The following is a 64637-nucleotide window of genomic DNA, read 5'->3' as shown; positions in this document are numbered from 1 at the left end:
ATGTTAGGTATAAAGAAAAAGGCAAGTTAAATGCTATGTTTTTTGTTGTTGCTCTTTGGAATCATCATTTAACTTTGCTTTAACGTAAAAAATTACATTACATCATACAAAAATACAATTCATCTGTAAATTAGTTTGTGTAATATAAATTTTTTAGGTTATTTATGATGGATAATATTTAAAATTGTAGCGATCATTGATCTGGGCATAGAACAGAGCCTTGAAGTTGAGTTTTAATTATATGTCTTCAATTAGGTTTTCTATCAATTTATGGATTTCAATTGCTAACCCTTTTTCCTCCTTTTTTTTTTTGTTGTTGTTGAAGTCAAGGAAACACTCAACAGAAAATCCAATTCTACAGGTTTTGTAAGAAAATAGTGTGGATATGGATGGGTTTTGTAGTGGAGATAGTATCGATTTAATGGTTTTTTTTTTTTGTGTGTTTTTGAAAGGCCTAAGAGTCGGCATGGTAATTAATTAATGAATTATTTGGCTGAAAAATTAATTTATGTTGATGTAGATTGTGGTTTCAGAATTTTCAGTGATATATATGGGCTGTTTGTTGTAGATAGTTTTGTTTATGGGGTTCAATAAAAATTTTAGGCACAGTTGATTTAAAGCTAAATAGTTATTGGGTTTTGTTTTAGAAAATCTTTAGATTTTTTGTTGTTATTGTGATTGACTTTTTCTTTTTTCCTTTCGGTTGATCCTGATTACTATCTTGATTTAATTGATGAAGTCTTGAAACACACATATTTTTACTCAATGGGGTGTTATACTGATAGCATATATTATTGATAAAGCACTGGGCTTGCAGCACGATCTAGAGATAGTAATGGTCAATGGGTTAACGCTGTGGGGTAACTGCCGAATCTCCCACTTGGACCTTTAAGGGAGCCTTTGAGTTGACTGCACTGAAACAGGTAGATGTTGCTGTCATCAATAATGCAGATCTGGTATGCAGCATGACTGACCTTTTTCAGTTTCCCTTTTTAAGTAATTTGGCTTCAATGGACATTGCTCATTTTGATCAGCATGTATTTAGCTACTTGAATTCTGTCAGATGCAAACTTACATTTAAAACATAATTGGAATTTTGTTGAAATAATTAAGATTGAAGTTCAATCTTGGGTTTGAGACACAGTCATATCTATGAAGATAATCTTTTACACTAATTTTCCCCCCTAATAATAAAGTAGCATTTTCGTAGTTTTGCATGTGTAAATTTTTAGGTTATTTATGATGGATAAGATTTAAAAATGTAGTGGTCATTAATTTGAGCATTTGTTTGATATGAGTAGGAGATTTAAAATTTTAGAACTTTTACCCTGGTCTTTTCATAATTTTTCTAGGAGTCAAAGTGGTATGCGGTTACTTTTAAGAATATTATTTCCTTAGGAATTTCTAGATATTGATGTGAAAGCCATTTTAGTTTTTTTTTTTTTTTTTGATAGGTAATAACAATCTTTATTGATAATAAAAGTACAATGAATTTACGATAGTAAACTCACTGCACTGAAAAGAATACAAACCAATCAATTTAGTAGTTGTATCTCTATTTAATGTTGCTTTTATTTGCTTATATCCCACTTTGAACACCATTGTTTTTTTTAAATTACTAGTTTATTAGTTTATTATTGGTTTTAAAACTAACACTTGACAGTTAGTTTTATGTCATTAGTGTGTTACCTAAGCTTTTGATGATAGATGTGTCTATTTCTACTAATAGTTTCTAATGGATAATAGAGTATACTTGGATTAACAACCTATATACTTCTCTTTATATTGTTGTGATTAGTGACATTAAGTAACAACCATATTTTAACATCAATTATATACTATTTCGTTCTACCAAATAAAATTATTGATTTGAGTTGTCTTTCTTTGTCATAGGGGTTATTTAATCTATTGATTGGCTTTCATTATGTCACTATTGAAACCAAACTAAAGGTCATATATTCTTTCTGGTATTTTTTTTTTAATTTAAAATTTTGTGCATCAAATATTGTTAAATATTGTATATATTTTCTTTAACAAATATGATCTAGGTTTGGGTATTTTCTTGGGATAGATTATTATTTAGGCATTTGGATTAGATAAAGGTATAAAGGTTAGATTTGGTTATGTTTTAGATATTTATTTGTGTTAGATTTTGTTTGGTTCACTGAACCATGTGACTTGCTTCAAAATTGTACATACCATGTGTAATCCAATTGAGAAGGATACATATTAAGTCAACTTTACATACATGCTAAACAAATAGTAGGTATGGAAATAAACATTACCTTTTATGAACTGTAAGTGCAATAGAGATATTTATCATTGCAATAAACATTACCATTATTTGTGTTGCCTTTGATTCCATCTAGAATTCACTGATTTTTGTAGATAAGCTTTGGCTTTGTTGAAAAAATTTTCAACTAATAAAATGGTCCAACCTGATATGATCTTTTGTACTAATTTCTTAAATAAGTGATTGTGTCTAATGTTTCACCAAATTATTTGACCCATGGAAGATTGAGGCTATATCAGATCTCTATGTTGGTGTTTCAGCTCTGCATGAAGCTGCAAGCAAGTTCATTTTATAGATATCATATCATATGCCAAGGCTTTGCATCTTCAAATGATTTTTTTCCCCTGTTGGATCTAAATGCAAAAAATGCATTATTGCATAGTTATATTTCTTTTCCACTTGCTGTAGTGTGCATATTTTGTACATTTTTATTTGAAATTGTTGCTGCTTTCTACGCAAAGATTTTTGCATGGTTTTGATTCAAAAAGTGGTACAAATTCAAAATATTGTTATCTTCCTTCAGTAGTTTATATTTTTACTTAATTTTATTCATTTTCAAATAAATATACTTTCAAATAAAATAATCATATCTAATTTTTATTTACTAATCATGTGCATAGCACAGGCTAGCGACTAGTAATAACTAATAGCCGAAACGTTTGACTTTTTGTTAACTGCTTCTCATTGCGCCACGTGGCTACACAAATTAATGCCATGTATGTATTTAAAAAAATTGAAAATTTGTGTCTTTTTTTATTTTTTATTTTTTATTTTTTATAGAAACAAGTGTGTCTTTTCATTTTTGACATTGAACAGTTGTATCTTTTGGCTTTGCCTATTAAGTTTTCTTTAAAAAAATAAAACACTTCTTCAAAACTACATTTACAAATACAAAGTTCTGGTTCTATGGTAGTTATTATGCCAAACACTTCTTTCCTATCTCTTTCTCTATACACTTGTCTTTCTCTCCCTCTCTTTGTAAATGGCATAGTCTACCGTTTCTCTGTTCATATTAAAAACACATCATTTAGAAATAAAATAGCCATAGAGAGAGTAAAATTGAACCCAGTGGCCAGAGACAGATAGAGAGAGACTAATGACCTGTTTAGATGTTTAAAAAAGGAGGGGGAGTAGAGTAGAGGGAGGGAGAGAAATTCAATTACCTTGTTTGGAAGTTTTTTAAGGAAGGAGGGGGAGAGATTTGGAGGGGTTTCAACTACCTCTAACCCCTCATTTTTAATTCCTCCAAATTGGAGAGATTTGGAGGGAGAGGAGAGTAGATAAATTATTAACCAAATAAATTCTCCAATTTACCCTTTCTAAATTAACAAAATTACAAACCGATTATATAAAATAAATTCACATTATTTTCTTTCACAGATTTTCTTTCTTGGCATCCAATCAGTTGATTGCAAAAGTAAAAACGAATTGGTTGAAACTGTTTGGTAGCTTAGAAAACTTCATGAAAGGAAAATATGAGACAATCCATAGAACGATGAATCATAGACCAATGTTGAACTGAGCCACCATGGCCCTCAACACCTCGTTTCCAATGGAAGGGAGGACCTTCTCGTCGTACTCGAGACCTGGGTTTGGATGATCTCAGGGAGGCGCATGACCTCAGGACACGAGAGATCCTTAGTACAGGAGACCGAAGAGAAAGTGTGGGGTTTTGTGTGGATATCGAAAATGAAAGGCTTCTGGAGCCATGGGACGAGGAAGTGAGTACCTTCGCCGATGGTCTCATTGAGAATTCCACGGACACGGTTGAAGATGACGGCGCGCTGGCCACTGTCGACGATGTAGAGAGATGAGCTGAAAGCGGTGGTGGCGGCGCCGAGTCCCAAAGCAGCGTGTACGATGTTGGTCAATAAAGAAACAGTTTCAACCAATTTGTTTTTACTTCTGCAATCAACTGATTGGATGCCAAGAAAGAAAATCTGTGAAAAAAAAAGACCTATCAATTTTTTTTTTTTTTTCAGATTTTTTATAATTTTTATGCTAATTTTGGCACTCACAAGCCACATTAGAATCGTTTTTCAGCATCCAAACATTTTTTTTCTTATTTTAATTATTATCAACTAAGGATGGTTTTTTTTAGTATAATAAAAAAGTAGAAAAAATATTTAAATCATAGACTAATGTTGATTATTTAATTCACATCAGAAAAAAAATTATCAAAAAAAATATTGCATGCTATATTCATAATTATTTAATTTAACAAATTTATCATAAACCAATGTTGCAAGTCCATTTTCAAATAGAGGTAAATTTGTTTATTTAAATCATTTCCTCTCCTTTCTATCCTAATTTTTAAAACATCCAAACAAGAGGGAGGGCTAATTACTTCATTTCCTCTTACTAATTTTAAAAACATCCAAACAAGGTGGAAGATAATCATTCCCCTCTACTCTCCTCCCTCTCAAAACTTCCAAACAGGCCATAAGAGAGGAGCTGTCGGAGTGTCAAACCACAACCATGTCAAACCGTCACCCAACTCCAACCCAGCCTTCTGCCACTGTCATATACCGTTGAAAACACTACCAATACAGGTATTTTAAACAACAAAAATTGGTTTAAATATGATTTAGGTTTTTTTTGGGTTGATTGTTTTTATTTAGGTATTTGGGTTATTGGTTTTGATTAAGGTTGGGTTATTGGTTTTGATTAGGGTTGAATGGTGAGGAAAAGCAGGGCACGATCGAAGACATCTACAAACCCAATTAGAGAAGAAGCGGAAAAGGCAAAGAAATAATGGAAAGGGTTTTTTCGATATTGGCCTCCATCAAATGTGTGGGGCTCTTTGCAGGTGAGCATTCTTAGAGTGGAGGATTTTGTGTAAATAAAGCAAATTTGGGTTGGGTGCACTGGCAGATCTATGTACGTTTTTTTATATAAAAATTTAAATGATTTTTGCTTTGTTTCTTTGGGTTATATATATAGTTTGTCCTTGATAATTGTTAAAAATTTTGTTTCTTTTAATTAGAAGGTGATAACTGTTAAAAATTTGGTTGCTTTTGTTTTAAAGGTGTTAAAATTTTTCGAAGAAGTTAATGATGTTCATTGCAGTGGAATGCTTGATTTATGTTCATTACGGATTTTCATTTGTATAAAGCAAATTATTTACAAGGCAAACAATGTTATGGTCAAGGGTGAAAGTTTTTAAGTTGAATACTTTGTCTTAGCTTTTGGATCCTTTGGGCATATTTTGATATGATTAGGCAAGGTGGTTGTGCAAAATCCATTGTGCCATTTAGAATACTTAGGGCCCGTTTGATTTGTAATTTGTCATCACTCAATTTTCATCACTCATCACTTAAAATATCTCAATTTCCCAAATCCCCTGTTTGGCACCTTAACTTAGACCCAGTTTTCAACTTAAAAAACAGGCCCATTTTTAAAACTCAAGTCAAAAGTTGCGTCTGGGTTTCACAAAAAAAAAAAAAAATCTATCCATTTGTCAAACATTGCGGCTGGGTATGTGGGTTTAATTACGAAAATGTCATCATAACTTTGTTTTCATAACTTAAAAACACCTAAAATTTGTTTTCAGTTTCCATAACTCATTACTCAAAAATCAGAGAATTGAGTGATGGAAACAAGGGTTGAAAACCAAGCCAAACAACAACAAAAAAATTTGGGACCCACATGTTTTGAGAACTCAATTATGGAAACTAAGTGATATGATCCAAAAACACCCTCATCCAAACAGGCTCTTAATATTTACATTTTCTTACTCTATGCAAATTGAGTGCATTTGATTTATGTGTAAAGAACTGAGGGCAACTGCCATCTGATCTGCTGCTCTGCCTTATCTCTTCTCTGCAACAAGATTTTTCTAAAGGTCAGCGTACTCTTTTCTTCTTCAAATACTGTTTTGGTTTTCTGAAACTTCTCACCATTGCTTTTCCTTTTCAAATCAGCATATTAAATCTCCAGTATGTATATGTTTTTAGTTTAAAACCATCCGTTTATACTACAAGAATTACCATCTTCCTTTTCAGCATATCTGTATTTCAAAATTTTCTCCATACCGAATTGTCTAGGGTTCTTCTTTGACTCCTTTTGAAATATAGATGGGTTTATTTCTCTTTCTATGGAAAAATTATAATTTCCGGTTTTAAGTACTGGTAACATAGGGGATTATGCCCTTGATTTTAATAGCCAAATTTCAACTTGGATGGCTTAAAGTCTGAAAGTTTAGAGAATGTAGTGATGGGTTTATTCTCTCTCTATGGATGATTTGGTCTGAAATTATTATTTTTGGTTTTAAGTTTTTGTAACATTAGGGATTTTGCCCTTGATTTTAATACTTGGGTGGTTTAAAATCTGAAAGTTTGGAGTGTATAGTAATTTATAATTTTTTTCTAAGTGAATCTTTGGTTTTTTGAATTAATTACTACGTTTTTGAAAAATAAATAAATTAATTAATAACCAACTAATTACTATACACCTTCCAACAGATTGTTAGACACCGTGTTACCGAAATTTAAAAAAATCTTCTTACCCTGTCATGTTGTTGAAATTCTGATTTGCTGCAGTTCTTTGTCAAGTATAAAACTTGAGTAATTTGCAAGAAGAGTTGCTGGAACAAATTGATAGGTTAGGAAAGCCTAATTTTTCCATTGTTTATCTGATAATTCTATCCATTATGTATTTGTTGTTTGAATTTCCTCTGCTTTAGCATATTTTAGACAGCTTTTTCTAAAAAGAAAAAAAAAATGCATTCCCTGAATTCTTTTTCAACTAAAAGAATTCTTTGGTGTTATGCTTTGTGATCAACTTCCTTGTACTTTAGCTTCATTTTGTGACTTTGTTTTACCTTTTTCCCTATATTTAAAAGTAAAAATAAAAAATTGTCTGTCCTTTTGTTTAGATAGATATATAATGTTCACCAGGTGTTTTGCAAGAAATGTTGCTAGATAAAACTGGCAAGTTAGGACGGCCTGACTATCCCTCTATTTATCTGATATTTTGGATTACATTTTTTCGATTGATGCATTTGGGATAGTTCTCAGCAAAATTAGATTGTTAGAGTACTCTTTGGTTTATTTTTTAGAAATAGAAATCCTTCTTTTAGGCTTTACATTTCAGTCTACCTCAAAGTTTAAATTTTCTTGATTTTGAGGGATTTCAGTTGCTATTTGTGATGATTCTATGAATGAAACTTTCAATTTCAAGTAGAGCTCTTATGCATGGTTTGTGATCTCTAGCAATTTTCCCCACTCGTGTTTGTAAGATTTGAGTTGCGATAGTAGCAGATTATTTATTACAAGTTTGGGTATCTTATATTAGTATCTATTTCATTGTTAGCCTCTATCTTTCATATTGTTGAATACTTTGTTTTGTTGAGTTATTTTGGAACTCCGTACATCCATCTAAATTTACTAATTTTTGCATATAGGCTCAGGCTGTTGTTTTTCCTATTAAAAAAGTACTGTTGTACTCAAAGTTGTTGGTTTGTAAGTAAATGGTTTGATTCAAGTGCTAATTTGAAGATTTTATCGATCAAGGGAGATCAAGATCTTTTTTCATATTTAGGTGTGGGTAGACTCGTTACATATTTAGTTATAGTTTTGGGATGTTATTCTATTTGGTCAAATATTTATAAATTTTACCATTTTTCTAGAGATGGTGTCTTTTGGAAAAGTCTTCAAAACTCTTAAGTCTTACCCACAGTCCATCTATTTCTAAGTAATTTTTTTAGAACAACTACAACAAAATGTATTTTCAGTGACGAATTTCAGTGAGGAAAATGTTTTCGTCACTAAAAAGTACCATTTAGTGACAAAATTTATATTTCGTCACTATATATAAAAAAATAGTAACATTTAGTGACGAAAAATAGATTTTGTTGCTATATGTTGGGTTGAACTAAAGGCGCCAAACGAAAATCTAGGTGCCAAACTAAATTCATCTTTAGTGACGAATTATTTCATCACTAAAAGTTTAAGTTTTTTGAGACGAAAAAGTTTGTCGCTAAAGGTGCTGATAATAATACTATTAGTGACGAAACCAATTTCGTCGCTGAATGTCACAAATAGTGACGAAAATAAATCGTCACTAAAAACGAAATCGAAAAAATGGTATCATTATCAGTGACGAAGCGAATTTTCGTCGCTAAAGGTATCTAATAGTGACGAAACATAGGTCGTCACTATAAGTTTTAGACTAAAAAATAGATTCAGCCCTTTTTGTTTCGTTTCACTTCCTCATTCACCCGATTCTCACTCTCTCACAAAAAAGTGCCAAACCTAGCTGCGCCTCTGTTTCCTTTGCCAAACTGTCGCCAAACCTCACCGCCACCGTCGCCAAACCTCACTGTCGCCAAACCTAGCCTCAACGTCGCCAAACCCAGCCTCATCGTTGCCAAACCCAGCCTCACCAAACGGTTGCCAATCCATCCTCGCCAAACCCAGCCTCATCGTCGCCAATCTAAGCATATCGCCGCCGATCTAAGTACAAAGCCCGATGCTTCGCCTCCCCTTCATGACGCTTCGTGCGAGGCTTCGCCTCCCCTTCGCGCCGGCAACGCTTCACCTCCCCTTCGCGACGCTTCGCCTCCCCTTCGCACCGACGACGCTTTGCCTCTTTCTCCACGATCTGTACATCTCCTTTTTTTTTCTTTTTTTCTTTTTACCTCTGTTGAGTAACAATAGAAGATGGTTTTTTTTTTTTAAAAAAAATCTTTTATATTTAAGATAAAAGTTTGGTTCAATGATTTCTGGGTTTCATTTATTTTGAGAAATTTGTGTGTGTTAGTGTTAGCTACTTAGCTCTCTGCTTGGATAATAGGAAAGTTGAGGGAAAAGATAAATTTTTTTTGGGGTATGTTTTATGCTTTGTGCAAAGTTTAGAGCTTTGAATCAAGTTACTTACAAAGTTTGTTTGTTGTGTGTAGTTCTATTTAGTGCAAGTTTTTTTTTTTAATTGGTAATTATTTATCATAAGTTACTATCTGTTGTTGTGTTCTTGGAATTATTGTTTGCTATATAAGGTTTATCCTAAAGTTATGTACAAGTCCAGCTTGTAAATCATGGGTGACATCTTACCTTAGCTTATTTTCTAATTAAATTTGATTAGATTGTTAATCTTAAAGCTATTTTATTTGTATATGTAAGGATTACACTAAAAGTGCCATCTACTTGTAGATTATCCATTGATATAAATTAATTATGTGGTAAATCTACCATGCCTATGACTTAAACAGTTGCAATGGTACTAGTTCACTATGGAAGTATAAATTCTCTTCTTCTTCTTCTTCTTCTTCTTCTTCTTCTTCTTTTTATTTTTTTTAAGAATTTGATTTGAATTTTTATTCTTATTGAATGACATAGTAGATTTCAAATTCTAATTGGATTCATGCTTTTCAAATAGCTAGCAATCTATAATTGAATGTGGGGAATGAGTTCAATAAATATATCTTAATGTATGAGGATGATGATGACAGCTTGTATGTTCTAATGTATGTGCAGTTAACTAGCAATGTTAAGCCATCATGGGCTCCCTAGCAACTGGGTTAGAGCTGGTCAAGTTTGACCAGAGCATTCAGGTATAATGTGGATTTAATAAAGAGAATGATAAACTCAGGTATAATGTGAACTATTAGTAATCAATTGTATTTGTTAGATTTGCATTTGGATTTGAGGATCAAATTCAAGAGATTCACTTGGTTTTGTTTGTGCTTAAGCTTAAGTACTGAGCTAATTTTGGTTGGGATTTTTTTTTTTTTGGTGGGTTATCCATTTCTTAGTAAACTAAAAGTTTTTTGTTTTTTGTTTTTTTTTTTTTCTTTTGTATGTGGGCTAAAGCTAACTAAAAGTTATCTTTCTTTTATCTCCAACTCTCTTTCTCTTTTGTGGCTGAAGAAATTGTGAGGAACAAGGTGAAGAACACAAGTTAACTTTGGATTTTTTCTAAAAGTTGTAAACTTAGCTTGAGCAAAGTAAGTAAATTCTAGTTAAAAACTTATAAAACTCTATACTTGTGATGTTGGAAATTGGATTTGTGGTGGCATGTTGTATTGGAGCAAGCGAGTGGCTTGCATGGTATTATAAGGTGGTTTAAACTAATATTGGGAGTGTTTTTCATTTCTTGCAAATGTAAATGAGTATTGTTGATTAGATGTGATGAATAGTATTTTATTTTATTTCAATACTTGTAAGCATTATAGTTGTGATGTTTGTGATTGGTTTTGTGGTGGGTTGTTGTGTTGGAGAAAGCGGGTGGCTTGCATGGTGTTATAAGGTGGTTTAAACTAATATTAGGAATGCTTTTTATTTCTTGCAAATGTGAATGAATATTGTTGATGTATTTTATTTGATTTCAATACTTGTAAGCATATTATAGTTGTGATGTTTGTGATTGGTTTTGTGGTGGGTTGTTGTATTAGAGCAAGTGGGTGGCTTGCATGGTGTTATAAGGTAGTTTAAACTAATATTGAGAGTATTTTTTATTTCTTGCAAATGTGAATGAGTATTGTTGATTAGATGTGATGAATAGTATTTTATTTGATTTCAATACTTGTAAGCATTATAGTTGTGATGTTTGTGATTGGTTATGTGATGGGTTGTTGTGTTGGAGCAAGCGGGTGGCTTACATGGTGTTATAAAGTGGTTTAAACTAATATTGGGAGTGTTTTTTATTTCTTGCAAATGTGAATGAGTATTGTTGATTAGATGTGATGAGTAGTATTTCTTTCGATTTTAATACTCTACGATTTTAATGTAGTATTGTTTTTATATTTGTGCAGATTTCTTATTGGTGGATTTTAGGAGATTTACTTTTGGCATTACTTGAAGACATATGAGGACATCTTCTGTTAGTTCTAATTATATTATGCTACACTTTTTGTATTGTTATAAAACATCTTGAGTTATTGTATATGTTGCAAACAATTATTATATGGAAGGAGTTTGAATTAGATACTTGTTTTATTTTTTACTTGTGGAATGTATGGATCTTTTTTTATAAATGTGTTATTGAAATAAATGTATTATTCAAATGTGAGGTTTTAGTAATGTAATAACAGGTTACAGGTTAATATCAAAGTCATGAAAAAAGTAAAAACGGAAAATAAGTTTTAGCGATGAATTTTTTCATCACAAATATAGCAATAAAAATTATTTTAATGACGAAATATTTCGTCACTAAATGTAGCAAAATTTTGTAAAAAATGGTTTAGTGACAAAAATTTCTGTCGCTATATATGCTTGGATTTTCTTAAAAATAGTTTTAGTGACGAACTTTTTCGTTACTATATGTACTCGAAAATAGTTTTAGTGACAAAATTATTCGTCACTAAATATGATTTAATAAACTAAAGTGTTTTTAGTGACGAAATATTTTCGTCACTGGAAGGTGTTTTTAGTGAGGAAAAAATTTAGCGACGAAACGTTTCGTCGCTAAATGTTTTGTCACAGGGTTTCAGCGACGAAATGAGTTTCGTCACTAAAAATACATTTTGTTGTAATGAATGCTTACTCTTAAATCTTTGTATATTTATTCTTTTTCTTGATATGCACAATATTAAGAAATTTAATATTTTTTAAATGGATAACATTAGAAATATCTTTTGAACCAGCTCAGTCTTGGTGTCCCATGAGCAGTCAATGGTACTATGGGATCAATCTTGCACATTTTTCAATTCAAGCCAGATTATAACTTCAATTTATTTTCTATAATTTAAGAAATCTCCTTTTCCCATCCTTTTGTTGAAGCACAAATTGAGAGAGTTCTCTTTCAGATAAGACATTTGGGTGTTTTGTAAGAAGAGTTCTCCTTTTCCCATTAAGTTTTTAATTTTGTTTTATAAGTTTCCTGTTAAATATGATTTAGAGTTTTTTTTGGGAGTGTTTTCTCTTTTGAATGATTAAAATAGATAGAGGGGTTTGGAGCCCATTGTTAATTTCAATTAAAACTCTGTCTTAATGTTAAGATAGTTTTTAAATTTGTGGTTCAAATTAGTTTTTCCTGTTGTGTAGTTTCTTTTTTCTCCTTCATGCTATATAGTTTCTTCTCCTGCTTTTGTGCCATCCCTTCCCTGCAACAACAAAGGTTCCATTCTTACATTGTTTATGCCTTATTATTTCTATACCGTTCATTGTTGTTAATTTCTGATTTAAGAAGCACGATATTAGGCCAATGCTTTTGCAAGATCTTTTTTTTTTTTTTTGTAAAAAAAGGGAGAGAAACAGATTTTTGAGGTAGAGAAAGAAGGGAGAAGATGTAGCTGTGTAGGATTGGGAAAATAAAAGATAAGGCACTGGAAAAGTAAAAAAAAATTAAATGTGTGGATGAGAAGAATTCAAGATCGGAGTAAAAAAAATAACAAAGATAAAGATGAGAGAACTTAAAAACTGTGGAGAAGGAAAAAACGGAATCAACTTGGGAAATTTGAAAAGTATAAGGAATTTAAAAGCTTTTTAAAACCAACTACTTCCCCACCCTCACGTACTCTTCGATGTCTCTGATTTTTTTTAAAAAAATTATAAAATAGGTTGAGTCATATTGGATTTTATACATTATTTCCTTTCCATATTAATAACTTAAAAATACTTATTTTGCAGGGCCCACTCTCATTTTCAAATAAAATGTTGCAAAAGACGAGTAGGGAAAGAATGAGAAATCTAAGAAGAATAGTAGTCGTAAGGCGTGTAAATAAATCGTTTAGTATTATTGTTGTTACTGTTAGTGTGGCTTGATTTTTGTACCTTTTCACTATTCAAAAAAAAAAAACAACTAACAAATAGCAATTTTGGAGAAGATGCACATGTTTATTGTGTTTCTAAGAAAGATGAAAGAGAAGAAGTTGAAAATAAGTTATCAAATGAATATGAACTACTAATTATACCCAAAAGATTTTGACCCGTCAACAGGCACATTTTCATTCAATATGCACATTTTTAGTTAATAGACACATTTTCATTCAATAAACACATTTTCGGTCAATAGGCACTTTTTCATTCAATTAGCACATTTTCATTTAATAGGCACATTTTCGGTCAATAAACACGTTTTCATTCAAAAGGTTAGGTCCCGTTGAGTTCTTAATGATCAGAATCTTTTATTCGTATAAATGAAAAAAATAAATCATCCTTTTACGATGTTTAAAAAAACCCTATGCACCTTTAATATATATTTAATATGAAGGGTTATGACTTTTCAATAGACACTTTTTGGTATATCTAATTTGAATGATTATGACTTTTCAATAGACACCTTTTGGTATATATATTACAACATATCTTATATATAACTATATATATAACATAAATTAAACTAGAGACGCAACATTATTATGTCTCTTATTCGTTCCCACAAAAAACTAATAAATAAAACAACATTGTTTTTTTTTTCTTCTCAAACTCATTCAGTAGTTATTCCCGTACATCGCACAAGTTAGCAACTAGTGTGTGTGTAGTGATACTGAGATAATTATGACTTTTATTTGCACAAAACTGCCATTTGAGCTATTGCAAAAATAAAATAAAACAAAATAATCTATAAGAAACATAAAAGCTGGACTTTTTCTTTGCTCATGATAATGACAAGAGAAATGAACAAGATTGCAAAGCATGTTGCAATTTAGATAAAAGCCACTTATATCTAATTAAAGGAAAGCATATCCAGCAACATATTGCATTACTAATTGAGGGAAAATGTTTGGGACTTGGGAGGACAATTGGGGGTTCTAGTCACTAAAGGTTGGCTTTTCAATTTTACATCTATTTTGCATAATATCAGGGAAATGAAAAGGGAGGAATTACAAATGATCAATTGTGCACAATTATTATGTAATATATATATCTCGTCTTCTGCAGTGAATTCGTGGGCTGTGATGAGTTCCAACTTGCTGTGTTTCAATGACAATCTACAGGATGGATTTGTTGTTGTTTTGTTCTCTTTCTTTCTCTCTTATTTTAGTTTCACCGGTTCTCTTCTGTATTTACTTTCTCTATGTACATTGCATCCATGTGTTGTATTTATACCAAGAGTTATAGGTTGAGTAGATTTTTCTTTCCTTTTTATTTTTACAAAATTTCTGTTCTCCTCACTCATGGCATATTTTGTTACGACGTTACATTTGATGAGGCTGTAACTGCTAGGCTTGTTCTTTCTTTTGTTGATTCCAAATGTGTCACCTGATTTGTTGAGTCGTAATTATGAATAATCTCTCTTGCATTGTATAGATTTGCATTGGATTCAAGACTGTACAGTATACTGGCATACATACTCTCTTTTGCACAATGAAAAATTGTTTTATTTTGATGATGTAATATAACTTACAAGTTACAACCCACCTCTCACTTGGGTGTTTGATTCAAATATAAGTTACAACAGCCTTTACTAAGATTAAGTAAATAATGTTACAAATAATTGGTACATAAAAATGAGGACAGATGCTTTCTGTATAGGTGTCAAGTTGCTACCAACCCTTGGTCTTGGAAGTACGTCCTGATTATATGACATTGGTTTTGCCTTCTTGACTCATTTGGTTTAGTCACCCACGAGTTATCTTTGCATTGGAGATAAATAAAAATCCTCCCTTTCACATGTGAATCCTACTTGATTGCGTGGTTCATAAATTGATAGAAGGAGGATGCATATGTCCGATTGCATAAGATAATTATTGGTCACAAAGTCACTCTTTACTTCCTATGTGGAAAATGTCATCTACCTTCACGTTTGTCCTTTCTCCACTCCCATGGCTTCTCAGGATTCGATGAAGCCCACAGGCCAACTCGCTTAGCTTGAGCCTCTTTTTCCCACTGGTACATAATTCATAAACATATAAATTACAATGCTTGTGAATAGGTCTATGCGTTTTGGAAAACTCGCTCTCACAGTGTTAACTAGAGAGACTGTAGAAAAGAAAATTTTCTTACTGTTGCAAGTTCTGGACGTTGGTCATAGGCTGTGTAGTGCCATGCAAACCCTTTCTTGAGCATAAATTCCTGGCAATGTGAGAAAAGAGAAATAAGTTAGCTCAGTGTTAACAGGTCCAAAAAAACAATGTTGTGAGAAACAGTACCTGAACAAATTTGCCATTGCAATATATGTCACCTACGCAGCGGCCATAACGATCTTCCCCATAAACAAGGACTCTCAAACACTTTCCCTGCACAATCTTTGTGAGCTCCTCCTTTGCTTCTTTCCCATATGGCATTGAACTCTCTGGTGCATCTATTCCCCTGTTCAGAAACTAACAATTGCGTCTATATTGAAAAAATAATAGTAACAATAATAAAAATTGCACTTTATCCTCCTAAGGTTATGTTCAATCCTCCACTAAACTAGAATCAAACAATCAACCCTCTAATTGATTGATAGTAGGCAAAATTCCTCCTGCTGTAAAAAAGTTACATCAATTTCAAAATTTTAACGAAAATTTCACAAAGTCATAATTGGAGAAATTCTCTACATGGACATTACTTGATTTCAATTTTTGTTGTTGTTAACAATATATTGAAATTGATCGAAATTGTTAATGGCAGGGGATATTTTTCCAACCACCAATCAATTAGTGGAGACTTGCTCAATTTCATAGTTTAGTGGGGGATTGAATTTGTCTGCATAATTTAAGGGGATAAATTGCAAATAACCAACAACAAAAAAAAAAAGATTGAGTTACTTGAATCCTATGAGCCAGATAATTTTACCTTAGTCGAATTCGATACTTTCGAGCGAGGATTTCATCATTGTTCTGAAAATTGAGTACCCTATTGGAAGAAACAATTAAAAAAATATATAATATTGAATCAAAACTGGAATCAAGGCCTAGTAGAAGACCAACCGATATCCGGAATCAATAATTTTTTTGTGAATTGCATCTGCTTTTGTATAATTTTTCTCAGCACGTGCTTGTGATCTTTGGACAGCTGCTACATGTACTTCTCTAGGAACACAAGATGACTCCCTTGGGTCTGTTGTACTGACATACACTGTCACTGTATCTCCATCAGCCACAGCTTTTGCATCAACCTAGTTTCATTCTAACAATTCATTAACTATAAATTTATAGACAAAACATTTTTCATAAATTTTTTCACGACTACTGAGGTGGCAAGTTGTTAATAGTAGATAATAAAATGATGTCTACGATGGACACATGTGAAAATCAATAACAACTTGCCACTTCAGTAGGGAAAAATGTTATCTCTATAGTGATTCATTATATCAAACTCAGCTCTTTGACTGAATTATGGTAACATACATTGAGTCTAAAAGGAATGGAGTTCTTACTGGCAATGTCTGAAATTCATACTTTACTCCTGCTGGCAATGATGTTGGGGCCCCAGCACTAGGTTTGACTAGGGTATGAGGAAGAGGGAGACCATAGAAGGCTAACAAACCCTACAAAATAGGCAATTAGAGAATGTTTGTAATTTTCTTCCACTGTTATTCTATGCATTAAGCAACAAGTTCTACATATATGTTGTGACAGATCTTTTATTGTACCTCAACATCTGCTTTTTGGTGTCTCTTCAGAGTCTCAATGACAAGCCTAGAAGCTTCTTCAGGTGTTTTTGGAGGTGGTTTAGCTGCTTTCCATGCCTCTAATATTTTTCTGTACCTTCATATATTGTCAAAATGTAACCTTTTTAGAAAAAAAGCTATGCTATAGAGCCTATTCATCACTCCTTGTTTCCAATTTCTGCTAATATCAACTTACCAAAAAAAAAAATAGAAATATATATATATTGCTAAATGTCTAATAATTTTATTCCACAAAAAGAAAATTGTTGAGATAGATTGCATGCTAATTAATTACCAATTAGCTTGAGCCTTCTTAGACGAGACAACATGCTTGCTGAGTCCTTCCGGGACCTAAAAACAATTATAAGAAAATTTTAGATTAACACGGTGAGTATACTAAACTAACACAAAGCTTAATTAGCTCAAAATTTAGCTTCATAATTACTTGAAGAAATCATTCCCAAAATATTGATCATCACTTAATCCAACATATATTGGGGTTACTATTTTAATTTTCAACACCCAAAAGTGTTGCTTCCTCTCCCACAGCAGCCACTCTCTCATGGCATTAGAGAGAATGGGGTGCAAAAACATGTTTTTGGGGGCTTGAAATAGCATTTGCCTTCAACATTTCTAGAAATTCCACCAAAATAAAAGGCTAACATAATGTTAATGTCTCTGTAATATTGTGTAATTCTTCCAGTCCAGGAGAATCTAGGTTCGAACCCTTCTCACTAGTTGTAAGAAAAGTAAAAGACAACAAAGAAATTAAAACCAGATTAAGACTAAAAAATAAAAATAAAAACCTGGGAGGTGATCTCAAAGTGAAAGAGATCATGGGCTAGAGCAGAAACACCAACGGTGGCAGCCGACACACCATGATGTCCAAGTGATTCGGAGTCCCCAGCTGTTGTGGGCTTACAACAATGGCCATATAAGAACCTTAAGGCGTTTCCCATTTTGGAATTTCCTCAATTTTTCTGATCCACACAGACTCACAGAGTCAGAGAGAAGCCAATGATGAATTATGATGAAGCAAATTAAAAGAAAGAGGTTCTTGGGTCGTGATTTTCGCAAGGAATCTTTGGATTATTATTCACAAGAGGGGAAGGAAAATGAAACGAGTAAGGAATCAGATTGAGACGTGGCGAGTTCTGATTTGACATGGGTTTTTACTTTTTACGATGAAGATCTATTTCTGTAAAGCTCCTGTGGGGTTTAAATCATTGGTCAACGGTGTTGCCGTGCCTTTTACGATGAGTAACGAACACTTTTACTAGCTTTGCTTGTCCCACGCTCGATACAAGAGCGTGAATATTTACCCATTTTTGCGGGCTTAGGAAAATTATTAGGTCCATTTGTTAAGTCCTACACCACTTTTTATTTAAAAGCATTTCTTTCGTCATAATTTCACAATATTTTTATAATAAATTATTAATTGTAATTTAAATTTATTATTAAAATTATTTTTTTGTCTATTAATAATAACGTGTAACACCACCGCGCACCTTTAATACGGTGATCACTCTACAAGTAAAAGTGTTTGTGTGATGTGAGGAACAAATGCTAGAGTTTAAGTCTCTAAGAGAGAGTTCCACACACATATACACTTAAATTAGGTTAGAGTAGAAATTCTATATTGTATCAAAAAAATTAATTAATAATAATAATAATAACGTGTAACAATTTGCCACTTAGAATTTATTGTGAATATATTATAAATATGACATTTCCCTTTTTTATCTAATGGGTTTGAAAAAATTAATGAGCTATTGGATTTGGATCTTAATGGGAGTCATTCTTTCTTTTTTTTAAAGAAGGTTTCAACCTACGACGTCCACTTCTGAAGTTCTTTATTATCAGACCAAGACACCAATTGGTTTTTAATGTAAGCTTGAACCACAAATCTCTTATTCAATCATCAGAGACTTTACTAGTTAAGCTAACTAGAACCCACTAATGAGAGTCATTCTTATGTGTGAGATAGTGAGAGAGAATATATAGCATCCAATCAATATGCTAATCTATACTTTTGTTTAGTGTATATTTTAGCTAGATTATGTCAGATGCTAATTAAGTTATTTATGTCCTTGCTAAATATATTGTTGTATATGGGTATTTTGGCTCTTGTAATAACTAATAAACACTCTCTTAGTCTTTTTCTCTCTTTTTTTTTTTTTTTGAGTAGTTCTTGAGGAGAATGTTGTTGTTTTTATTGGTTAATGAAATCAAGTTTTCTCAAAAATCAACATGATAATCTATGTTTATATATATATATATATATATATATATATATATATTGTGCGCACCAAATTCCCTATTATTGGGCCAACTTTGTAATTGGGCTCACAATTTACTTATGATTGTGAGTTTTGAGTATCCTACAATGGGAGGTTCCTAAATAAGTAGATTAAGGCACACAAAGGTGGTTAATGTCACTAACTGAACATTCTTCTTCCTATTTTTCCTTCTTCTCCCTCTCTTCCCTAGTTCTCCTATAACAAAGTCTAAACCCCTTTCCTCTTTTCTTTCCTCTATTTATAACCTTCTGTTAGTGGGTCAACAATGATTGTTTTTCGGCAATTCCCGTTTGAGTGGGGCCCATTTGGATTATTCCTGGTAACATAGGGCTCCAATTTGGAAATAGTAATTCGAGTGTTAGAACTTGTGCTAGACGCTAAATGCTGCTCGACGGCAATATCCCCTAAGGCATTACCAATGTATCCCAAGATGCTCCCGAACAAGAGCGGCCCCGAGAGCTAAATGGACCTCGGCCTAACTCACTGAGCATTGGAGGGTGATTGGATTATGAGGTCATCATGTAGTCCGTACAATTTGGGCCCAATGATTGTGGGCCAACAATCAGTACACACCGTACATAATACATACACATCACACCAGAGACTAATCCAACTATCATTATTTATCTTATAAGGGTATTTAAAGGTTGACCTTGCATCCCACCTCTAAAAATTAATTGTGTAAGTAGAAAGTAGCACGTTAAAACCCGTTTCATCCGTTAGCTATACTTTTTGCCCGCCACAAAATGTATACTAGTTTTGTAAGAAAAAATATATATACCTAGCTTGCTTTCTACCTCTTGACTATTTGCTGCTGTATTTGGATTCTTTCTAGTTTTCGTATTTTTTTTAAAAGGATATTTACAATATAATTTTGTTTTCTCATGAATATCAGAAGAGGTTGTATAGGGTGTTTAGTTATTTAAAATTAGATATAATTCTTTATTGGGTGGGGGTGTGGTGGGGTTTTTTTTTTTTTTTTTAATACAAGATAGAATTCTACTCTAACCTAATCTAAGTGTATATGTGTGTAAATCTCTCTCCTCGAGACTTGAACTCCGGCCCTTACCTCCCACACCCCACAAGCACTTATACTTGTGGAATAACCATCGCATCAAAGGTGTGCGGTGGTATGAGGTTTTAAATGTACGACACAATAATTTTTTAGATCTATGAAAGATTGTATCCTCATTATCTAAAAAAAAAAAATCCTATTTCAAAAAAAAAAAAAATCTAATATGAGAGAGAGACATATGAAATCCAATCTCCCTTGCAAAAGAGTCAAAGTTAGGGTTGATCAATTTGGTATAATATGATATACAATTGATTTGAGATCCACACATGGAGTCTTTGAAAGATTGAAATTATAAAAATACTAATATTGCCTTTTGAAGATACTTTAAATAATTTAAATTTTTAATATATTATTACAAATTAATTTATTCCATCACGACACAATTGATCATTTGAGCTATTTAAGGCTGTAAATCATATAGTAAGCAACCTATAAGCAACCTATCCCTGATCTTGCTGTTGTTCTTTAGTTTCTGTTAATACAATTTCCAGTTTACCAAAAAAAAAAAAAGATGAGAGTTAGGTTAGGGAGGTAACATATTTCGTAATCTTTCAACAACTTGTCAATTCAGGGAACTACCTATCACTCTTTGATCTATCAACAACAACCTATCATTTTAGTAAATTGGAAAAAAAGAAAAAGAAAAAAAGGTTCATGAAATATATATATATATATATTTTGCTAAGTACTGTATGAAATAAATTGTGTTCATAGATTTACTCTTATGGGTAAAATCTGTTGGGCATTGCTAGTAATTAAATTATAGTCACATTTCTGCAAGCCCAGGGGTGTCCATGGACTACCTAATATATACACCTCCATATTTATAGGTCCCTGCCCCCATTGGTAAATCATGGTCTGCAACTCAACTTTTCTCGATCTGGGCCCATTGCGTAGGGCCTGTAGTTACAATGGGCTTAGTCTACTGGTCCCAGACCTAATTACAACTCAACCCACAGATATCAATTGTTAGTGTGGTAAAGTACTGGCTGCAAAATTAGCAATTTGGGCCAAACTCTCAATGCTTTGTAAGGCTTCCCAATTGCCATTTTAAGTAGAACATATTCACATAATATTCTCCCTGAACCCATTAAGAAAAAGCCTGAAAGGCTGAGACAAAAACAGGGTTTTGCTTTAGACTTTCAGCAAATACATTGAACGGTGTTTGTGGTGACACCTATGGGTCTCTTTTTCTCCACTAACTTCTGCTTTCAATTTTTCTCATTATACATCTTCCATTTCCTCCTTAAAGATCCGTGTGAACTCAATATTCAACACTTAAATCTGGGGTTTTCAAATGAGAGATACGGGCATAAATTATTTTTTGGCACCATTGTCCCAACCAAACCCAGCAGTGTAATGATTTTTGCCAACCTTATGTGTAGAGGCTAGTCCCTCGAAAGTCAACATAGATAGGAATAAAGTGTGCTTTATCAAAGTGAAAATTCCCATCAATCACGTAAGAATCCAATACTCCATTCTCCACTTTATATTTATATGTTTGGGTTACCAAGCCAAAAATTTAAAGACCATTCCTCTCTTCAGCAAAAAAAAGGCCATTCCTCTCCTCCTTTGGCTTCTTTCTCCGAGCTACTAAAAGGGTCATTGAAATATAGAGACATCACCAAAATTCCGCATACTCTTCAATCACAATGGGCAATGTAAGTGGCATACCCTTCAAAACTCTTTTTGTATAGGAAAACTCATTTTCTAATTTTATTTTCAATTGCATATTTTGCATTCAAGAGGTGATGGTTTCTTTTTTACACATTAGGTGGTGGAATTGAAGGTGGGTTTGCACTGTGAGGATTGCATTAAGAAAATCTTAAAGGCCATCAAGAAGATGCAAGGTATTGATTTCTCTTAATTAAGTAGCACCTTTCTTATAATAATATGTATTTCTTTCAATGAACTTTTAATTTCTTTGATACTTGTTGGATCTTCTTGGCCAGCAGATATTGAAACATATAATGTGGATACGCAGCTCAACAAGGTCATAGTGACAGGTAACATTACCAATGAAGAAGTCATCCGAGTTCTTCAGAAAATTGGCAAATCGGCAAGCACTTGGGAGGGGGAGGAGATAAATGGTTGAATCTACAATTTAATTTCGCACCTCATCAAGATTGCACTAGAAATTGCAAGTTGTAGCCTACAAGATATTTTGATGAAGAACGGAGAAAAAAAAGTCACAAGGGAGAGAATTGGTACTTTTATATCTTATAAGATGGCTTTTTTATTTTCTCCAGTGTAAAATGAAGTAACATTTAGTCATATAAAATGACTAATATTGTAAAAGGGCATAAGTTGAACATCAATAATTATTAACTTCCAACTTTACTCCACTTGTATTTTTGAGGCTGTACTCTCTTTCTTCTTTTTTTTTTTCACATGGTAAATTTCCGATATACAGGTTGATTAGTATATGATAATTCTTGCCTTATCAATTTAAGGGTAAAAACTAAATACCTTAAATTTTGATTCTAAGTGTTTGTTCGAATTTTATTGACTTATTGAGCTTAAGAAATAAACGAAGCAATAGTATATTTACATCTAAAAAAGGGTTTAACAAAAGGGTACAAATGCAAAGTTTACACGAAATCAAACACAGGATTTATGTACAAAAACTATGCAAGTAAAAAAGAACTACAGCATATACAAGCTGGGAAACACCAACACATGGTCTTCCTTAACTCACTGAATCGGTAATCTGATCCAGTTTACCTCGGCTGCTGAATCATCCGAGGGCTCACTTTAACACTAACAATCTTCGGGGCTTTTTCCATATACCTCGGCACTTTAGCTACAGCTCGCGCTTTCGGCCATTTCAATGTCCCCATTGAAACCAAATCCTTGTAAATATTTCTCTCTTCTTCCTCATCTGCCGCACAAAAATTAATTAAGAAAAAAAGAAAGAGAGTCAGTGGTTTCAACTCAAAATATTGGTTAAATTACATTTGATAATCACTTTTGTTTTAAAATCCTTCCATGGTTATTTAAGTGGATGTTAAAAATCTTTACATAGATGGAAAAATAAAATTTATGAAGTCGATGTCAGTTTGATCATATGAAGCTTCTGACATGAATTCTGATTTATCAAATAAGTATTTTCCATGATTCCATCTAACATCGGACTATAAGTATAAGATCTCTGGTAAAAAAAAAAAAAAAAAGACTACAAGATCTTCTTAGAACCATTTTACAAGTTAAGAATTAAAACGAGTTTTTTTAAAAAATATAAATATAAATACGATTTTGAAACATAGATCAAAAGGTTGAGAATTAAGTATACAATTTAATCATCGACGACATCAGGATTTTAGCTGCTAATTTTGATTTTATTCATTTTAATCATGTCAAACGCAACTGTAATATAATTGCAGATGCTCTCGCCAAGCAAGCTAAAGACTTATTGGACCTAGCCGTTTGGCTAGAGGATGTACCAGAGGACATTTTTCCTCTCCTTTTGTTTGATGTTTCTTAATAAAGTTTTCTCCTCTGGGCATGATGGTCATGGTCCGGGTTCTCACAAAATATATATATATATATATATATACAATTTAAGGTTTGGCCTTGAGTTCAATACTCAAATGTATCGGACTAATACCATTCAAACATGTGTTTAAAATTGAAAACAAATCGGGTGAAGTTTTACCCTACAACTTAACCTAAAAACTTCAAAACATTTATTCATAAACATATTAATATGATTTGGTGCAACCAAAAAACAAGGTAACAAATAAACCCAATGTTTAAAAATTGTCACGTAAATTTGTAAGAGTTTTTATGTATAAAATTTATAATATCCTAAACAATAAACAAAAAAGATTGAATGAAAACTTTGTCAAAATGAACTCAATCTTTCAACTTACGTTGATCAACGTAGTAATCGTCGAAGAGAGAATCGATGTCGTCCGGGAGGACAGGGTCGTGAACATCAGGAAAGAAGGGGTCATTTTGGGGATCTTGGAAGCGTTCTTGGAGCCAGTATTCGCGGAACCAAGGTGAAAATTGGACCAATTCCCACCATTGATCGGAGAAGTCCTCCACCGTCCGATAAGCCAATGGTACGAACAACGGAGCGTTGGGATTCAAAGTTGAAGACGATGTTCTCTGAGAAATTACCTCCATTGCCACTTCTCTCCAATCTGCAAAAGCAAAACTCAACACTCTGTATGTGTGTGGGGTTTTGGATAAAACTAAACTAAAGAAAGTTTGAGCTGATGAGGATAAGAATAGTTGTTGGAACTTTCATCATGGTCAATATATAGTGATAAGTTCAAACAAAACGACATTGGCTTGAGCGTTATCACATAAATGACCTTACGTATTCCTAAGTAATTTTTACGGGTTTGAGAGCACGAAAAATTATGTTATTTTTTTCTCATATTTACGGTCTAACCTATTTCTATCTTGTTGATGTGAAAGTCACTTCATAATTATAAAAGATTATTTAGTATATGATTTTGAGCAATAATTTTTAATTTTTAAATAATATTACACATATTTTTACATTTTTTAAATCATACTTTTTTCTAAAAAATACAAACAACATTACTAAAACAACATTATCAAACTCTCTCTAAATACTTACTAGGCACGGAGAAAAAGAGGACAAAGTATACCTTTAAATTTGATTAAAATAAAATTCCTATATTGTATAAAAAATCTATTCATCAAATTTATACTATAATCTATTCATTAAATTTATAATAAATTTTTTTTTAAAAAAAATCATCTTCTGGAGCTACGAGAGTAGCTAAGAAATGCATTGAGAGGGTAAGGTAAACACTGGAACATTGAACAATGGCGCAACTTACATTCAACCCAAAAAAAATTTTAAAAAACCGCTGTTTACACGTGGTGGAGACATGGACTGAGAACAGAGAACACAATCTGAGACTACAGACAAATCTAAAAAGTGGTCCAAGATATGGGTTTCTCTGAAACTAGGGGCTGGTATATCTGAAACACGTATTTTTACAAATATTTTTACTCACATATTTTAAAAAAAAAAAAAATCCAAACAACGCCCTCCAGTAATTTTTTATTTTTATTTTTATTTTTATGAATATTTGGACATAAAAGTCTAGCTAGTTTCTCTTTTTGGGTCCCAGCACATGGTTTTGTTAGAGTACACTGTATTTTTTTTTTCTTTTTGTTTTCTTCTAGATTCTGCTAATTTGAGCATCGACCAAGCCATTAATAGAGGGTCTTCATCCGGCTCGAATGTGGATCTTACTGATAGAGAGGTCTTCATCAGCTTGAATTTGGATCTAATATATTTTTGTATCAAGTCGTACCCTTTTTTTTTCTATTTTAGCATAAATTAGTGTTTAAAATAGAAAAAAAAAAGTAAATTTTTATACTAAAATAGATAATAATTTTTGTAAAAAATGATATGAATGTATTAAATCCCCCTATGATCTACATTCAAAACACCTCATATTAAATTATCTATTTTGCACTAAATTTCATTAAAATATCAATTTTTCTTGACTTTTTTTTAAAAAAATTTCTTCATTCATGCACAACAATCATTATCAACTGTCTTCATTCATTCTTAGAATGAGTATAAAAAAAAGTGGTTATAGAGTGTAGGGTGTAGGGAGTAAGGACCGTCGTTCAAGTTTCTAAAAAGAAATTTCACATACATATACATTTAGATTATATTATAATAGAATTTTTATCTTATATATAAAAAAATAAAAATAAAAAAATAAATATAAAATGGATTATGTTAATGTGTGCCTTTAGGGTATTTGTTAATAAATCATTTTAAAAAATTTTAAAACCACTTTTATGAAAAATATAAAAAAAAACCGTCAAAAAAATTAATTCCCTTTTTTTTCTTATAAAAAGTTTCTAAAATAACTCACTAATATGGGTCATTTTTAGACAAGAATATATAAATTTATATATTCTTTTATTATACACCTATTAATGTGAGTGCTATATTTGTGTGTATATATATATATATATATATATATGCATGTGTATGTATATTATTATACACCTGATGTGTGTATGTATGTATGTATGTATATATATATATATATATATATATATATATATATGCATGTGTATGTATATTATTATACACCTGATGTGTGTATGTATGTATGTATATATATATATATATATATATATATATATATATACACACACACCTGCTTATGAGAGTACTCTTATACTCTCCACAAGAAATATTATATATATTTTTTATAATTTGATAATAGGAGATTCAATTTCTGTATGTTTTCGATGTAAGAGCATTTTTATCAAACATTCTAAAAAATTTAGTATTTATTCTCTCAAAACCTATATTTATAATATATAACACACCACTTTACAATACAATCTATATCAAAACTTCTAATTTTTTTACAATTTCATTTAAATATTGTTTCTTTATTATTTTTTACTAATTTTTTATTTTTCCTCTTTCTAAAAGTAATATAAAAGTGGGCTCTACAGAATAAAAAAGTAATATAAATTTTTACCATTGATGAATAGTGTCATTTCAAATATGAAATATGAAATGGCACTATTCATCAATTGCAAAAATTTTACAATATAAAATATTTGATGGAGCAAGCTTAAACCTTTCAAATACTAAAAAAATAAAATTTTTAATATTTGAAAGGTTTGATAAGAATGCTCTAGATATGAATATCATGAGATGCTATAAAACTCTAGACAACGAGACTGGATCTTATTACAAACAAAACAATTATTTAATTTTTCCTATTCGGCAGCTGGCTTGATGATGAATCTGGGGAGTGGCTGTGGGTGAGTGAAGTTAGCCACGTGAGGTCGTTTAGATTATAGCAGTAAAACGGCATAGCAATACCATGTATATTCGTGCACAGTTGGTTCTCATCCATAACAGCCAAGGTCACACGTCATTGTTCTCATCCTGAACTCATGAATTGAAAAAAAATTAAAGTCGGCTGCGTGGCTGTGGACTGTACATGGGAGGTAGGCACCAACATTAATGCAATAATTTAAGAGACCCCTAAAAAGCATGTATATTTATTTATAGTTTTATACCAATATATATAAATATATATATATATATTTTTTTTTTTTTTTGAGAAGGTATTAATGGATTTTTTATTTTTTATTTATTTTTATCTAACTCACCTAGCGGATGAATCTAACCCAACTCTGCCCAATTCAAAGATTTGAGTTTTACCACCGCGCATTCTTGGTGCGGTGGTTATTTCACAAGTATAAAAACTTGTAAGGTGTGAGGAGGCAAGGGTCAGGATTCAAGTCTATAGGAGGAAGTTTCACACACATTTACACTTAGATTATACTAGAGTAGAATTATATCTTGTATCAAAAAAAAAATTTGAGTTTTTTTTTTTTTTTTTTCAATAAGTGGATGGGTTATGTTTGGTTCTTTTTTTCTTTTTAGTTTGAATTTGAGTTGACAATATTGTTATCCAAGTAACTTGACTCGACCCATATTACTAATTGTTTAAAAAATATATGCATTTGAAATTTTTAGTTTAATTTATTTTGATACCTTCATACTTAGTTATACTAAAATTAACATATTAGGCTCAATATACAATTGTAATAATTTATTAAATAATAGGCTTAAATGGTCGAAGGAAAGCCTAATTTTTCAAATAATTTATGTTGGGTGGGGATAGCTTTTAGATATAATAGTGTTTAGGTGGTGATTTCTTAACTAGAGGAAGTCGGGTTAAGTTGGAAGACACCCCAAACCCAACCAACCATGCACAAACCTAATTTTGCTAATAGAAGTTCGAATTCCTTTTCTTTTTCAAAATATTGTTGTCTTAGACAAATCCCTTTTTTGATAGTTGTTTTACCTATTATTTAAAACTAATCGCAGGCTCATGCAATGTTTGAGGATAAATAATTATTTTGTATTGTAATATAATGTATAATTTTTTCTCTAAATTTTTTTTTTTTAAGATAATTTGTTCTTCCTAAAAATTAAACAATTTCTATTTGGTCCAATTAGGTCTACTTCGGTCCAATTTGTTCCACTTGGTACAATTCGATCCACTCAATCAATTTCAGTCCCCCTTAAGTCCATTTTAGACTAATTGGATCTTTAATTAATTCTTTTTGTAGGTTTTCTTTTCAAGTTTAGCTCAAAATTTTATTTTTTTTTCTTCATTTTTAGGTTGAAAAGTATGAAATTATAATATATTTAGGCTAGAATCTTTAGTTTTGAGTTATAAAAATATAAAGAAAATACTAAAATAGACATTATAAATTAGAAATATGAGCCCTAAAAATGAAATAAAAATAATAAATATTCAAAATTCTTATTTGGTCCACATTGATCCTATCCATTCTGTCCTCTTCGGTCCAATTTGGTCATATTTAGTCCATTTTGTCCACTAAAGTTCAATTCAGTCCAATTCGACCTTACTAAAGCCCTTTTGGTCCAATTCAATCCGCATAGGCTCTATTCAGTCGACATTGATCCTATTCTATCTACTTCGATCCACTTTGGTCCATTCTGTCTACTATGGTTCTATTTGGTCCTATTCGGTCCACATTGGTCCTATTCAATCAATTCTATCCACTTTGACCCCCTTCAATCCTACTTGGGCCACTCTATCCATTTTGGTTCTATTCGGTTCTTTTTGTCCACTTTGGTTCTATTCGGTCCATTTTGTTCACTTTGGTCTTATTGAGTCCACAATGTTACTATTCAGTCCTATTAGGTCCTATATGGTCCTATTCAGTCATTATGTCCACTTTGGTTCTAATCAGTCCATTAGTTCTTATTTGGTCATATTCAGTCCATGTTGCTCTTATTTGGTCCACTTTGATCCTATTCGGTCAAGCCTGTCCACTTCGGTCCCATTCAATCCAATCTGTCCACTTCAGTCTTATTCGGTCCTATTAGGTCCACTCAAGGATGGAGCCAGGAGTTTGATTGAGGTGGGGCTGAAGTATTAAAAAAAATCCTACTTAAAATCAACTTTTCAAAATTTTGCTTAAGAATTTTTGAAAACTAGGATATCAACATTTTATAGAATTGAAATATCAACAATTTTTGAAATTGAGATCAAGATTTTGAATTTCATTTTGTATTGACTATTGATATGAAATATTTTGGTATTGGCATATACCGACACAATGTTTCACAGTTAACATTGAATATATATATTGATACACACACCCACACGACACAAACCATTATTAAACTAAATGAAAGAATAATTTATAATGAATTTAATATATTGTTTTACAAAAATCAAATAAAATGATTAGATTGTTATTAAAAATAAAGAAACTATGGCATTTTTGTAAATAAACAAACATGTAGGGTATTTTGTAAACTACGACTAAACCACTTTCTGTTCCCAATCTCACCCATCCGTGATTCCCTGTTTAAAAAGGTGTTACTTTTCTCATCTCTGCTTGCTCTTTCTTTCATCAGCGTGCCTCTAAATCGGGCTTCTAATAATTTTCTTCTTCACTTTTGTTTTCAACGTGTCTCTTTTATGTTTTTGTTACATCATGTTCTTCATTTTGTTCTCACATTCCTTTTTCTTATTGTACCTCTTGATTACTTAGTCAGATTCAGTTTCATTATATTTTTTTCTCCTCGGTTTTAAACGGAGATGAAGAGCAAACTGGGTAGTGGTTCACAGAGTGGCCAATTGGCAATAAATTTACATGGGTCTAGAATGCCAAGAGTGAGCTGATAATAAGCAAGAGACCAATGATGAACAAGTTTAATTTTGTTGGGTTAATTGAGCATTAAATATATCTATAGAAAATTTAGCCCCATCCCTAGGTCCACCTTGTTCCTATTTGGTCTTATTATGTCCATTTAGTTCAATTCAATCCATTTAAATCACTTTGATTCATTTTGCTTCACTTTGATAAATTTTTATGCACTTACATAATGGGAAAAGACATGTTGGGGTTGAAAGCACTTAATCTAAATTCAAATTTATATATATATATATATATATATATATATATATATATATATATATATATATCTTAAACTCGTAATATCTAAAATCTTAAGTATATTATTTATTGTTACTACACTTTTGTTGAGCCACATTAATGTAATATTTCAGTTTACTTCAATACTACTAAGTTTAAGTGAAAGTCTTTCTAAACATAAAGGCTTTGAATATACAAATGTAATTTATAGGGCAGTTATTCATTTGTTTTAATGTCATTACTATTAAAATGAATTGTATAAAGTTGATTATACATTTAAGCAAAATAAATAAATAAATATATATACATATATGTATGTATTTTATAATTTTTATTTAATTAAATTATTCATTCTCTTAAAAGAAATTATCATGAATATCAAAACTCATATCAAACTTATACTGAATATGTATAATTTATTCTCTAAAATTTATTGGGGAGAGAGAGAGAGAGAGAGAGAGAGAGACTACTCGTGACGGAGAACTGAAAAGTGCAACACCAGAATGTATGAACCCAAAATATGGTTTTAAAAATCTTCATCAATATAAAGTAGAGTTGTAAGAAAGAATAAAAAAAATCAGAAGAAAGAGAATAACCACTTTTTCATCAAGAGAGAATAATAAGAAATTTATATAAAATAATATGAGAAGAAAAAAGTAAAAATAAAAAATATAGTAATATACACCAAATTATCCAAGTCATATTATGTAATAAAATAACATTATATTTTTATATACTATCTTTATAATGCAATATGATAACATATATGAAATCAAAGAGAATAAAAAAAGATAACAACTTAAAAACACAAAATTTAATGACATCAACCCAAACTAAAGTTCCAAATAATTCATACAAAATCTCATCAACCTAAAGTAGAGATGCAAGAAAAATATTAAAAAAATCTACCAAAAATGGGAAAAAAAAATTATAGTGAGAAAGAGAGAGAAATAACATTTTGTGTGTGTGGAGAGAGAGAGAGAGAGAGAGAGAGAGAGAGAGAGAGAGATAACATTTTGTGTGTGAAAAAACTATGAATAAAATGGAAAAAAGAATTGTAAATTTATAAAAAGAGGAGAGAGATAAGAAAAGCAAAAAATAAAGAAAGATAAGGGATAGAAGAAAAGTGATATTAAGGTAGATAACAGTGGGGAGATTTTTTTTTTTTTTTTTGAGAAAATAGTAGTAGGGAGATGAAATAGTAAAATGGAGGGGCAAAATTAGAAAAGTATAATAATAAGTTTGGAAATGAATGTTAAAAATGGGTGGATGGTATGGCTGTTGATGTGGCTCAACTGGGGCGTAGCAACAATAAATGATACGCTTCAGTTTTTAGATAGATAGATAGATATATATATATATATATATATATATATATAAATAAATAACTGGCAAGTTTAACATAGCTAATGGAAATGGATACAAATTTAAAAATGAAAATATAAATCCGTCAATGAACCTCTAATACTAAGTGAGCATAGCTTATTTTTTTCCAACAAATTTATTTTGTATCATTATAGCTGTGCCTTGAAAAAAGTGTAGCTTTAAAAAACTATACTTATTAATCATGTTGCTTCATTTTCAAGTGTACAATTAAGATGCATCACTTGATGGGTAAGGCCCCGTTTGATAACAGTGTTTAAATAACAAAAACTGTTATTTAAACACCGCAACACGTATTTTCACACACTTTTTCATTCACACGTATTTTTACAAAATTTAAATAACGTTATTAAAAATCTTTTACCAAATAGGCCCTAAGCAACTTGTGTTAGGACATATGTGGAACTTGTTAGAACATATGTTATTGTATATTGACTAATCATTTGACAAAACGCACTTTACTTGTAATTAGGTAAATTTAGGATGGGCTTAATAATTCAAGGAACAAGAGTTCAAGTCTAATATTAAAGTCATGCAAAACTGTCCAAGAAACAAGTGAAGAAAGTTTTGTTCATTAAAACTCGACAGATAATATCTATTGAGGTTTAATGCGTATGCTCGACAATAGCTCGACAGAAACAATAGCTATCGAGAATTACGAAATTCAGATCCAAATCTGTTTTCACACATATCCAAGTGTATTTGTGTAGGATTTCTTTCCTCATAACCCTAGACATATATAAGGATTATTTTAAAGTAATTTAAAAAAGAGTTGCACAAGGATTCAAAACATCCCTTCATGCATTGTGTGACCGGAGACAAAAGTTGACCTAGTTCATCTTTTTTTATGAAGAAGCTGCTGCATCTTTGCGCCAAGAATTTTGTAACAAAGGAGCTTCTTGATCTTCATCATTTAGATGAACTGAAGAACTTTGCAACTAACATTTTCCTCAAGTTGGTGTGTTAGTCACGTACTTGGATTCGTGTAAAGGAGTAAGTCGTGTACTGGGATCCGTGCATCAATTGGTTAGTCACGACTTTGAACCGTGCTTTGAAATGAGAGATTGTCACTACATTACAAGTCCAATTGTGTATTGGAGTAAGGGTTCAACTATAGACTGGTATAAGATACTGAGATTCCTTGTAACCGCTATTTTGATAATAGTAGATTCTCGGAAGTAGTGACCTTAAATTCACCCAGTGAGGTTTAGCCTCAATGGTTTTTTCCATTAGTAAACAAATTACCTATGTCATTTTCGCTACATTTAACTTAGTTGGTGATTTGTTTGTGCTATCACGCTTATTGCATGTAATTGAATCTAATTAATTAACTTAGCTAATTAATTGATTAATTTACCAAAGAGATCAATATATGCTTGACCTATCAACTTAAAATCATTCTAACTATAATTTTTAATATTTAATAAGCAATCAATGTTTTACAATTAAAAAAAATGCGTAAATTAACTTTCAGTCCCTACATTTTGGACCGATTCTCGATTTGGTCCTTAAATTGATTTCGCTCCTAAGTCAATCTTGATTTTAGAAAATCATTTTTATTTTGGTCCTTACCGTCAACCTAGTAATACCTAGTAATAGAAAAATCTAAAATGACAAACAGAATGTACTATGTGCACAATATATACTAACGTAGCCAATAATATAATATTAAAAAAATTATTTGGCATTTTTTAAATGCCACGTCAATGCTTAGAATGCCACCTCAGCATATAAATTAATAAAAAAAGTCAGGTCAGAAAATTTAAAAAAAAATAAAAATGAATGTATGTTAATATAATTTAAATAAATAATTTAATAACATTTAAAAAAAACAACAAACGTTGAATTATTTTCTTATTTCCTTTTTATTATTTTTGAAAGAACAAGGGGTAACATGTTCTTCGTGTTCTGCGGTTGCTCATAAAATTAAAATAATCTAAGATTTTCTTCTCTTTTCTTGTATTTTCTTAGCAAATAAACATGAAAAAATTCATACAAAATCCCTATCCTCCACCGAAACCTCCAACATGAAAAAATCATGGAGAAAATAGTAAAATAGGCATAAGTTTCTAACTATATAATTAGTTGTTACGGTTTGCAAACTATATCTTTTACTAGCATCTCGAGTCTAAAAGACTCGATTTTGGGCTATAAATCGAGTCTTTAATGCTCGATTTCTATAGTCTAATTCTGTCTGATGTGGCATTTTTTTCACATGGCGTCTAGTTGGAAATCGAGTATCTGAGACTCGATTTATATCTTTTATATATCCTCTTCTTTCTCTTTATTTTTTCTGGGTTTCACTCTCTTCTGGGTTTCACTCTCTTCTCACCTGATCTGATCTGCTTCTTTCTTCCTCTTCCATGCTGATCTGCCCAGCTGCCAGCCGCCAGCCGCCGCCGACCCACGCGAACCCAGGCCGCTGCGCCTCAGGTCGCGCGACCCAGGCCTCCGCGCCCCAGGCCGCGCGAACCTGGGGCGCGGCGGCCGGATCGCGCGACCTGGGCGCGACCCGTGTTCGCGCCGCCCGGGCGCGACCCAGGCCGCCGCGCCCAAGGTCGCGTGAACCTGGGGCGCGGCGGCCGGGTCGCGCCGCGCCGCGAACCTAGGTCACGCCGCGCGACCCAGCCTCCGCGCCCCAGGTCGCGCGAACCTGGGGCGCGGCGGCCTGGGTCGCGCCCAGGCCGCGCGACCCAGGTCGCCGTGGATCTGGGCAATGGTTTTTTTTTTTTTTTTTTGTGCGTACTGGGTTCTGCGTGATCTTCCCATAGTGGTGATGAATTTTGATGGTTGTCGTGATGAATTTTGATAGTTGTGTATTTCATGGTTGTGTATTTCAGGAACAGATGGTAAAAGACTTAGATTTAATTTTTTTTTGGGTTTGTAAATCGAGTCTTTAAGACTCGATTTTCAGGTATATTCCACGTGGAAAAAATGCCACATCAGACAGAATTAGACTATAGAAATCGAGCATTAAAGACTCGATTTATAACCCAAAATCGAGTCTTTTAGACTCGAGATGCTAGTAAAAGATATAGTTTGCAAACCGTAACAACTAATTATATAGTTAGAAACTTATGCCTATTTTACTATTTTCTCCAAAAATCATCAAACCCACAAGAAAACCAACTCAGAAAAATCATCAAACCTCCAACCTAGAAAAATTATCAAACCCTGAAACCTCCAACCTAGAAAAATCATCAAACCTCAAAACTTCCAACCCAGAAAATCATCAAACCCGCGTGAACAAACCAAACCCAGAAATTTAAAACAAATCAACACCCACAGGGAAAAACAAACCCAAGTGAGAAAGAGAGTGATCTGATTGGTTCTTTTCCCCACTCTCTTAGCAACCAAACACACAAAAAAATCATCATCTCCTTCAATTTCATAACCCTTTACCAAACCTGATATGTGACCCACATGCCTCAACCTGGCGACGGAGCTCTGATGCAGTGACGCTGGTCCCGTAAGGTGGAGGCAATGCACATGTCGATCTACTTCGAGTGCTACGACGTGCACGATGATATGAAGAGAGTCCCCAAGGAATTCATGAACTCAATCAAGAAGAACAAGGTGGGTTTCTAGGTAGATCGAAGAGAGAGTTTTCTTTTATTTGGCCATGGGTCTCTCAGTTTGGAGCAGAGAGTTTGGAGTGGAGCAGATCAAAGAGAGAAACGGAGAGTGAGAGAATTCAAGGGGCAGAGAGAGATATTTGGGTTAGGTTCGTGAGTTTGGTTTTTTTTTTTTTTTATAATAGGTTTTTTATTTAGTAGAGTATTAGGTTTTTTTTTTTTCCTTTTTTTGTCTAAAAATTGGAAATTTTAATTTTTGTGATGTTATGCTCATTGACTAAGAAAATTTTAGAAAATTGTTATAAATTTTTTTTATCAAATTTAAAAATTGATAAAGCTTTTTTGTTTTTAATTTTTCTAGTTTAAATTAAAATTAAGAAATTAAAATTTTTTGTTTTAATTATTTTATTAATTTATATGCTGATGTGGCATTTTAATTGCTGACGTGGCATTTAAATAATGTCAAATCAATTTTTTTAATATTATTTTATTAGCCACGTCAGTATTTATTATGCACACAGTACTAGGGATGGCAAAGGAGCGGGGCGGGTCTGAAGGATGGGGTCTTCATCCCAACCCGCATGATTTTGTTTTTCCTCATCCCCACCCCTGCCCCGCATACGGGGAAAATTTTCTTGCCCCATCTCCACCCCTTGGGGCCCCGCAAAGCCCTAGCCCACCCTGTAAAACTCTACTTCTTGTTAATTTGCTCACAACTATTTCAATTGTTTTTAATAAAACTTGCTTCGTTAATAAAAATATAATTGAAATTAAAAATAAATTTATCTTATCAGATCAAACTAATTTTTAGCAAAAATTGAATAATATTACTGTAGGATCATTGGGCCCAGGAATATATGTGGAGTGGCCCAAGAGTATTCTTCGAACTAGAAGCTCAGTCCAAGGACGTGGAATGGTCCGAGGGTGTATGAATATTAACTCATAAGAAAATACTAGGTAAAGAAGAGATAATGTCTGAATAAATATATCTGAGGAAGATTGTGTCCTCGGCGAGGTGAAGCCGAGGTATGAGAAGGGTTGTTTGATATCCACAGACTATGTTCTAGAAATTCCTATAGGATAGGGAAGACATGGTACACGTGGGGATAAGAAGAAGGGTGGTAGAATATCTAAGATAAAGTTGTTACAACCACCCCTGCATTAAAGGCTCTGCAACTTATATTCTAGCCGCATTAATGGGGAAGTGAGACTTGAACATCAGGCTTGAAACTTGGCCCCTATCTCTAGAGATTTCAGGGAAGGCGGATGGGACAAGTATCTAAACCAGCGGTCTAACCATGAGGTGGAGTATGAGAAGGGGAAGAAGAAGAAGGGAGTATAAAAGGGAGAAGGGACCTTCGGTAAGTGGGGGGATTTTTTGGAAGAGAAAAAGAAAAAGTACACTAAAAGCCTGACTATCCACAATTGTAATCTATCTGGAGGAACAGTAATATAAACTATCCTCGAATTGTATCCGATGAGAGGTTTTTTCATTCATATTTATATAAACAACTCCTTGTAAGTGCCATTGGGCCCAAAGCCCATCATTCTTTGTTATTTAAACATCATTAGAACCTAAATTTCAAACCTACTATCTACAAATTCCATTGTAAAAAAGGCTTTTAGGCCCATTCCCTTCTGATTGTGGGTCTGGGCTCGAATTGTGTCCTTACAATTACTAAAGTGTTTAACAAGACAATATCACAACAAAAATCAAATTCTCATAATACAAAATTAATGATTCAATAGTATATAAATTTGTTTATAATAAAGACAAAAGAAAATATTAAAATTGATGCCTTATTTCCAACCTAACTAGAGAAAAAAAGGGGTAGAAATCCTTGTTGGGTGGAATAAAATAAGGTGATAATATGTTTGTTTAAATGGTAGGGTTTTAGGGTATAAAAATTTTACAATTTAACTCTTATTAATGTGCGGCGGGATGAGTTGGGTCTAAAAAGTCTAAACCCATCCCCGTTCCACCCCGCCCCGTGGTGCGGGGCTAAAATCTCACCCCATCCCCGCCCCACCACCTTTGCGGGGCGGGGAAAACCCTCATGGGGAGAAGAGGGGCGGGACAAAATTGTCATCCCTACATAGCACATTCCGTTTGCCACCTTAGATTTTTCTGTTATTGGGCTGATGGCAAGGACCAAAATAAAAACGATTTTCTAAAATCAGGGACTAACCTAAGAGCAAAATCAATTTAGGGACCAAATCGAGAATCGGTCCAAAACGTAGAGACCAAAAGTACATTTACACCTAAAAAAAATCAAATGGAAATGTGAAAGTTACAGACTATTTTACAGTTTGCTAAATGGTATTTCTCCAAAAAAATTATTATATGGTAAGTGGTTATTAGTAAATAAAAAATTAATATTAGTAATTGACCCAAATAAGAACTAATAAAAATTTGTCACATCAATAGTTTGTAAAAATGTTGTAAAATAATTTGTAGTTATAACATTATTCTTGATTAATTAAACAATTATTAGATACTCTTAAACTACATCATTGAAGTATTCTTCAAATACAGCAATATAGTACTCATTTCTCTCACTTTAATAGTGTATCTCATCATAAATTTAATAAAAAGAACCCAATATAATGTATATGAGCGGAAAATGTAGCATATTGTTGTATTCTTGGAGTATGATTAATTACTTTGATTAATTTTTTCCATTTCTTAGGACAAAGAAAAAAACTTTTCAAAATTGTCATTTAACATTTTCTTTTTCTTTTTCTTTTTCTCTTGCAAAAAGTGGAGGGGAGAGGGAGACTCGCATATTCTTCCTATTGAAAATTTGGAATAACTAGCTATTGTCGTGCTATCAACTATGGTCATTTAGCATTTTAAATCAAAATAGCACAAGCTCTGTGTTAATACAAATCTCCCATCCCACCTTTTGTGTTCAACTCTATATTTCATCAATCATGATATGTCATTTTTTTTTCTTTTTTATCATTTCATAAGAAAAGTTAAATGAAAATATGACAAGTTGTAGTGGTAGGTTCAAATTATATTCAATAACAACTTATCAGTGGCGGCTCCAAAAATTTTGTTCAGGGTGGTCATTAAAAAATTTAAATTAAACAAAATTTAATAAAAATAAAACTTGAATATATTGACATAAAAAATAAAATAAAAAAAAACAATCGCAAATACATAATTTTTTAAAATTTCCTTCTACGAGTTTTTCATATTTTGAAATTTTTGTATAATAGCTTCATTATTAATACTATTAGCTACATCTTTTTCAATATACACAACAAAATAATCGTTAAACTATTGATCTCCCTTTCAATTACCAACATCTTGCCTAAATAAGTAATAATATAAACAAAGTGCATCATCCTTTTTTATGATATGTTCCAACCAATATTCTTTATTCTTTAAACTAATCAAGATTAAATCAATGCAATGCTCCACTAATTTCTTTTTTAGGGAAATCATGGCTAAAACGTTGACAAGAATATCTTTGTAAATATGCTCTTTTTATTTTCTCTTGATCATTAGGATGAAAAGATGAGACATTTTCTCATGGATGAAGATTTAAAAAAAGATTATTTAAGTGAATATGAAGTTGCATAGAAGATATGTGGGGGCCTGAGGACTGATTATGTATTGTGGGGGGCCGAAGACCGAGGATGAAGTTTAAGAGTTGCAGTGTGGGGTGCCAATTCCATAGCCCATGGGCCATGGGCCTGACGAAGAGGGTTGCTTAGGCGGATGAAGAGGTACGTCAAAAATACTCTGAGGCGTACCAAGTGAAGACCAAAGGTCAAGGGGGGAGTTTCTAGCTTGGAGTAGCCTATAGTCTCCGCATTGAATGCCCTGCACCTAGCCTCCTGGCCACATTAAATGGTGGGCAACAGTTTTATCAGCTGCATTGATAAGGAGGTGACTTGAACTGTGCAAGTCACAGCTAAGCAGACTCCTTCCACCACCTTCTTCAAACAAAAAAAGAGACAAGTGTCATGAGAGGAGACTAGTTAGGTGAGAAATGGATGGTTGAGATGCGAGGAAGGGAAGAGTATATATACAAGAAAGAGGGACTGCGGAAAGGGGCTGAGAAAAATATTAAAAAAAAAAAAAAAAGAGAGAAACGAGAAGAACATTATGAGAAAAGTAGAGTGAATAGTACTGTTCATATTGTAACTTTAACCTCCTTAGGAAGGCTTGTAGAGGGAGATTGGTTCACTTAATATACATATCTTGCCTTTTTTCATTCTTGTCCGACCCTCAAACTGGGCCATTTCTTTGTTGTGTTGTTCTCTCTCTACAAATTCTTTGTTTTGGGTCATAAACGAATTGATTCAACCACTGTTCTAAGTGGGTCGTGGACTTTAAGATTTTCTTGCCCTTACAAGATAAATTTTGCAATAAAAGTGATTTCCTTATAAGAATTTTGTCCATAGTGCTATAAAAAAAATAAAGAATAAATTATAAGTTCATTCAACATATTCAACTTAGGCATTAAACCTTTACATTAATCATGTTCAATAAAGTATTGACTATTGAGGTATTATTTTAGTGCATATGTGTTTGTACAAGATGTATCACATAAATCCAATAAATTCAGTTAAAGATTGAAGCAAGCACTAACCGACTAGCTATTTAAAAAATGCATTTTTTCTAAATGGAAATTTTAAAATAAACCTTTTCAAAACAAAATTAAAAATATCACTATTAAACATTTGATTTGAGCTTTTAGACTAACTAGTCACGGATCCCACGCGTTGCATGTGATAATATTTTTAGGGTGGTCTCGTTAAATTCATTTTTGCAGTTTGGACTAATTTAATAAATAGTAATGTATTTCATAATTATATTTTCGTAAATGTAATATATAAATTTTGTCATACCAAAATAAAAACAATACAATTTTTCCCAGGAATTCAAAAGGTTGAAAAAATATTAATTTTTTAATAAAAATTATTTATAACATTTTGTGTATCAATAAAAGGTAGCTAAAATTTGAAAATTATTTTTTAATTAAAAAAAATCAAACCCAATTTTTTCTACCGTACAATCAAAAACACCGATAAATGTATAAAAAAATTTATAATATTCAAATAAACTATCATTCAAATAAAAAAGAAAGGGAAAAATAAAGCTCACATCAAATCAAACTCATTCTCCTGAATATGTAAAACATTTGAAATGTGATGTGATCAAGCCAAATATTCAATGCATAATCAAATTCATAAATTTTAACCTATTATACATAATGATTGTAATCAAGACAAATATTGTGTTAATACTGTCAGAATCTAATCTAACATCTAATCCAACATGCAAAAAATGAATAGATAAATAAATAATTTTAAACTCGAAATTGAATTTGTTGTCTTAAAAATCTCAAAAAATACATTAATGAGGTAAGGAAGATGAGCAATACAAAATATTCATAAATGCTTAGAAACAATTACTCACACATCTAAAAACATCATATAATAAAGATATAACAATTTGGTGCTGATTTGTTAAACAATATATATTTACAAACAGTGACAGAAAACTACACAAAGACCATCTTCTTCAACTGCATTAACTGTTCTTTATTATATTGTTCAAACTATCTTACGGTTTTTCAAATAAACTAAAACCTAAAAATAACACAAAATTTGGACATATTATAATATAATTTTTCCTCAAATCTGGTCAACAACATTAAAAGTATTTATTGTTGCTGTGTGGGTAAAAATGGTTAGAACATGCATTTGGGCCTTGGGCCTGATTTGGCGGTGTGAGCCTGTCCGAGAAGAGCTTTTGAGGCCCACAAGCCAGCTCTTGCTAGAAAAGTTGATGAGGTTGTCCGAGGAGAGGCATCTCCTCGGCTAAGTCAAGTGAAGATCGTATGACACGTCATGATGTTTGGGGAGAGAATTCTAGAAAGCTTGTTGGGTAAAGATGTGTTCCACACAGTTATAGAGAAGGGGAACGTATGAGAAATATCAAGGGAAAAGGCTGTTACCATCGCATTAAAGACCCTGCACCTACCTCTTTAGCCGCATTAATGGGGAAATGACATCTGAACAGTTTTGTTCAGCCTTCCAGCTATTGTTTGAAGACTTCAAGAAGGTGGTGGATGGGACAAGTATCTAATTGGGTGATCTGTGCTACACGTGGAAGATAAAAGAAAAAAAAAAGGGATATAAGAAAGGAAAGAGGCATTAGAAAAGGGGGGATCGGAGAAAAAAGAGAGGAAGAGATAGAGAAAGAGCACTGTACATATTATCTTTAATCTTAATCTTTTGTTTAAAGAAAAAAAGGCAATACAAGTGATCCTTGGCATACATCTGAGAAGAGTTTTCGTTATTTTCATCCATTGATTATGTAGGTAGTGGCGATCTAGCCCACCTATCTGTTGTCCAATATCCATAAAGCCTAGGTTTCAAGCCCACGCTCTACAAATTTCATTGTATAAGGCTTTTTAGGCCTAAGCCCATCACTCGTTTGGGTCCGGGTACAAATTGTGCTCTTACAATTGGCGCCGTCTGTAGGAAACCTTGTGCTGAAGGAATTGGAGCACTATGGCAAGCTCAGAGCCGTGTCATGTAGAGTCTCAGGGGTCCTAGCGTGAGGATCATTTCCAACATCTTAGACGTGAGAGGGATCGAGAAGGTAATGTACATACGGTGCACCCTGGTAGGAGTCGTTCGCGTGATGGAAGCAGAGTCCCCAGGAGGATGATGCGAAGGTCATACAGAAGGAGATTGATTACCTTAGGAAAAAGTTGTGCCGTGTGAGATGAAGGCGAACACCATCTCTTTCTGATCCTTCTTCTAAAGGCTCCTATGGTAGTAGTTACAGGCCAAGGTCCAAGCCTCCTTCTAGCGAAACTTTCTGGTATGAGAAGGACGATCTTCCTAGTTGTAGGGATAAGAAGTATTCCTTCAGGGGTTTGGGAAATGATGCTATGAGCAGGGCGTTGCATCAGATCTCCAGGTCACCTTTCTTGCGCAGGATTGAAAAGGAAAAGCTTCCACGACGGTTCACTCAGCCTACGTTCACCATTTATAATGGCAGAACGGACCCAATGGAGCACGTGAGCCATTTCAATCAGAGGATGGCGGTATACTCTAAGAATGAAACCTTAATGTGCAAAGTCTTCCCCTCTAGCTTGGGACCTATTACCATGAGATGGTTTAACGGCCTAAAGGCGGGTTCTATTGATTCCTTCATGGATCTCACTAGGGCATTTGGGTCTCGTTTCATTACCTGCAGTAGAGTTCCTCAGCCTTTTAATTCATTGTTGTCCATGGCCATGAGGGAGGGAGAAACCTTGAAAACGTATTCCGATAGATACTGGGAGATGTTTAATGAAATCGACGGCGATTTTGATGAGGTGGCAATTAACACTTTCAAGGTAGGCCTCCTAACTAATCACGACTTAAGGAAATCTTTTACCAAAAAGCCTGTACGGAGTGTACGTCGGATCATGGATCGTATTGACAAGTACAAACAGGTCGAGGAAGATCAGCAGCAAGGTAAGGGCAAGGACAAGGTAATCCCTCAGGAGAGGAGGGATTTCAGGTCGGATAGATACAATAACAACAGGCCGAGGAGAGATTTCGCTGGGCTATCTGGTTCAGCCACTCCTCAGGTGGTCAACACCGTATTTCGAGAACCGGTACATCAGTTGCTGGAGAAGGTCCAGAAGGAACCATACTTCAAATGGCCCAGCAAGATGGCCAGAGATCCTACGAAGCGGAACCAGAATCTCATTTGCCACTATCATCAAGACGTGGGTCACACCACCGAGAATTGTCGGACACTATGGAACCATTTGGAGCAGTTGGTTAGTGAAGGGAAGTTGAAGCAATTTTTGTGCCATCCCAATAGACAAGGAAGCCATTCAGGTTCGATTAACCAAAGAAACAACTCATCCAGACCTCTCTTAGGAATGATTAATGTCATTTTCGCTGCTTTTGGTAGGACTGGTTCCTGTCCTACTAGGGTGGTCTCAGTGTCGCATATTCTCGCCGAGGAGTCTAGCTCGAGGCCGAAGAGGATTAAGGGGGGTACTCCACCTATTTTGGGCTTCTCAGATGAAGATAAAGTTGGGACCATTCAACCGCATGACGATGCCCTGGTGGTTACACTGAGGATAGGGGCTATGATGTGAAGAGAATAATAGTTGATCAAGGTAGTAGTGCTGATATTATGTACCCTGATTTGTATAAGGGGCTTAATTTAAAGCTAGAGGACCTTACTCCTTATGATTCGCCGTTAATAAGTTTTGAAGGGAAAGCTGTCATACCAAAAACACAAATTTTTTTGCCTATACAATCAGGTCTGGAAACAGTTGTGTGGATTTCATTGTGGTTGATGCTTATTCCCCATACACGGCCATCGTCACAAGGTCTTGGCTGCATGCTCTGGGTGCTGTTTCCTCATCTCTACATGTCAAGGTAAAGTTCCCATAAGGGGGACTAATTGAAGATATTCTTGGGAGCCAATCAATAGCAAGACAATGCATATTGGCTGCAATACTGCATCAGGCCGAACTAGAGTCCTCAATCTCGGCTACAGAGGACTTATAGCAATTAACGCCACTAGATGCGCCCAATGCGGTGACAGCAGAGGAGGTAACATGTGAAGGGTTAGAAAGATTTCTTATAGGTGATGATCCTGAAAAGTTCTTTCAGGTTGGTGTTCGGCTACCACATCAAGAGAAGATGTAATTGGTTATGTTTTTGACAAACAATATTGACGTATTTGCCTGGGATCCTTATGAGGCCCTTAGGGTTGATCCAAGCTTCATTTGCCATCATTTGAACGTCAATCATGTTGTTGTCTCGAGGAGGCAGCCACCACGGCGTTCTTCTAAAGAACATGCCGAGGCTGTTAAGGAAAATGTGCTCAAGCTTAAAAGGACTGGGGTAATTAAAGAAGTTTTTTATCCGGAATAATTAGCGCACACAGTAGTGGTTAAGAAGAAGAACGGAAAGTGGAGAGTGTGTGTGGACTTCATAGACCTAAACAAGGCTTGCCCTAAGGATTCGTTTCCAATGCCTCGCATAGATCAGTTGGTAGATGCTACAGTTGGACACCCTTGGATGAGTTTTTTGGATGCTTTCCAAGGCTATCACCAAATATCGTGGGCACTGAATGATCAAGAGAAGACAACATTCATTACTCCAACAGGGAATTATCATTATAAGGTGATGCCTTTTGATTTGAAAAATGCAAGGGCTACCTATCATAGGATGATGACCAGGATGTTTGAGTCACAGCTGGGAAAGACTATTGAAGTGTATGTGGATGACATGGTGGTGATAAGCAAGGTCGTGTCCATGCACGTGAAAGATTTGAATGAAACTTTTCAGACGCTGAGGAGGTACAAGTTGCGCCTTAACGCCTCTAAATGCTCTTTTAGCGTAGGCTTTGGTAAATTCCTGGGCTATATGGTGACTCATAGAGGAATAGAAGTGAATCTGGCACAAGTCAGGGCAATTAACGGCTTACAACCTCCTCGGAATCCAAAGGAGGTGCAGAAGCTAACGGGGATGACTGCTGCTCTCAACAGGTTTATTTCTCGATCCGCTGATAGGTGTAGACCTTTCTTCCAATTGTTGAATAAGTGGAAGGGATTTGAATGGACCGAGGAGTGTGCCTTAGCTTTTCAACAACTTAAAGAGTATCTTTCTTGACCACCTATCATGTCTCGGCCAGAGGCGGATGAAATCTTGTTTGCGTATATAGCGGTGGCCATTCATGCCATTAGCCTGGTTTTGATACGGGACGATAATGGCATACGGAGACCAGTTTACTATGTGAGCGAATCTTTGCATGAAGTGAAGGTGCGTTATTTACCGTTGGAGAAGGCGATTCTGGCCGTAGTGCATGCTACGCGAAAGCTTCCTCACTATTTTCAATCCCATACAGTTGTTGTTTTGACTCAGCTCCCTCTTAAGTGTTGATTACTCAAGGAGGATAGCGAAATGGGGAACCATCCTGGGGGCTTTCGATATTAAATATATGCCTCGCACCTCTGTCAAAGGCCAAGTCCTTGCAGACTTAGTGGCAGAATTCACTAAACCTTTATTAGAAGAAAGTGCAAAGAGGTCGCATATGGATGGAAAATCAGTCGGCGTGATTTCGTGCAAGGAATTTCCGATTTGGAAAGTGTATGTTGATGGCGCGGCGAACCAAAGAGGATCAGGTGTGGGGCCAGTTTCGGTATCCCCTAAAGGAATTACTTTTGAGAAATCGCTGAGATTGGGGTTCTCGGCCAGTAATAATGAGGCTGAGTACGAGGCGGTATTAGTTGGGATGGATATGGTTCAAAAAATAGGAGGAAAGTCGGTCCAAATGTTCTCGGATTCTCAGCTAGTCGTGGGCCAAGTGATGGGAACACTAGTGGCTAGGGATCCAAGAATGCAAGAATATTTGACCCAAGTTAGGTGTTTACAATCCAAACTTGACTCTTTTACTTTGATGCATATATCTAGGAGTGGGAACACACATGCTGATTCATTAGCCACACTTGCAACATCTTCGGCTCAAGGTTTGCCCCGAGTCATTCTCGTTGAAGAGTTGTTGAAACCTGCTCGGATAGCTGTTGGAGCTGTCCATATTCATCAAGTTAGGTTCGGACCTAGTTGGATGGACCCCATAATATCCTTTCTTAAGAGTGATGTCTTGCCCGAGGAAAGATCTGAGGCAAATAAAGTTCGAAGGAAGGTGCCCCGATTCTGGTTGTCCGAGGATTAGAAGTTGTATAAACGCTCCTTTTCTAGGCCATACTTGCTGTGTATACACCCTGAAGCAACGGAGTCACTGTTGGAGGAATTGCATGAAGGGATTTGTGAAAGTCATACAGGTGGAAGGTCTTTAGCTCATAAAGCTCTAACCCAAAGGTATTGGTGGCCTAACATGCAAAGAGAGGCCCAGGATTATGCAAAAAAGTGCGACCAATGCCAGAGATTTGCTCCCAAAATCCATCAGCCCGGTGGTGTACTTAATCCTTTATCTAGTCCTTGGTCGTTCGCTCAATGGGGATTGGATAGAGTAGGGCCTTTCTCAAAGGCTGTGGGAAATAAAAGGTAGTTACTCGTGGGAACCGATTACTTTACCAAGTGGGTCGAAGCTGAGCCTTTGTCAAACATTAGAGATGTGGATGCAAAGAAGTTTGTTTGGAAGAACATTATCACTAGGTTTGGGATACCTCATACTCTTATTTCAGATAATGGGCTGCAGTTCGATAGTAAGGCCTTTAGAAAATATTGTTGTGACCTAGGCATCACAAATAGATACTCCACCCCGGCTTATCCACAAGGAAATGGGCAGGCCAATGCAGTTAACAAAGTTATAGTAAGTAAACTCAAGAAGAGGTTGGATGATGCAAAGGGAAGGTGGGTGGAAGAAGGGTGGAAGAATTGCCACATGTTCTATGGACATATCGGACTACACCACGAAGATCCACAGGAGAAACGCCCTTCTCCATGACTTATAAGGTCGAGGCTGTGATCCCTTTGGAAACTGGGTTTCCGACGCTGAGGACGAGCTCTTTCAGCCTAGATAATAACATGGTTTATTGGAGAAAAGCCTAGATCTAGTTGAGGAACGGCAAGAGACCGCTATGGTTCAGCTCGCTTATTATCAGCATAAGCTCAAACGAGGATATGATGCTCATGTGAAGTTAAGGCCACTTGCACTAGGAGATTTAGTATTGAGGAAGGTCTTGGGTACTGCCAAGAACCCAGCGTGGGGAAAGCTGGGACCTACCTGGGAAGGACCATACCGAATCACTTCTGTAGCGGGCATAGGGGCATATCGTCTAGCGGACTTAGATGAAAAAGTTGTACAATGTCCATGGAATGTAAATAACCTACGAAGGTACTATTATTAATGAAAGACTCTTTTACCATTTTTTGTTCTATTATTGTTGTGTTGTGATGTGGTTCATTCTTATAAGTATCAAACAGAAACTTGGTCATGTATGGCTCCTCGAACCACATACCTCGTAGAAATTGATATATTATTAAGTGTTAAACAGAACCTTAGTTATGTCTAGTCCTCAGGCCATTTACTTTGGGGAAATTAACATTACCATTCATTCTTATAAGTATCAAACAGAAACTTGGTTATGTATGGCTCCTCGGACCACATACCTCATGGAAATTGATATATCATTAAGTGTTAAACAGAACCTTAGTTACCTTTAGTCCTCGGGCCATCTACTTTGGGGAAATTAACATTACCGTTCATTCTTATAAGTATCAAACAAAAACTTGGTCATGTATAGCTCCTCGCACCACATACCTCATGGAAATTGATATTGTACTAAGTGTTAAATAAAACCTTAGTTACGTCTGGTCCTCGGGCCATCTACTTTGGGAAAATTAACATTACCGTTCATTCTTATAAGTATCAAACAGAAACTTGGTCATGTATGACTCCTCGGACCACATACCTCGTGAAAATTGATATTGTACTAAGTGTTAAACAGAACCTTAGTTACGTCTGGTCCTCGGGCCATCTACTTTGGGGAAATTAACATTGCCGTTCATTCTTATAAGTATCAAACAGAAACTTGGTCATGTATGGCTGCTCGGACCACATACTTTGTGGAAATTGATATTGTACTAAGTATTGGACAGAACCTTAATTACGCCTAGTCCTCGGGTCATCTACTTTGGGAAATTAACGTTTCAGTTTATTCTCTCATATATTAGACATGGATTTGGATATGCTTGGATTTCTAGGCCAAATTAAACATCAAATTAAGTCTTAAATTGTATTTCTCTTGTTTTAAGTTCAGATATATTCATACATATTTAACTGTATGCTGTTTCACTTTGGATATTACGATTTCAATACATAGTTTATCTGCTGATGATTTAAGCTGATAGAGTGAGCATAGTTTCACATCGGATTACTAGTATTGACTGAAGCACTATAAGGAATTCCCTGTATGTGGGAATATTAAATCAATCGTGTTGTGCATGTAAGGTGCATTAAGGTAAAAGATACAAATATTTCAGTAAAGGAAATTATCAATAAATTAAAAAGCAATCTTTTGAATTTTACATTGGAAATGAAGTTCTAAAAAGGATCAAAATAAAAATCCTAAAACAAAAAAAAAGCCACATAAAGAAAAAGTCCTAGATGGCCTATGCCTTGAGTTTAAGTGGAAGGTCTTGGTTGGACTTCTTTGCAGCCTCTTTCACTTTGTCCTCCTCCCCTGTCTGCTTAGGCTCACCTTCGGACTTGGCTTGGACTTGTTTTCCTTTGTCCTTTGCCACTGGTGGAGGAGCATTTGGCTCGGCATGCTCGCCTAGGCACTTCCCAGGCTCATCACCTTGTTCCTTCTCTTTATCAGAACCAGTAAGTTCTTTGGGAGATGGAATAGGTTCTTGAATTGGAGGTGGCTGTATCGAAGGCACTGCCTTAGAGGTAGTTGAAATGGGGGGAAGGTCTTCAATCACTCGGATGTCCTCTAGAATCCAAATATTCTCGGACTTCCTCCATTCAGAAGTAGTTGGGACTCCTGCCACATTTAAGGCTTCTGCCCAAACTTGTTGGCAGTACTCCCTACATAATTCTGCTAGCTCCTCGGTCAGTCGGGTTTCTGTTGCCTCAACCCCTTCATTGTAAGAAGCCTTCTTGGCAGCCTCCATGGTTTCCCTGAGGGTACAAGCCTCTTCCTTGGCTTGAGCAAGCTCCTTTTTTAAGTCTGAATTTTCTTGCTGAGCTTTGGAGACGTCCTCTTCTTTTTGGCGCAGAATTTTACGTTGCCCTTCCACTTGAGCCTTGGTAGTTTTAAGGCCGGCCTCGGCGCTGTTTCTCTCTCTCTTCTTGTCTACCAATTTTTTGGCCAGATCCTCGTTGTCTGCCACGGCATAGCCTAAAGCCTTCTCGGTCTCGACTCTACCCTGGAGTTCAGTTGTAGCCTGTTTCCGAGAGTCCTCCACCCACTTCTTGGCAACAAAAACCTCTTGAATGTTCTACGTTGAAATGTTGAGCAAGTGCATTATCGTAAAAACAACATAGAAACGCGTATGAAAGACCTTATGCAGAAAGGTAATAAAAACAGTGAGATAGAAGTAGTTGGAGGACACTTACCAAAGCCAAGTCCTTTTTTAGGGAAAGGAAGAGGTGGGGTTGGGTCATACTCTCCAAAGCCTCCATGTCCTTTGGAAGAAAAAGAGGCTGTTCTAGGGCTTTCGCCAAGTGATGGCCTTCGCCAAGTGATGGCCATGTCCTTGCTGGAACTCCCTTATGCTGGAATGGCAAGGGATTGGAGCCCCATCTAATTCCAATATGAGCAACCAGTTGGCCTGCGTGCGATGCACCTCAGCCAAACCATGGCTTTCCTCACTCTCTATAGAAGGGGCGCGCGTTTTACCCTTAGCAACTTTTTTTGTTGTTGTTGCTTTAGCTTCTTCTATTGTGCCATTTCTCTCTCCTCGACCTCATTTTTTCTTTTCTTTTTGGGGTCGGAGGCAGCAATCTTAGGGTCAGAAGGAGGAGGAGGTGGTGGCAGCTTGGGGGGGGGTAGAGATCCAGTTGAATCCTTTTTTGGAGCTTATGTGCCCCTCTTTGACATCAATGCTCTTAGGCTGGACATCTTTTCTTCCTCGGCACTAATGTCAACGTGCGCTGTTACCAAGTCTTTTATACCAGAGCCCTCTACAGGCTCATTTTCTTCATCCAAGAGGATGACGATGTGGCCCTCTTGAGGTCTTACGGCTTCCTCAAGACGGAACTGATCAATTTCCTCTTCAAGGGATAGGTGCGAAGATGCGGTCTCTTCTCGGATGTTTGTTTCCTGAGGACATGTCGAAAGAGGGACCGCTCTAATTGGTCGTGTGTACAAGATGATGGAAGGATCGTCCGATAGCTCGTAGGCAGAGAGAAAGCCAGGTCTTGAAATGTCTATCCTCCTGCGTCTCTGGTCACCCGCGGTGATCGCGTTGCTGATATCTTGGAAGTCTTCTGACAGTAGGTTGTATCCCAATATGAGATGGGCTGCTCTCACTTGTAGGTCTTCGCTCACGAACACCTCGGATCGTAGAACGCGATTGAGCTCCGCGACGCTACAAAGGCTCAGACGGGGCCGTATGTGTTGTTTGTCTGCAGAAACATCCGAGAATACAAGCATGGTTAGATCAACAATGAATACCAAATAAAGAAGTAATAGCATACAAAGTAATTAGAAACGGTAAAGTTAAAACAAGTAAGTCACAGGTTAAGGAATCTAATTTCTATGGAGTCACACCTGGGGTTCCCCATTCGATTGGGCAATGAGGGTCATCGTGCCACATTCCAGAAGCAATCAGGTAATCATCCTTCATACCTTTGTTGGATTTGGAAAGACAGGATATGAGCCTAACAATACTAGATTTAGATTTGAGATAGTATCCTACGTCTTTAAACTTATGGCACTCATACATATAAACGACGTCGTGTCATATGAGGTTCAGACCCATTTGCTCATTTAGAGCATCGACACAGCCTAAAACTCTAAACATGTTAGGTGTGCATTGGTCTGGGCACAGCCTATGGTTGCGGAGATACTCATTGGTTACATTTTTCATAGGAAGTGCCATCCCGCCCTCTAAAAATGCGATGATGGGAATCACAACTTCTCCTTCTTCCCTATCGTCAGCTATGGCTTCAAGGGGGCAATATCTTAAACCTATGTTTTGAGGAATATGATATTTAGCTCGAAAAACCTCCATACCGGCATCGGTATCTACTAGACACTTGAATCTAACCATTTGGTCGAGCAAGGGTGAAATTTTAGAGAGGGGAAGGATATAATTAATGGCCGAGAACAACAGCCGAGGAGAAATGAACTTAAAAGTTTGAGAACTTACAGGAAAAAGGTAGACGATTCTTTGCGAGCTTCTTGAAAGGAGAGAGAACAGGAACTTTTGAGATTTGATTGATTTCTGAAGTGAGAGGTTGAATTTTGGTTTCCTAGATGTTTTGGCGTATGGGAAGCAGCATTGAATGGGAGTTATCCCGCCCAAATCTGAGTAGAAGTCCCGAGCCGTTGGATGTGCATCGCACCGTTGGATGTGGGGGACAGGGCGTTACCTACATCAATTAATGCACGTCTAGCGGATTTCGAAGCGTCAGTGGCGGTTTAAAAGAGGCGAGATGATGTTTTCACGCGTGCTGATTTGAAAAGCATGTGAAGGTTATGGTGATGTGTCAAAACTTCACTTTCCTTCCCAAATGGGGAGAAAAACGAAGTTTTGAGGGGCTATTGTGTGGGTAAAAATGGTCAGAACACGCATTTGGGCCTTGGGCCTGATTTGGCGGTGTGAGCCTGTCCGAGCAAAGCCTTTGAGGCCCACAAGCCAGCTCTTGCTAGAAAGATTGATGAGGTTGTTCGAGGAGAGGCATCTCCTCGGCTAAGTCAAGTGAAGATTGTCTGACACGTCATGATGTTCGGGGAGAGAATTCTGGAAAGCTTGTTAGGTAAAGATGTGTTCCACATAGTTATAGAGAGGGGGAACGTATGAGAAATATCAAGGGAAAATGCTGCTACCACCGCATTAAAGACCCTGCACCTACCTCTCTGACCGCATTAATGGGAAAATGACCTCTGAACAGTAATGTTCAGCCTTCCAGCTATTATTTGAAGACTTCAAGAACGTAGTAGATGGGACAAGTATCTAATTGGGTGACCTGTGCTACACGTGGAAGATGAAAGGAAAAAAAAGGGATATAAGAAAGGAAAGAGACATTAGAAAAGGGGGGATCGGAGAAAAAAGAGAAGAAGAGATAGAGAGAGAGCATTGTACATATTATCTTCAGTCTTAATCTTTTGTTTAAAGAAAGAAAGGCAATACAAGTGATCCTCGGCTTACATCCGAGGAGAGTTTCCGTTATTTTCATCCATTGATTGCGTAGGTAGTGGTGATCTAGCCCACCTATCTGTTGTCCAATATCCATAAAGCCTAGGTTTCAAGCCCACGCTCTACAAATTTCATTGTATAAGGCTTTTTGGGCCTGAACCTATCACTTGTTTGGGTCCGGGTACAAATTGTGCTCTTACAGTTGCAAATAAAATGGTAAAAAAAAATACTACACATATGAGTTAGTCAATAATAAGACAATGGGTGTACAAATTAACTTCATAAAAAATCCAACAAAAAAAATAAAAATAAAAATGAGAGAGAGAGAGAGAGAGAGAGAGAGAGATAACATTTTTGTGTGGGAAAATAAAATAAGCATAAAATGGGAGAGGGTGACAAATTTATAGTAAGATGATGATAATAAAAAAAGACAAAATAAAGGAAGATAAATGAGCAAAATTATATGTAAAATTAAAACCATCTATAAGAGGAATATGTATAGACAATACTTAGTTATAACATTAAAATTAAAGCTGATAAATATGTAAAGTTAAAAATGCTTAAGATGAATTTGTAAAGCCAATGTATTTATATATTTAATAATGTCAAAAAATAATTTAAGTAAAAAATAAATATGAAAAAATAATTATGTGGCAATGACATGGAAGATGAGGTGACTTAATAAAAGCGTAGCAATAAAAAATGCTACGCTTCAACTTTTAGATATATATATATATATATATATATATATATATATATATATATATATATATATATATATGTTTGTATTTTTGGAAAAATTTTGAGAAATGCTACATCCACAACATTTTCATAGCATAAATCCTAGTTGGCAATTGTTACTGGTTCTAATTTACATATCATTAAAATTATTTTTTTGTCCACCGATAACAACCTGTCACTTAGTATTCGTTGCGAAAGTGTGGAGGAAATATTGTGAACAACATATATATATATATATATATATATATATATATATATATATATATATATATATATTGTGAACAACATGAAGAATTTTATTAAAAAAATAGAGTCAAGTACAAAAGAAAAGAAATTGCATTTTTTAAATAACAATTTTAAAATATGCCTTTTGAAAACAAAATTTAAAATATCACAATTAAATATTTGATTTGAGCTTTTAGACTAATTTATTTGTTAGGGCAATTTTTCAAAAATGCTACCTCCACAATATTTTCACAACAAATTCTAGTTGACAATTGTTACTGGTTCTAATTTACATATCAATAAATTTTTTTATTTTTTTTTGTCCACCAGTAATAACCTGCCACTTAAAATTTGTTGTGAAAGTGTGGAGAAAATATTGTGAACATAGCATTTCTTGCAATTTTTTGGTTCAATCTTCAATAAACCAAAATTTTGGAGATGTCAAATTTTATTTTTAATGGGAAAATTTTTATTTGGGATGTTCAAGGTATTTTTTAGGGTGGTCAACAACCCATATTAATTTAGAATTCATTTTTTTTAAGTAAAAAAATTCTTCTTCTATTTTCCAAGTATAGGGTGGTCCTGTGACCATCCTCAATTATACATAGTGCCGCTCATACAACTTATCACCTAGAATTTGTTGTAACAATATTGTGAATGTAGTACTTCTCATATATATTACTAGAACACAAATCTGTTGTCGCACTTTTTGTGTTCTTAATTGAAAACAATTTTATACCAATGTTAGAGGAATTATTAAAAAAAAAAAGAGTCAAGTACAAAAGAAAAGAAAATTCGTTTTTTTTAAATAGAAATTTTAAAATATGCCTTTTGAAAACCAAATTTAAAATATCACAATTATACATTTGATTTGAGCTTTTGGACTAATTTGTTTGTTTGGATAATTTTTCAAAAATGCTATGTCCACAACATTTTCAAAACAAATCCTAGTTGGCAATTGTTACTGGTTCTAATTTACATAACTTTTTTTTTTGTCCACGGTAACAACTTGTCACTTAGAATTTGTTGTGAAATTATAGAGAAAATATTGTGAACATAGCATTTCTTGCAATTTTTTGGTTCAATATTTAATAAACCACAATTTTGGAGATGTCAAATTTTATTTTTAATGGGCAAATTTTTATTTGGGATGTTCAAAGTTTTTTTAGGGTGGCCAAGTTTTTTTTTTTTAAGGGTGGTCAACAACCCATATAAATTTAGAATTCATTTTTTTTAAGTATAAAATTTATCTATTTTTCCAGGTATAGGGTTGTCTCAATTATACATAGCACTGCTCATACAACTTATCGCCTACGATTTGTTGTAACAATGTTGTGAATGTAATACTTCTCAAATATATTACTAGAATACAAATCTTTTTTCCCACTTTTTGAGTTCTCAACTAAAAACAATTTTATACCAATGTTAGAGGAAATGTAGGAAATAATGTCTCACAAAATAGAACTAGATTGTACCTATATATTAGGCCAGTAATAGCAAGCAATTTGTATATATTAAGAGGATTCAGAAAGTTTGTTATTGTTTTTTTTCCTGTCAAAAATACCCCTAAATTAATTAACCAACAACTTAAAAATGAAGTTAAAATAATAAATTGGCAAAAGAAAGTTAGTTATTGTTTTTTTATTTTCAAAAATACTCCTACCTAAAACTTAAAAATGGGGTTAAAAATAGTAAATTGACAAAAATAATAAATTGCTACTTTTACGTTGAAATGTCTTCTTACTTCTAATAAACTCTTACTTTTACGTTGATTTAAATTCCTACATCTACTCACTAATTTCTTATAAAATAGGATCACTCTTTTGTCTATACTATTATTTAAGGGGTTTCCCCTGTTTGGATTCCTCATTTTTTTAGTTCAAAAATGCCTTTATAACCATATGTTTAAGTAGAGATAAAACTAAAGGACAATTCGGTAAAAATGCAACTCTAACTCCCACTAAAATATTGCCCAAAAAATAGGACCACTCTCCGGTTAATTTTCAAATTACTTTATCCACTTATAAATTAGATTCTCATATAAAAATTATATATATATATAATAAAAACACAGAGTTTTTTCTTTTGGCTAAAAAAAGCCTCATCTCACGCGCAAAGCGTGCTTAGAGGCTAGTATATATTATGAACAACATGAAGAATTTTATTAAAAAAGAAAAAACAAGCGATATATACATCTCACTAGCATCTAAGCACACGCTTACGTCCGTGCTCAGAGGCTCTTCTATTTTTTTGTGATTGAAAAAAGTAGAAATCCCAAATTATAATACATGCAAATTATTATTAAAAAAATAAATAAAGAGAAAAGTTTGAACATGAAATTTGTTTCTGAATAAATGGGTTAGTGGGAGAGTAATCCTATTCTGTAGGTAATGTTTTAGTGGGAGTTAAAGATGTATTTTTTCTTTATTGTCCTTTAGTTCTGTCTCTGTTAGGACATATGTGTTTCACCTGTTTAGAACATATGTTATTCATTATTTATGTGATTGGCTAATCCTTTGTCAAAAAGCACTTTACTTGTAATTGGGTAGATTTAGGATGAGGTTAATGCTTCAAGAAACAAGGTTTCAAGATCAAGTGTTAAAACCATGCAAGTCTGTCCAAGAAACATGTTGAGAAGTGCTCTTCATTAAAGCTCAACAGCTGCATCTATCGAGTTTTAAGAAGCTGTTCTAGCCCCGAGGCTCGACAGCTGCTCGACAGCACCTCAACACCTGTAGCTTTCGAGATTTAAGAAAAACAGATTACAAGTTCTGTTTTAATTCTAATCCGTGGATGTGTCTTTGGGCCTTCTTTTCTCCTAACCCTAGATATATAAAAAGATTATTTTAAGGGCCGTCATAGAGTGGCAAGTTGCACAAGCATTTGAGAAATCCTTGTTCATGCAAATTGTAACTTGAGACAAAGTTCTTGCCCTAGTTCATCTCTCTTGTGAAGAAGTTGCTGTGTCTTTGCACCATAGGGTTTTGTAACCAAGCATCTTCTTGATCTTCATCGTGTGGATGAATTGAAGAACTTTGCAGCCAACAATCTTCTCTAGTTGGTGATTGAAGTCGCGTATTGGGATCCGCGCAATTGGTTAGTCATGTACTTGGGAGCCGTGCATTGAAAGGAGAAACTGTCACTACAAAACAAGTCCAATTAGGTATTGAGGTAAGGGATCAACTGTAGGTTGGTAAGGTGCTTGGGATTCATTTACTTGTAACCGTTTGTTATGATAATAATGGAGTTTCAGAAGTAGTGACCTTAAAATCACCCGGTGGAGTTTTTGCCGTGTAGGTTTTCCTCATTCGTAAACAAATCACCGTGTCTTTTATTTTCCGTTGCATAATTAGTTTAATTGGTGATTTGTTTGTGCTACCACGCGTTTGCATGTTAATTTGATTAATTAATAAACTTGGTTAATTAATCAATCAATCCATCACAAGGGGTCAATACGTTTTTGGCCTATCAGTCTCTACTTAAACTTAGGGACATAGGAGCATTTTGGAACAAAAAAAAAATCCGATCCAAATAGAGGCAGCCCCTTAAATAATAGTATAGATTAAACTTAGGGACATAGGGGCATTTTAGAACAAAAAAAAAATTCTATCCAAATAGGGGCAGTCCCTTAAATAATAGTATAAATATGACATGTGATCAAATATCTTACTGATTCACAAAAGAAAAAGAAAAGAAAAAACTAACTGCCTTACTTGAAGTTCAACCATACAGAATTTAGGAAACAGAAAACAAGTGGTTGACCTCTCCTTAATTTCCTAAAACAAGAAGATAAAAACGTCCCATTTACTACTCTCTCTCTCTCTCTCTAACGTTACAACCCCATCTTTCTCTTGTACTTTCTTCTTCTTCATCTTCTTCAATCCATATTCTTCTTTGATCCTCCTTGGAAGCAAATCACAATGAATTCAACATTACAATCTAATCACTCTGTCGCTGATTTGGTCATGAGTATTGGGGGCAAAACTCTGGTATGCCATGATCCCCTCGCCGTGCCAGAAACGATTGTCTGGCTTCATGGAAACCCTATACTGTCCGCAACATCACTTCTATTGGTGCAACTTTCTTTAATTTCCTTAGTCTCGATCCTAATAAACACCTGTCTCAGGCCTCTTGGACAGTCAAGCATTGTGTCACAGATTTTTGTAAGGTTTCTCTTCCTTGCATATTCCCCCCCAGTTTGTGTTGCGTGATTTCATGAATATCTGTTCTGCTAATTGTCCATTTTTTTTATTACTCTCTGTTTCCACGTTACTTTATTAAAGGAAAAAATATTAGTTTTGTAGGCACACAAAATATATACAATTTTATACACATTTGCAAAAAGTGTACAACCTATAAAAGTTCTACATTAAATTAGAAGAAAAATAATACTACATTGCATATTTCATCAAACAATATCATTTTTGTTAGATTAATGGTTAAGTGATCAAATTCACCCTTACTTAAAAAAAATAATCCCACAATTGCATATTTCATCAAACAATATCATTTTTGTTAGATTAATGGTTAAGTGATCAAATTCACCATTACGTAAAAAAAATAATACTACAATTGCATATTTCATCAAACAATATCATATTTGTTAGATTAATGATTAAATTATCAAATTTATCATTTCTTAAATTATCATGTACTTTTTTTAATGATAAATTTTAAATTTGAAGTGTAAAAATTCTTTTTGTGATAATGATAAACTCATTACTATCAAAAAAATAAACTCTTTAATTTAAGATATAAAAGAGATTGGACAAATATGTGAGGTTCACTATTTTCAATTTATTTACAACTATGCTATTAAAAACATTTTTTATATTTTGAAACACCCCTTTAGCCATTTTCAAAATCTCATTTTAAACCAGAATAATATAATACAGTTTTTTAAAAATTATATTTAGAAAATATTAACCAAACACACAAACAAATAAAATGAGACGGAAAAAAATAATAATAATAAAACCGCTTATAACTAGAAGCTCGATCAAAATGTATATATCAAAATTCTATTACATGTGATATCACCAAGATATATATATATATATATATATATGTTTCATTGTGTTTGACAAAATCATGCATGAATGGCTACAGGGTGGTATGGTGTTTGGGCCATCCATTCTGGGGAATAAAGATGCGCTGTCAGCAACACTGTTCCCACTAAGAGGCAGCATGGTGATTGAAACAATTGCTACATTTGGCCTCATGTTCTTCCTATTCACAGTAGGAGCGACGATGGATCCTGTCACTATAGTTCGGCCAGGAAAAAAGGCCATGGCCATTGCATTTTCAGCATTCTTCTCAACACTCGTAGTCTGTGGTTCATTAGCATTCATCTTTCCCCGACATCTTGCTATGGACCATCAACACTGGCTCCCCCTCCTCGCCTTATCGCAATCTTTCACAGCTTTTCCAGTCGTGGCTTGCCTCTTAACCGAGCTAAAGATGCTAAACTGTGATATTGGCCGTTTAGCCCTCTCTACCTCAATGGTTTGTGATGCACTTGGTATTACTTTGACAGCAATTTCTTTATCATTTGCTGGAAATGACAACAGTAAACTAACACCGCTGTGGTCACTTGGATCATGGGCTGCACTTATAGCTGCTGTTGTATATATCATAAGGCCATTCTTGCAACGGATGATAAAACGTGCACCAAGTGGGAAACCCATCGGCGAGAGCTGGATTTGTGCCATGTTCCTTTCAGTTGTTTTGATGGGGTTTTTGAGTGAGATAATTGGGCAGCATTATGTTTTTGGGCCATTAGTTTTTGGCATTGCTGTTCCTGAAGGACCACCCCTTGGAGCTTCCTTGATATCAAAGCTTGAACTTCTTTCTTCAGGGCTTTTCTACCCAAGTTACCTTGCCATTAGTGGGCTGAGGACCAACATCTTCAAAGTTCATTTCCAGACTGTTTGGGTTGTGGCGATTATTGTTCTCTCTGGTTGCATGGTCAAGATGTGTGTGGTTATGTTAGTAGCCATCTATAATGAGATGCATGTAAGAGATGCTTTTATTTTGGCGCTTATTATGAACGCCAAAGGCGTCAGTGAGCTTACGCTTTACAACGTGTTGCGGAACACTCAGGTATGAAACACAAAATCACCTTTTTATTATAAATTGTAAACTTTAGAAATTTATTTGTTAGGTTGTTAATATGGCACCAATTACATATATTATATTACATCAGTTTGTAAGCTTCTTTTTTATAAAATTGAAAATAACTTTTTAACATTTTTCATCATGATTAAATGGGTTCTATTAGCCTGTGTAACTTGCCTAGAGACAACTAATGGAACTCATTCCTTAAACAAAGACCTATCTCCCCAAACAGTGAGCACAGATTTAGAAGTTGAATATAAATTTCTCACACGAAAATTATGTGGCTATTGAGAAGGATGAGTAATACAGATTATACAATGGGTATAGAATAATTTCTTACTGTTAGAATAGAATAGAGGAGCCTAAAAAGGGATGAAAAAACCTGCCTCCAGCTATTTTGAACAAAGTCATTTTTCAACAAAGATTTTCTAAAGCACGCTTGGCATACCTGCCTTCATATATTTTTGCTAATTCTTAGTTTTGTTGGCCCTGAAATGATACTCTCTCTTTCCAACTGTAGGTTCTAACAGAAGAAGGATTTACTCTGGCAGTGACCATAGTGACAGTGGTAACTGCAGTCATAACGCCATTAATAACAATCTTCTATGACTCTTCCGGGCAATACACTGCAATAAAGAGATGTACCATCCAACATTCCCACCGTCAATCAGACCTCAGAATCTTAGTCTGCATTCACAGCCAGGAAAATGTTTGTACAATCATAAATCTTCTTGAAATTTCCCATGCTCCCCCAGAGACCCACATTTCAGTAATAGGAATTGCCCTCGTTGAGCTTGAGGGTAGAAGCGTAGCTACGCTTGTACCACACGAAGCCTCTAGCACCGAACATCCGAACACAACCGGCAGTGATCTAATCATTAATGCCTTAACACATTATGAGCTCCAAAGTGAAGGCAGTGCCAGCGTCGAGGCATTCACTTCCATTTCACCTTTCGAAATAACTCACAATGACATTTGTAGGGTGGCAATGGACAAAAGGGCCACCATTGTGATTGTTCCATTTCATAAGCAATGGGCTATAGATGGTACCATTGAGTCAGTTAACCAAGGCATCAAGGAAATGAACCTTAAAGTGCTCGAAAGGGCACCCTGCTCAGTTGGAATCCTTATAGACCGAGGAGTCCTTAACGGGTCAATGTCACTTGTAGTTGGTCATCCATTATATCATGTTGCTGTAATCTACCTTGGTGGTGTGGATGATGCAGAGTCACTAGCCTATGGTGCCCGAATGACAAATAATGAAAAAGTTGATCTAACCGTCGTCCGGTTCTTAATATTTGGAGCTGAAAATACTAAAGATAGAAAGCATGAGAGTGACTTGATTAATGAATACAGGGAAGCAAATGCAGGAAATGAGAGATTCGTGATTGTGGAAGAGGTGGTAAGAAATGGAGTTGATCTTTCTGCATCTATAAGAGAAATGGCAGATTGTTTTGATCTAATACTAGTAGGGAGACACCACCAAGACTCTCCTCTTCTTTATGGACTTGGCGACTGGAGTGAGTGCCCTGAGCTTGGAGTCATTGGTGATATGCTTGCTTCACCGGATCTTGGGATTACAGCATCAGTTTTGGTGATACAACAACAAAGAATGGGCAGGCTCGCTGGGGTCGGTGATAAAGATCAATATGTTCATGATGTTTTGGTCGATGAACACACAGGTGGGTCATGGGCCATATCAATGGACAGAACTAGTAGTTCAACAAGGCTGAAGATATAGGTTGTTTCCTTGCTATTGTAAAGTGAGATATGTAAAGTTTCGTTGCCAATACCAACTAATCAGTAGGAGAAGAATGTTAATTGAAGGAAATTTGAAATATCTAAAATTTTAAACATAGTATTTATTGTTGTTATGTTTTTATTCTACCACATTAATGGAGCATTTCAGTTCACTTCAGTTTGGCTAAATTTAAGTAAAAGACTTTCTAAACAGAAAGGGTATGAATATGTAAATGTAGTTTTAATGGTGGTTATTCATTTGTTTTAAAGTCATTACTTTTAAATGAATTGTATGAGGTTCATTATACATTTAAGCAAAATAAATAAATATATACATATATGTATGCAAGGACAGACCCAGGTGAGGACCTAAGGGGGACCCGGGCTCCCCCAGGCCCAAAAAAAAAAATTTAGTATGTAAAATTTTCAACAAAAAAAAAAAAAGGCTTAAGCCCCCCTTGGTTTTTAGCTTGGGCCCCCTCGGTTTTTAGCTCAGGCCCCCTCACCTCAACCATACCTATCCCAGCCGGCCAGCCCAGGAGGCAAGAGCCCATGAAAACCTTTAAAAAAAATAAAAAAAACAGCAGTCAATCGAAGACTCCAAAACCAAACGGAAAAGCCAAAAAGAAAGGGGAAAAAAAAAGAAAAGAAAGGGAGAGGCGAGAGACTAAGAGAGTACGCCGTGACGCCGCCACCCACACCGAGACACCGCTGCCCACGCCCACACAAGAGAGACCCATCTTGCTACCCAATACCCATGCCACCTTCAACTATCGCATACCCAAACTGGAAAGGGCCACACCAATGCCGTCACGCGAGACCCATCTTGCCGCAGCCGCCGGTTGCTCGATCTGCCCAGCCCAACTTCGTTGCTCCACTGCTCCAACCTTCACAATTTACAGGTATTTAATCTATCATTTCCTTTAAAACCTAATATAATTTTTGTAAATCTCAGAATCTAAAAATCTATGCTTGTGGACTTGTGATGTTTGTGTTTTTACTAATGAGTGATGAACTGATGTTGATAATTCTGTGATTGGGAATTGAATCTGTGCCTAACGGCCCTGACTGCCTATGGTTTTTTTTTTTTTTTTTTTGGCTTTTTGGCTTTGTGACTCTATGTTTGTGACTCTCTCTCTTGTATTATATAGATAAGAGAGAGAGAGAGAGAGAGAGAGAGAGTAGAGTTTGTAAAAATTAGAGAATATATTATTGTAGTGTTTGTCTATTTTTACACTTCAAAAAAAAAGGTAAAGTTAAGAAAAGTTTTTGTTAGTAGTGCAGAATAAATTTATAGTGTCGGTAGTGGGATTGGGTCAGTGTCTAAAATATGGAGACAAGACAAAGACAAAGAGATAAATAAAGGCAAAGACCAAAGACAAAAGGAAAAAAACAAATCATATAATATAGAAAATTGTCACACAAATTTAAGAAAATAACAGTAATTCACTTGCGCCTATTGTTAACTCATAATGCTAAATTAAATAAATTTATAAATTGAAAAGAAGTGAGAAATACTAAATTTATAATTAAATGCATCATGCATATTACCTAGATTTTAGTATTTGTCTTTAGTTAGTAACAACAACCGTATGTGAGATAATATATATGATTCTTATTTTATTTGTAGATCATGAAAAAATCAACTACAATTTTTTATTTTTTCAAAAGAAAATATTCAAATTCTTCCGAAGTCAACGTGGGATTGCCAACAACTAATGTTGCGATTCCAATTCCAAAAAATGTGGATGTTTCAATTCTAGAAAATATTCATTCCCCAATTTCGAAAAATGTCAATGTTCCAATTCCAGGAAATATTCATTCCCCAATTCCAGAAAATGCCGATATCCCAATTCTGGAAAATAACCATATCTCTCAAACACAATTTCAAAAAGTTGATCTTGATTCTTTGGATTATGATCCCGGAACATGCAAACAAATATGAGAATATCATGTTAATCAATGTGATGAAATTCGACGGGCTTACATTAAAAATGGTCCGCACCAACTTCCTCTAAAGACATACAAAAAAAATGGAAAGCACAATCGTAGCTTTCAAGCTTCTTGGTTTGAATATTATTCAACATGGCTTGAATATTCTCCTATGAAAGATGCAGCTTATTGTCTACCCTGCTTTATCTTTCATAATCCAAATGGGGTTGTGGGACAAAATACATTCACTATTGGTGGATTTAGAAATTGGAAAAAAGTTGGGGGCAAAAATTGTTATTTTCAAGGTCATATAGGAAAAGATCCTAACTCAGCTCATAGAGTTGCCGAGCAAATGTGTAAGGATTTGATGAACTAATGGCTGCATTTACAAAGAGTAGTTGATCATTTCACTACTGAACAAATTGCAAATAATTAGTTGCAACTAAAGGCCTCAATTTTTATTGTCCGACATATTGCCTTTCAAGCTATAGCTTTTAGAGATCGAGATAAAAGTTTTAGTTCATCTAATCGTGGAAACTTTCTTGAATCATTGGGTATTATGACTTTTTGGAATGAGAAGGTTGCTGAAATAATAGAAAAAACTCGCAAAAATGCAACCTACCCATCACCTAGGATTCAAAAGGAAATTCTACATGTTTTCTTAGCCAAAGTGAAGAAAGCCATTCGGAAAGAAATTGGTGATGCAAAGTTTTGCATAATGGTTGATGAAGCTCATGATGAGTCTATGAAAGAGCAAATGGTTGTGGTTTTTAGATATATTAATGCAAAAGGCTTTGTGAAAGAACATTTTTTTGGGCTTATTCATGTTGTTGACATTACGGCTTTGCCTCTAAAGAAGGGAATATATTCTTTGTTATCTCAACATTGCTTAGATATACAAAATATTCTAGAGCAAGGAAATGATGGAGCAAGCAACATGCAAGGTATGTGGAATGAATTACAAGCTTTGATTTTGAATGATTGTCCATATGCTTACTACATCCATTGTTTTGCACCTCGCTTACAATTGGCATTAGTAAAAGCATCAAAACAAATTGTCCCCATTAGTGGGTTTTTTCTCAAATTGCTTTTGGTGATCAAAACTGTTAATGTTTCATGCAAGCGTAATGAGCAATTAAAAGTTGCCAATGCTAATGAAATAGCACGTTTGATTGATTTTGAAGAGCTTGAGACTGGAAGTGAACTTAATCAAATTGGCACTTTACAACGACCTGTAGAAACACGTTGGAGTTCACATTTTAGATCAATTTCTAGCTTATTAAGGATGTTTACTTCAACTGTTGAAGTTTTACTAAATATAATTGATGATGCAAGTGATGGAGAACATCGGGCAAGAGCAGAGTCAGCTTATGATGGTTTAACTCCATTTGAATTTGTCTTCATCTTGCATCTTGAGAAGGAAACTATAAAGATCACTGATAAACTTTGTCAAGCTTTGCAAAGCCAATCTCAAGACATTTTAAATGTCATGCATTTAGTTTCATCTACTAAAGCACTTATTCAAAAATTTAGAGATGATGGATGGGATGGCTTACTCACCATTGTGATATCATTTTGTGAGAAGCATTGCATTGATATCCTAGATATGAATGCTTGTTATGTTGGGAGGCGAGGTCGCTCGTAATCAACAAGATAACGTTACAATTGAGCATCATTTTGAGTAAATATTTTTTATGCTACAATAGATTCTCAACTACAGGAACTAAATCATCGATTTAATGAAAATGCAATGGAGTTACTTAGGCTTAACTCAGCTTTAAAACCTCGAGCGGCATTAAAATCTTTCAAAAGTAGTGATCTTTATTTGTTGGTAAAGAATTTTTATTCACAAGATTTTACGGATTATGAAAAACAAGTGTTGGAGAAGGAGCTTTATCATTTTGAGCAAAATGTAGTCCAAGATCCAGAGTTCGAAAAATTGAAAAGTTTATCTGAGTTGTGTCAATAGTTAGTGAGAACAGAAAATTAAGAAC

At 34.4% G+C, this 64637-nt stretch overlaps 5 protein-coding genes across 5 annotated transcripts; 3 read left to right on the top strand and 2 right to left on the bottom strand.

Moving 5' to 3' along the window:
* Nucleotides 1-14530: 14530 nt before the first annotated feature.
* On the bottom strand, nucleotides 14531-17866 carry LOC142638502 (staphylococcal-like nuclease CAN2). Its single transcript, XM_075812532.1, has 9 exons — nucleotides 17578-17866; nucleotides 17067-17122; nucleotides 16754-16868; nucleotides 16538-16648; nucleotides 16089-16276; nucleotides 15955-16014; nucleotides 15327-15486; nucleotides 15181-15249; nucleotides 14531-15063 (listed from the first exon to the last, which is right to left on the bottom strand). Exons 1-9 carry the CDS (start codon nucleotides 17728-17730, stop codon nucleotides 14965-14967), a joined length of 1011 nt encoding a protein of 336 aa, XP_075668647.1. The 5' UTR covers nucleotides 17731-17866; the 3' UTR covers nucleotides 14531-14964.
* Nucleotides 17867-21667: 3801 nt separating this feature from the next.
* LOC142640587 (copper transport protein ATX1) lies at nucleotides 21668-22491 on the top strand. Its single transcript, XM_075814753.1, has 3 exons — nucleotides 21668-21807; nucleotides 21921-21996; nucleotides 22102-22491. The coding sequence occupies exons 1-3, from the start codon at nucleotides 21799-21801 to the stop codon at nucleotides 22239-22241; spliced, it is 225 nt and encodes a 74-aa protein (XP_075670868.1). The 5' UTR covers nucleotides 21668-21798; the 3' UTR covers nucleotides 22242-22491.
* Nucleotides 22492-22621: 130 nt separating this feature from the next.
* LOC142640586 (protein EARLY RESPONSIVE TO DEHYDRATION 15-like) lies at nucleotides 22622-24397 on the bottom strand. The gene is made up of 2 exons (XM_075814752.1): nucleotides 24019-24397; nucleotides 22622-23027 (listed from the first exon to the last, which is right to left on the bottom strand). The coding sequence occupies exons 1-2, from the start codon at nucleotides 24275-24277 to the stop codon at nucleotides 22867-22869; spliced, it is 420 nt and encodes a 139-aa protein (XP_075670867.1). The 5' UTR covers nucleotides 24278-24397; the 3' UTR covers nucleotides 22622-22866.
* Nucleotides 24398-56774: 32377 nt separating this feature from the next.
* Nucleotides 56775-60712, top strand: LOC142640022 (cation/H(+) antiporter 15-like). Its single transcript, XM_075814135.1, has 3 exons — nucleotides 56775-57017; nucleotides 57964-58956; nucleotides 59492-60712. The coding sequence occupies exons 1-3, from the start codon at nucleotides 56775-56777 to the stop codon at nucleotides 60710-60712; spliced, it is 2457 nt and encodes an 818-aa protein (XP_075670250.1).
* A 2490-nt stretch (nucleotides 60713-63202) lies between these two features.
* On the top strand, nucleotides 63203-64288 carry LOC142640021 (uncharacterized). The gene has a single exon (XM_075814134.1). The coding sequence runs from the start codon at nucleotides 63203-63205 to the stop codon at nucleotides 64286-64288; it is 1086 nt and encodes a 361-aa protein (XP_075670249.1).
* The last annotated feature ends 349 nt before the right edge of the window (nucleotides 64289-64637 follow it).

The sequence above is a fragment of the Castanea sativa genome, chromosome 6, assembly GCF_040712315.1.
Source record: "Castanea sativa cultivar Marrone di Chiusa Pesio chromosome 6, ASM4071231v1".
In the NCBI taxonomy this organism is placed as follows: Eukaryota; Viridiplantae; Streptophyta; class Magnoliopsida; order Fagales; family Fagaceae; genus Castanea; species Castanea sativa.
Note: the sequence above shows the minus strand (reverse complement) of the source record. Positions and strands in the feature narration are given on the sequence as shown.

Coding starts and splice junctions, on each gene's coding strand:
- LOC142640586 (XM_075814752.1), bottom strand. CDS start 24,277: ATGGAGGTAATTTCTCAGAGAACATCGTCTTCAACTTTGAATCCCAAC. Junction 23,028..24,018: donor CGATTACTACGTTGATCAAC/GTAAGTTGAAAG, acceptor TTTGTGCGGCAG/ATGAGGAAGAAGAGAGAAAT.
- LOC142640587 (XM_075814753.1), top strand. Junction 21,997..22,101: donor GGCCATCAAGAAGATGCAAG/GTATTGATTTCT, acceptor CTTGGCCAGCAG/ATATTGAAACATATAATGTG.
- LOC142640021 (XM_075814134.1), top strand. CDS start 63,203: ATGACTTTTTGGAATGAGAAGGTTGCTGAAATAATAGAAAAAACTCGC.
- LOC142640022 (XM_075814135.1), top strand. CDS start 56,775: ATGAATTCAACATTACAATCTAATCACTCTGTCGCTGATTTGGTCATG. Junction 57,018..57,963: donor GCATTGTGTCACAGATTTTT/GTAAGGTTTCTC, acceptor GAATGGCTACAG/GGTGGTATGGTGTTTGGGCC. Junction 58,957..59,491: donor ACGTGTTGCGGAACACTCAG/GTATGAAACACA, acceptor TTCCAACTGTAG/GTTCTAACAGAAGAAGGATT.
- LOC142638502 (XM_075812532.1), bottom strand. CDS start 17,730: ATGGGAAACGCCTTAAGGTTCTTATATGGCCATTGTTGTAAGCCCACA. Junction 16,869..17,066: donor AAGAAGGCTCAAGCTAATTG/GTAATTAATTAG, acceptor CAATATATGAAG/GTACAGAAAAATATTAGAGG. Junction 15,487..15,954: donor AAGTATCGAATTCGACTAAG/GTAAAATTATCT, acceptor GTTTCTGAACAG/GGGAATAGATGCACCAGAGA.